This window comes from Phragmites australis, chromosome 3 (genome assembly GCF_958298935.1).
Source record: "Phragmites australis chromosome 3, lpPhrAust1.1, whole genome shotgun sequence".
NCBI classification, from domain to species: domain Eukaryota; kingdom Viridiplantae; phylum Streptophyta; class Magnoliopsida; order Poales; family Poaceae; genus Phragmites; species Phragmites australis.
This window is the reverse complement of record NC_084923.1, coordinates 45,434,325-45,505,382: the sequence shown is the minus strand read 5'-3', so window position 1 is coordinate 45,505,382 and position 71,058 is coordinate 45,434,325. Positions and strand designations below refer to the sequence as shown.

General features: G+C 44.0%; 5 protein-coding genes across 8 annotated transcripts; 3 read left to right on the top strand and 2 right to left on the bottom strand.

Moving 5' to 3' along the window:
* Positions 1-28,991: 28,991 nt before the first annotated feature.
* On the top strand, positions 28,992-32,965 carry LOC133913378 (uncharacterized). The gene is made up of 7 exons (XM_062356513.1): positions 28,992-29,150; positions 30,277-30,624; positions 30,764-30,991; positions 31,071-31,425; positions 31,504-31,628; positions 31,748-31,883; positions 32,404-32,965. The coding sequence occupies exons 2-7, from the start codon at positions 30,281-30,283 to the stop codon at positions 32,641-32,643; spliced, it is 1,428 nt and encodes a 475-aa protein (XP_062212497.1). The 5' UTR covers positions 28,992-29,150; positions 30,277-30,280; the 3' UTR covers positions 32,644-32,965.
* Positions 32,966-34,395: 1,430 nt separating this feature from the next.
* Positions 34,396-40,081, top strand: LOC133913377 (uncharacterized). 4 transcript variants are annotated; one of them, XM_062356510.1, is made up of 11 exons: positions 34,396-34,720; positions 35,013-35,093; positions 35,252-35,893; positions 35,973-36,058; positions 36,144-36,234; positions 36,331-36,762; positions 36,840-36,971; positions 37,055-37,574; positions 37,656-38,736; positions 38,856-39,018; positions 39,109-40,081. In XM_062356510.1, the coding sequence occupies exons 1-9, from the start codon at positions 34,661-34,663 to the stop codon at positions 38,450-38,452; spliced, it is 2,841 nt and encodes a 946-aa protein (XP_062212494.1). In that variant the 5' UTR covers positions 34,396-34,660; the 3' UTR covers positions 38,453-38,736; positions 38,856-39,018; positions 39,109-40,081. The 4 variants fall into 4 exon arrangements, with proteins under 4 accessions (XP_062212494.1, XP_062212496.1, XP_062212495.1 ...); XM_062356512.1 differs by having other exon boundaries at positions 37,656-39,018; positions 39,109-39,357; positions 39,539-40,081; XM_062356511.1 differs by having other exon boundaries at positions 37,656-39,018; positions 39,109-39,357; positions 39,507-40,081.
* Positions 40,082-40,240: 159 nt separating this feature from the next.
* LOC133913376 (QWRF motif-containing protein 2-like) lies at positions 40,241-44,953 on the bottom strand. The gene is made up of 6 exons (XM_062356508.1): positions 43,461-44,953; positions 42,533-42,652; positions 41,802-41,918; positions 41,617-41,706; positions 40,951-41,058; positions 40,241-40,858 (listed from the first exon to the last, which is right to left on the bottom strand). The coding sequence occupies exons 1-6, from the start codon at positions 44,775-44,777 to the stop codon at positions 40,793-40,795; spliced, it is 1,818 nt and encodes a 605-aa protein (XP_062212492.1). The 5' UTR covers positions 44,778-44,953; the 3' UTR covers positions 40,241-40,792.
* A 6,243-nt stretch (positions 44,954-51,196) lies between these two features.
* Positions 51,197-52,979, top strand: LOC133913375 (uncharacterized). Its single transcript, XM_062356507.1, has 2 exons — positions 51,197-51,390; positions 51,483-52,979. Exon 2 carries the CDS (start codon positions 51,529-51,531, stop codon positions 52,444-52,446), a length of 918 nt encoding a protein of 305 aa, XP_062212491.1. The 5' UTR covers positions 51,197-51,390; positions 51,483-51,528; the 3' UTR covers positions 52,447-52,979.
* A 2,939-nt stretch (positions 52,980-55,918) lies between these two features.
* LOC133913374 (uncharacterized) lies at positions 55,919-56,943 on the bottom strand. Its single transcript, XM_062356505.1, has 2 exons — positions 56,658-56,943; positions 55,919-56,509 (listed from the first exon to the last, which is right to left on the bottom strand). Exons 1-2 carry the CDS (start codon positions 56,737-56,739, stop codon positions 56,307-56,309), a joined length of 285 nt encoding a protein of 94 aa, XP_062212489.1. The 5' UTR covers positions 56,740-56,943; the 3' UTR covers positions 55,919-56,306.
* Between the last annotated feature and the right edge of the window lie 14,115 nt (positions 56,944-71,058).

Here is a 71,058-nt window from a genome sequence, read left to right as displayed (position 1 = left end):
ATGTATGTATGTATGTATGTATGTATGTATGTATGTATGTATGTATGTATGAATGAATGAAATGAAGTAATTTTAGGAATAATCACCGCCATGTCTTTAGGTGCGGAGGGTCTCTAGGTATCTCCGCCACCAAGGCTATGCCTTCAGGTGCGTAGGCATCACCGCTAATGAAGCTATGCCTTCAGATGTGTAGGCATCATCGCACTGAGGCTATGCCTTCAGGTGCGGAGGTATCTCCGCCACCCAGCTATGCCTTCATGTGTGTAGGCATCACTACGACCGAGGCTATGCATCAGGTGCATAGGCATCTTCGCCACCGAGGCTATGCCTTCGGGTGCATAGGCATCAACACCACCGAGGCTATGCATTCAGGTGCATAGGCATCACCGCCACCGAGGTTATGCCTTTAGGTGCATAGGCATCTCCGCTACCGAGGCTATGCCTTCAGGTGCGTAGGCATCATCGCTAATGAGGCTACTCCTTTAGGTGCATAGATCTTGGACCTTGATGTTACGGAGGTTGTGCCTTTGAGGTACCGAAGGGTTTCAAACTCGACGATACTCGGCCTACGCCTTTGAGGTACCATAGGGTTTAGATTAATGTGCATTATGTGGCACTACTTGAGCAAAGATAAATATTAAGTTATGTACTTTACTGTTATCACCGGATAACTAATTTGCAATAGAGAATATCACTAGCTAAGATGGCTAATCTCAGCACGCGCCAAAAGTAAGGACCTTAGTAAACCATGCAAAGGTTGAAAGTAAACAGTGATGCTGATCTGGGGCTGGCAGCGGTGAGACGTACCTGGTGGTCGGTGGGAGCTCAGGTGCGCTAACCCAGGTGCGCGCGGCTGGAGGCCTACTAGGTCGGAGGCGGTGTCGGCGAGGCTGGAGGGGCTCGCACGTGCGACTAGAGGGACTCCACCGGTTTTGTCCATGCGAAGTCGGGTCTTAACAACTCCTTGCTTACAAGGCACACTCAACGTCCTGCTTTCTGCGCATGAAAAATAGAGAAAGTTGTGTGCGCATACATGTATATCATAGGAAGCAAAAGTTTCATGCGAGTGTGGCATTTGTGGCTTAAAGCACTGCTCCTTTATGTGTGAGGGAACGAGTGCATGCATGCATGTCACATAAAGCAAGGGATGTGTGCATGTGTTATGAAAGTGTGTGTGAAATTGCATGCAGGTGCAACCACGAGCTCACCTGTTAAGCATTAAATATGCATGCCGCACTCAGATGTCTAGTGCACATTAGCCGGTCACTGGTTCCCCAGTCTGTGGTGGGCATGACTAGGTAATAGCATGTACCTTGTAAAGGATATGCATGCAAAAAAATGTACTAGCACTCTAGCACGTGCCTTGTAAAGGATATGCATGCAAAGAATATGTAGTGAAGTCTAGCTCGTGCATTATAAAGGATATGCATTCAAAGAACATATACTAGCACGTACCTTGTTTATATTGACTATGCATGTAACCAACCTGCCTTCGTGCACTTACTGGCACCACAGAGCCCCCTGCGTCTCCGCTCCGGAGCTAGCTTCATACCCCGAGCCAACCTTCGGCTTTGGCTTTGTAGGTCTCTAGAGCAGGCCTACGGTTTTGCCTCGCCACCCATGATCGACGAATTTGTGTAGTTGCAGCCATCGTGGAGGTACATTCGCGCACATCGATCCGCCCAGTGAGTTGGTCATGGAGATTCCAAGCACATCGTGGAGTGTCAGCAGCTAGTCCCCAAAGGCCCAGTACACGCTCACTGTCGTTGACAACGTTAGTGTTAGCCTGTACAGCACCGCCATCAGGTAGATCGCCACGAACTTTTGCTGGCGCCACATCGCGTGCATGATCTTGATAGGTAGCTCAGCGCCTTTGTGTGCTCTTGATCCCCAAAACATGCTAGTAGTAGAAGGGTGGCATGGGTGCCTCTATGCTTATGGTGCTCATGTAGCTTAGTTCAGTGCCTCTATGCCCACGGCGACGGCCTGGGTGCCAACCGAGTCGCACATGCTCGGCTGCACGGTTGCACCAGAGTCACATCATCAGACTGGAGAGAAAGCTGTTGGATGCAACCGGATGTCTTACTGAAGCGGAACGGCACCAACCACCTCGGGAAGGTGTTGCCGGGTGTCGTCTACCTCCCGAACTTCCTCAATCCATGAGCTATCAAGTTATGGGTGTGGGAGGTCTCCTCATTTCAATGGACCATCCTCGTTGACGGGCTCTAGAGCCCAGTATGGAGGTGCGTCTAGAGGGTGGAGAGCTGGAGAGTCTGGCCCAACTGTGGAGCGCATAGGGGCTCCGGCGTGGCACAAAGGGGCTCCTGCCATGGAGTGGAGGGGCACCCCGGTCGTGAAGCGGAGCTGGCTCACAGAGGGACACCGATTGTGGAGGAGAGAGGCTCTGGCACAATGGAGTGGGGCTTCGACCAATGAGCGGAGGGGCTCCCAGGCCATGGAGCAGAGCCCGCGCACAGAGGGACATCGGTAGTGGAGAAGAGGGCTCCAACACGACGTAGTAAGGCTCCAACCGCCGAGCGGAGGGGTACCCCAACCGCGAGGCGGAGCTGGATCTTAGAGGGACATCGGTCGCGGAAAAGAGGGCTCTGGAGCGGTGCAGTAGGGCTCCAGCCGTGGAGCGGAGGGGTACCCTGGTCGTGAAGCTGGCTCGCGGAGGGACACCGATCGTGAAGGAGAGACGCTCCAGCATGGCAGAGAGGGACTCTGACCCTCAAGCGGAGGGGCTCCCCGGCCGCAGAGCAGAACCCGCTGTAGCATCTAGGCCCCCAGGTAATAGGTAAGAGTTTCGGTGATTAATGACAACCGTATCTTTGTGACTAACGTATGTGCTTTGAGCAGTATAAAGGAAAAAGAAAAACTTATTCGACAATGATGTCTTGATAACTCTTGCCCGTTAAAAAGCTTATATGGACGATCAAAGGACTGGAACTTGAAGGATAAGGATCTTCTAGATCTAAGTGTCACAAGGAGATGAAGGACACTTAGAGTAGTATATGTTCTATTTCTATTTAGTCTTTTGACCGTACTATAAAGAGAGGTTAAGAGTTGTAGCTTGACCTAGGTGAGTCTAGACATAGTCGATGCACACTTGTGACTTTATATTGATAGGTCAATCTCAAAAAGCTTTTTGTTCAGAATCTAGAAGTTAGAACTCAAAATGGTTTTGAAATAGATAAATTCAGCGAAACTTCAATTCACCGGATGATCCTCTGTATCAGAGTGAATTCACCGGAGCAAATTCCTAAGAGTTCTGACTTGAAAATTTGTTGAAGACCACACCGGATGGTCCGGCGTAGTAAAGTGTAATCACCGGATGATTTTATACAGAGAGGTTGCAAACTAGCTTGTGGCCGGTTTCAAAGCGTCGGATGGTCCGGCGTATAATAGAGTAATCACCGGATGAATTTACACAGAGAGATTGCAAACTGTCATCTGGCCTATTTCAATGCGCCGGATGATCCGGCGTAAGTACGGATTAAACACCGGAGGTTTAACGGCTAATGGAGCAGTTAACGGCTATTTTGTCAGAGGTATTAGCACCGGATATTCCGATGTGAAGTGAGTTATTCACACCGGAACTTCCGGCGTTAAGAAAAAATTCTAGGTTGTTAGGCAACGGCTAATTTTTTATCCTTAGCCTATAAATACCCACCCATTTGGACCTCTCAGCATCTCTTGCGACCCTGTAGCAATTCATACACTTGGTGTGTCATTTAGAAGCAAGAGATAGAGCACTTGTGTCAACTCCAAGTTCTTAGTTGAGGATTAAGGACTTCCTTAAGTGCTTGAAGAGTAACAAGTGTGCATCTAGCTATTGTCTAGGGTTAGTCTTTGTCAAGTGAAGCTTAAGGCTTGTTACTCTTGGTGGTTGGCAACACCTAGACGGTCTTGATGATCGGAGGATTTCTCGGTGAGCTCTTGGAGGAATTGTGGGAGCCCCGGGAAAAGAAGGTGTACTTGGTTTGATACCCGCCAATCCGGAGATGGAGAAGGGGTAATCAAGAGAGAACACTTGAGCCTTGGTGACTCAAGGGGGAGCTACATCCTTAGTTGATGCTCCAACGAGGACTAGGGGGAAGTGCCAACTTCTTGAAACCTCGGGAAAAAATCGTTTTTGTCTTCTCCAACTATTTACTTTCCAGCATTTTACTTTGAGTATCTTTGCTATTGCGAGTCCTTCTTTAAAATCTCTCTCTTGATTATTTTGCTTATTTAGTTGCCTTGTCCTAGTTTAAATCACGTAATCGCTTTCTCTTTTATCTAGGCTAAGGTTTTATTTGTTTAAGCGGTAGAAGTTTTAAATTAGCGCCCAATTCACCCCCCTCTCTTGGGCCATTCGATCCTTTCACCCGCGCATGAAGGGACACTAGTCAAGAAGAAGAGGGCTCTGGTGCAACAAAGTAGGGCTCCTGTCGTGGAGTGGAGCCCGAGCACAGAGGGACAACGGTCACGAAGAAGAGGGCTCCAGTGCGGCGGTGTAGAGACTGGAGCCAATCCTGAGGCCGGAGGGTGACCTCCGGAGAGGGCGGCCTGAGGCCCGGCTAGCCGGAGGTGCGTGTGAATGACAAACTCCGGCGCGGAGGTAAGCCGGTGGGTGGCCCAAGCGTGCATAGCCGGAGGTGGACTCCGGTCGCGGGGGCACCCGAGCGCACAATGAGCGGGAGTGTTGTCGCGGAGGTGCGCTTGAGGGTCCAGAGAGCCTACTAGGCGTGGTAGTCAAAGGGGGCCTCAGGTCGAGGGGGAGCCCGAGCGCGTGGTAGCCGGAGTGCTGTCGTGGAGGTGATGAAGTTGTTGCGTGCTTCGTGTCATGTGGTACGACACACATGGCCTCAAGCCACGGAAGAACTCTGTGTCATGCATGCATGGTTAGCCCAAACGAGAAGTGTGTATGACATACGTGGTGGTCTATGTGCCATGCACACATGAGAATATATGTGAGCAAGTGGGGCGCGAGCATGCTGTGTTGCCGTAATTTAATGTTCCTTCCTCTGACAACAAGATAGTCTTGGTGGTAATTTATATTGTCTTATCATTGTTGATGATTATACAAGATATACTTGGACTTTCTTTTTAGATGACAAGGGCAAGACCGTTGAAATCTTCAAGAAGTTCGCAAAGAGGGTTCAAAATGAGTTTGAGTCCACACTTGTGAAGATCCGGAGTGACAATGGGACAGAGTTCAAGAACACTCAAATTGAAGATTTTTGTGAAGAAAGAGGCATCAAACATGAGTTTTCATCAACCTACACACCTCAGCAAAATGGCGTAGTGGAGAGGAAGAACAAGACCTTGATCACACTTGCAAGAGCAATGTTAGATGAGTATGGTACCCCGGAGAAGTTTTGGGCGGAAGCAATCAATATGGCGTGCCATGCATCTAACCGAGTCTACCTCCACCGACTATTGAAAAAGACGCCATACGAGCTTCTCATTGGGAGAAAACCCAATGTCTCCTACTTCCGGGTGTTCGGGTGTAAGTGTTTTATCTACAAGAAAAAGGAACGTCTAGCCAAGTTTGAAAAACGTTATGATATTGGTTTTCTTGTTGGCTATGCATCAAACTCCAAAGCATATCGAGTATTCAACAATGCCACCAGCTTTGTTGAAGAAACTTATGATGTGGAGTTTGATAAATCTAATGGCTCCCACGGAGAAGATATTTCTTGTGATGATGTAGGTGATGAACCCTTGAGAGATGCAATGAAGAATATGGCAATTGGGGATATCAAGCTTAAGGAGGATGATGAAGATGTACCTTCTACTTCAATACCGCACACCTCAATGGCACCCCAAGTTGATAAAGATAAAGACAAAGATGATCAACCACTTCCATCACATGACGTCCATATCTCTCAAGAGGAAGCTCAAGATGTTGGACCACCACAACATACACCTCAACAACCACAAGTGAAGCATACACATATTTCCAAGGATCACTCGATTGACTTGATCATTAGGAGTCCATCTAGGGGAGTACAAACTCGCTCTCGTTAGTGTGCTTCATTTTGTGAACATTACTCGTTTGTCTCTTGTTCCGAACCCACACATGTAGATGAGGCTCTCAAGGATCCGGATTGGGTGTTGGCAATGCAAGAAGAACTTAACAACTTCACCTGCAATGAGGTATGGATACTCAAAGAGAGGCCTCAAGACAAGAATGTGATTGGAATCAAGTGGGTCTTCCGTAACAAGCAAGATGAACATGGTGTGGTGGTACGCAACAAGGCAAGACTTGTCGCACAAGGTTTTGCACAAGTTGAAGGTTTGGATTTTGACGAAACATTTGCTCCCATGGCAAGGCTTGAAGCCATCCGTATTCTTCTTGCATTTGCTTCACATCATAACATAAAACTCTATCAAATGGATGTGAAAAGTGCATTCTTAAATGGCCTTATTAATGAACTCGTATATGTTTAACAACCCCCTGATTTCAAAGATCCTAGATATCCTAATCATGTTTATAGGTTGGTCAATGCGCTTTATGGACTCAAGCAAGCCCCACGAGCTTGGTATGAACACCTACGTGACTTCCTCATCAACCAAGGATTCAAGATCGGAAGGGTGGACACCACATTGTTCACAAAGATCATCGACAATGAGTTTTTCTTGTGTCAAATTTATGTTGATGATATAATATTTGGTTCAACTAACAAAGATTTTTGCAAGGAATTTGGTGACATGATGTCTAAGGAGTTCGAGATGTCAATGATTGGCGAGCTAAATTACTTTCTTGGATTCCAAATCAAGCAATTGAAGGAAGAGACATTCATCCATCAAGAGAAATACACGAGTGATATCCTCAAGAAGTTTAAGATGGAAGAGTGCAAGCCAATCAAGACCCCCATGCCTACAAATAGACATCTCGACTTGGATGAAACAGGTAAATCGATTGACCAAAAACTCTATCGTTCTATGATTGGGTCACTCCTTTACCTTACCGCATCTAGGCCCGATATTATGTTTAGTGTATGCATGTGCGCTCATTTTCAAGCTAATCCTAAGGAATCACATCTTAGCGTGGTAAAAAGAATCCTTAGATACCTAAAGCATACACATAGCATATGCTTGTGGTACCCAAAAGACGCTAGTTTCGTACTCCTTGGATACTTGGATTCGGACTTTGCCGGATGCCGTGTGGATCGCAAGAGTACTTCGGGTGGGTGCCACTTGCTAGGGCGATCCCTAGTCTCTTGGAGTTCTAAGAAGCAAAACTCAGTAGCCTTGTCTACAGCTGAAGCAGAATACATTGCCGCCGGAGCATGTTGTGCTCAAATCCTCTATATGAAGCAAACCTTGTTAGACTTTGGTGTTTGTCTAGAGAAGGTTCCATTCCTTTGTGATAATGAGAGTGCCGTAAAAATTGCTAACAATTCCGTTCAACACTCTCCCACAAAGCACATTGATATCCGTCATCACTTCCTAAGAGACCATGTGGCAAACAATGATATCTCCCTTAGTAGTGTCAACGAAGACACAAAGTCAACAGTACCGGCATAGCTCCCGGGCACCCACAGTTCCCCGACGACGTTAGAAGCCCCTTACCGCTGGACCCCACAAGGGCTCAGCGGTGAGATGTCAATAGGTGGGAGGCCCGATGCTGCCTCAACAGGAGCATGGCCTGTCACTTCCGACCACTCCCACCCACGCTTATCGTCAGACCCTGCCACCGCCTGGCAGGGAGGCGTGGGGGCATTCAATGCAACATAGCTTATCACCTGCCCCCCTGCTGTGTCAGACTCCCTCTGACCCAGCGGCGTGCGGGACGGCTCAGAGGCTGCCCGGCGGGCCCCCTCCCCTACGCCTGCTAAAGCTGGGACGTGAAGGCCGACGGGACAGCTCAGGGGGTGTGTAGTCAACCCTTGTAACATCAAACTGTAGCGCCAGGATAGCTGCTCTCCATTTATGGTTACAGGAACTTATGCCCCCGGCTGGGCACGCAAGCCTCCCCCAGTTGTATAAGAGGGGGAGCACTCCATCAGGAAAGAGGACGGGTCACTATCGGTCTCTAGAACGGCTCTCAAACTTAGGAGACGGGACGCTCCGCAAGGTCTCAGAGAGGAAGAGGCGGACGGAAGGAAGTTCATCAAGCTCAGAGAGTCCGGCACTTGAAGACCCGGGCTCCAAATAGTTAGACAGAAACACCATTGTAATACACACCAGCATCAGCTACAGGGCGTTGGAGATCCAGAAAGGGCATTCCAAGAGCCCTCATAATACAATAGCATACACACAAGAGTAGGGTATTACGCCTCCGCGCGTCCTGAACCTGTATAAATCTTCCCTGTCCACCGACCCGACCGGTTCCCACCTATTTCATCATCCCAGGCGGATTCAGAACCATCCCCCGGCCGAATCTCAAAAGGGGGTCCCTCCGGATCCCCGCTTTAGGAGTTCACCCTCCGACAAACGTTTTTTAGCACATATTTCCTATAAAAGATTTACATAGCATATCTATACTATTTTCTGAGATAATTTCTAAACATACTCCACCTCTTGAGTTTATTGAACAAACACATGAGTAAGATCCCGAGGAGGATGACAGTGATGCTCCTAGGAGGAGTAAGAGACAAAGGACTGCAAAGTCTTTTGGTGATGATTTCAATATGTGCCTTGTGGATGACACTCACAAGTCTATTCCAGAAGCGTTTGCATCTCCAAATGCAGACTACTGGAAGGAGGCTATTCAGAACAAACTGGATTCCATCCTCGCAAATGGGACTTGGGAGGTCACATAACGACCATATGGTTGCAAACCTATGGGTTGCAAGTGGGTATTCAAGAAGAAGTTTAGGCCCGATGGTACTATTAAAAAGTAAAATTATTGACATGTGGCCAAGGGTTATATCCAAAAGGAAGATGAAGACTTCTTTGACACTTATTCACCTGTTACGAGATTTACTACTATCTGAGTGCTACTTTCCTTGGCTGCCTCACATGATCTCATCGTTCATCAGATGGACATTAAGACAGCTTTCCTTAATAGAGAGTTGGACGAGAAAAATTATATAGAACAGTCTGATGGGTTTGTAGTAAAAGGTCAAGAATGTATGGTGTATAAGTTGTTGAAGACCTTGTATGGCCTTAAACAAGCTCTTAAATAATGGCATGAGAAGTTCAACAGAACTTTAACATCTGCAGGCTTTTCAATCAATAAAGCAGATAAATGTGTGTAATATCACCATGGTGGGGGTGAGAGAGTTATATTGTACTTGTATGTTGATGACATACTGATATTTAGGATGAACCTTGACGTGGTTAATAAGGTCAAGTCTTTCTTCTCTCAAAGCTTTGATATGAAAGATCTAGGTTAGGTTGATGTAATCTTAAATATCAAGTTAATCAAATGAGAGAATGAGATTACTCTTACACAATCTTATTATGATGAGAAGGTCTTGAGCCGCTTTGGCTACGAGGACAACAAGCCTTCTCCAATACCTTATGATCCCAGTGTGATACTTCAAAAGAATAAGAAAAGTGGCAGGAATCAACTGAGATACTCTCAGATTATTGGATCACTCATGTACCTAGCTGGTGCTACAAGACCTGATATCTCATTTGCTGTGAGCAGATTGAGTCGCTTTACTTCTAACCCGGGTGATGAACATTGGCGTGCGTTTGAGCGAGTCATACGCTATTTGCTTGGTACTATGAATTATGGTCTTCACTATTCTGGGTACCCATCGATACTGGAGGGTTATAGTGATTCAAACTGGATATCTGATGCTGATGAGATTTACGCTACAAGTATATATGTATTCACTCTAGGTGGTGCTGTTGTGTCATGGAGGTCTTGCAAACATATCATCTTGATGAGGTCAACTATGCAAGCAGAACTCACTGCATTAGACACATCCACTGTTGAGGCAGAATGGCTACATGAGTTGTTGATGGACTTACCTGTGGTTGAGAAACCGGTACCGGCTATCCTTATGAATTGTGATAATCAGACGTTTATTATCAAAGTAAATATTTCTAAGGATAATGACAAGTCCTCAAGACACGTAAAGAGACGATTGAAGTATGTCAGGAAATTGAGAAACTTCGGAGTGATAACCTTGGATTATATCCAAACAGCTAAAAACCTGACATATCCCTTTACAAATGGACTATCACGGAGTGTGATAGATAATGCATCGAATGAGATGGGTATGAGACCCATATGAGTTATACCATAGTGGTAACCCAACCTATGTGATCGAAGATCCCGTGAATTATGACCTGGAAAGAACAAGCTATTAGTATAACTGAAGGAGAATAACTTTGTTGTTTGACCCACTCGAGTGAGGATGTAATACTCTCAGAGGTCTATAAGGTAGGTTGGTTATTGTCTTAATGTGTTATGTTGGCTTTAAGTAGCTAAGATACTGACCTACAGGGCATTCTTGAGAAAACACGTCTATATGAGTCTAACTGTTGGTCGCTGTCTATGAATTTTTGGTGATCTCTAGTAACTCATAAAAAGACCATGGAGTAGGATTTATATGCTCCGCCCGCTGGGTAGCCTACTGTTAGCTAATTATCAGTTATGACTTTAAGTAACACTTGTTTGCACAAAACCTGCAATTCATGGTATAGTCCATTGTTCAAGTTGTGAATAAGTGTAGCTTGATGTTCTAGGTGAATGTTTAACTTAACAGTCTCCACTAAAACACTGGTATATCAAACAACAGTGGAAAATTGGTAATTCTCTATGTGCCTTTGAGATCTAGTAGGGGATTGTTAGAATTATTGGGGCTTGTTCATGTAATAATTCCTAATAAATCTAAAAGGCACATATTATGGAGAGGTGGCACATGTTGATACCCACCCTCTATTAGTACCATATTGTTAATGGAGGTAGAGGTGAAGGGTTTTCTCCCTATATATATGCAAGGACTCCATCTTATTAAGTACATGTACAACATAGACTCCTAATTGAGAGTAGCCCTAAAATTAGAAACTATCTCATTACACGAGTCTATATAAAAATTAAGGTTTGCCTCTTTCTCTCTCGATTGTGCTGTCGTTGAAGTCTATTTCATCATGGCGTCGGCGTGCACCGGTGAACAAAGGAGTAGGTCTCCGAAACCCTCGCTCTTGAGATCTTACACTGGGAGAGGACGAATAAGGTTTTTGAAAAGCGCTTCACGCGACTGCTCAAGTTTTCACCACGGCTTGTCTTACTAGTCGCTTGGGCGCTGCACGCTGTCATCGTCAACAAACTTGATGCGTCATCAGCAGGATTGATCGTGCTGTCAACATAGTGTAACCAGTATCTACAACAATCTCCATAACACAGGATCAGTACGTAAAAATCATATTACTCATACTTTATTTCTTGTGATTTCTAATTTTGAGTATAGTAGATCTAATTATATGTTATGATTTCGTACACATATCTAGATTATACTAAGATGATATAATCATATCAGTTTATCAATTTCTGCTTATTAAATATTTATAGACTAAACTAAACCTAAATATGCCTTATTTTCTAACAATTTCCCCTTCTAATGGTTATACAGCCGCTTTGGCTGATGCGTGACAATCATACCAATCTCTGTCGCTCACTCGTGCACGGAAGCATTTGTGGTCTCTCGAAAAGGGAGGTCCAATTTTTATTAGAGTTTGTGAAGAGGAACAGAGAAAGGTCACTAGTAGCGACATTGCAAGGTCTTTTTACATTGTCTTGTCTCAATTTTTTCTCTCGACCTTGCACATAGTAGTTTGATGTTTGCGTTACAAGGCGGCATTCTTTCAAATACCCGTGGTATGTTTTTTTTTTCGATTTACGATCTATTTTTTAGTGTTATGCTATATTGCTATACATCAAGGTACCTAGGAAAGGTTGGAAAACCCTGGGCTTTGCTTCAATCTCTTTTGAAGAGTTCTACAAATCTTAAAGCAAAATAGTCAATATTAGATGGAGCAAATTGCACCAACGTAGAAGAATAAATTAAATTCATGGTGTTTGAATGTTTAGCCGAGGAAAATGTTTCGCCTCATCTATTGTTGGGTTGATACAGATCTGCTCCACCATAATATATACTATTTTGCCTCGAGATTTGTAAACTTTTCTAAAAGGGGTGTGGAGAAGAAAACCACAAAATATATTGTTCCCAGTTGATATTCTGCATTTTTACTAATGATTGGTCTATGTGCAAGAAAAATCAACTTGGTCCTTCAATTCTCATGTTACTTTTTTTTTTACAAAGAAATCAAAATTGAAGTTATGTAATTGACATAGCTTCCTAAGAGTCTAAGAATATGAAATACTCGAGAGATAATAAAACAAATCTAGAGAACTTAAGTTCACTGAAAATAACCTTTAGCATTATATGAGTGCTAGTGTATTTATTCAATAGCTGTACTTTGGAATACAGAGTAATTTGAAAGTATTTAGCCCAAACACTGCAACACGTTTTTTCCAAGGAAACATACACCATTTCTAAACAGGAACAATGATATATAGATTTGATTATTTCTGTTTACGGGAAATTAGTTTTTCCTCCTCATTCTATGTCAACGTCAGACTATGCATAACGAAAAAGAGAGATGAGTGTGTGACTCATTAATTCTTATGAAAATAGAAGTATTCATTTGTTCAAAGCTATCTTGGTCCTTGGTTTTTTTCACTAAAAAGTCTCAATATATATCACTCCCAATAACTCAAATAGTTTTTATTTAAACAAAAAATGTTGTACTTTGAGCAAAATACTTCGGCCTTATGATTTTTATTTTTTATTTGCTAATAACATCCCTTAGGATATTTGTGGGCATTTATTCTAATATATGTAATGGAGCCCAACAATATAAACTATCACATCAACATTCATAGCCAGAGTATCTTGAAAGGTTATAGCATTGAGCTGAATGATATCATGGGAAATCTCAGTTTTCCCGTGATACTTTACTAACGTCTATTAGCGAATCTATCAACCAAGTTTGTGCCATCGAGACTACGCTCACAACTCATGGTTTTACACTAGGTTGCTAGAAGTACAAGCTCAAGACAAGCAATTAACTTGAGGCCACTTCTAATGTTCTATGGTGTACAATGTCTTAGCCATTAATTAGGTAACTAGAAAGGACAAAAGATGATATGGTAATTAAATGAAGAAAAAGAACGAACTATTCATAAGACATTAGCTTGGCTCAAAATCGAAAAGATGGACATAGCATAATCATGCTTATATCTTAGATGATGAGATGTGAGGAAATAGAATATGTATTAATTATGTAGATCATATTTTAGATACAATACATTATGACAGTTTATGTCTACTTTGTGTATATATGATGTCGCATCGTGAGTGACCTGATGCATCCCGCATTGCTAGATCTGCACCTTTCTTTTATCAGAGTCCCTAGAAAACCGTTAGTGAGTTACCAGACACGAGGGGGGAACGGCGAACGGCCGCCGTTGTTGTGCCGGAAATGTAAGCCCCTGCTCTCGAGCTTCAACACATGGACCATATGGCCCCCAAGAGTGCAAAATTCAAAGCCACGAGCATCGGGCGACAGTAGGCAGGCAGGGAAGCAGGGGCGTGCTAATCTAGGATTAGTGTCCTGCCAATCTTGTGGCACAGGGGATTAGCCCGGACCAAATCCACATTAATTGACTGCCAATGGATTGTCTCTGGTCCATATCGATCACTGATCTTGCTTTGACTCCACAGTGGCATGGAGAAGTGAGCAAAAGGTTACTCTACCTTTTAAGTGGCTCGAGGCATGCATGGATTAAGTCAATTGGGCACTAGTCCTTCTATCACTAATCTATCAGTACTTACTCAAAATGTTTTGGAACCGGAGCAGTTCAATTTTCTGCAACCTTCAAAACAAAGGAGACGGGCTATAAGGATTGGGTATCAGTATCAAATGTTATTCGATAGAATTTGCATGCTTGTCAGAGTTTACTTTGACGGGGTCGATCCCGGATCGGAGAGTAGATTGGCTTGCGGCAAATCAAGTGCCCCAAGTGTCGTGGATCATGCATCGAGGCCATCAAAAGATTGACCCGAGATCATCGAGCGAGCTGAAAACTTGTTTGCATCGCGAGTCGATCTGCCGGCCATTTGCCACTGGTCCCTTTACACATTAACTTCGACGCACGCAGAGTTAATGGCACCCACATCTTCTGGGCTTGGTCGGTCGGAACCGATACACGTCGGCCAGACGGCCAGTTTTTCGTTAGAAAAGGGAATTCCAAATGGGGCCGTGGACATATAGGTTAGATCTTCGTCTCTCCTTTCCTTATATTTACTCCCTCTAATCCAAAATATTTGTTACTTTGATTAAGATCTGATTAAATTTTAAAACTTTGATCATTAATAGCTTCTAGATATTTAGATAGGAACATAAAAATTAAATACGTAAATTTATCTTAAAAATACTTTTATAATATTATTATTTTATTAGATATTATAATTATATTTTAATAAAAAATAATAGTCAAAGTTACACATCAAATATCATAAAAAGTAAAAACGACAAGTATTTATAACTAGATAGAGTAATATTTATCTATTTATTAATTATTCATCTACTTATATTTTTTCACTTACCCCTCCAATATAAACCTCAATATAAATGAAAGAGCTAGTGAAACTTTCCCTTTTATTTTTCATTACACGTTTCTTTAGCAAGCGGGAACGGCAGCAGTAGACAGTTCCTAGTATAGCTTAAGTGGATCCTTGTACTGTGCTCCTTTGATTGCTAAACCCTAGGTTAAGCAGGGCTATTATTTAGCGAGACTGTCGCATTGTATAAGCCCGGCAAGTGATACGATCCGATTTGTCTCGGCCCCTCGGACAAGACTGTCGCAGCGTGCCGGTCGATCCTTGGACAGTATAACGCACAGCGCATTTTGGCAGATGGCCGGTGCGCAGGGGGGACATGCACGCATCGCAAGTGTTCTTGTGTTCGTGGTGGATATGCTTGCCAGTTGGTGCCTCACACTTCGCTCAGTGTAATTTGCAATTTCTTCGCGAACAATGTATGCCGAATTGCCGATCGATCGAATTTTATGACGTTATGGCTGCATGGGAAGAAGCGTCCATGCCAGTAATCGATTCGCTTTGCGTTAGTCAAACTAATCGCTACTAGCTGCTACCTAGATGTTGGTATCAATCTCTGTCAAGGTACTGCTCAGATATGGCTCTTGTTGCCATGCACAAGTTTAGAATTATGTCAATTCATGAAAAGATCTGCTATTACTATAGATACACAAGTTTAGAATTATGTCAATTCATGAAAAGATCTGCTATTACTACAGAAGAAAATTCAAACGAGATGGAAAGGTCTACTACTATGTCCTGGTATGTATTTTGGAGTGCAGGTTCCGATAGAGGTCGTCCAAGACTAATTGTTTCAGAGTACGGGTTCATAGCAAAGGATGCTATCAAGGCTCCTGCTGAAGTTTTGAAGGCTAAAGAGGGTGGCGAGAAATATCGTGGATTGGCCTCAATCTTGATCCTGCTCATAATGCATGTGGAATTGGAGATGCCCTGGGATCCAGAGGATTCATATTCCTATTTGAAAAGACATTCCATCGGCTTGAGGATAAGTTGAATCTAAAAGAGAGGAAAATGTTATGAATGGATCGACCCTCTTAGAGACGGTTTGCTGGCTGGTTGGGCATATGAACTGACTCGCGGCCTATTAGATTGGAGAGAGATGAATAAGTGTAGGAGAAATAGACCATCGAGATAGGTAATATGTGTAGGAGACTAAGAGCTTTTTTAAAAAAAAAATGTGCGGGGTTTAGGGGTTGAGCGTTGCCGCGGGGGAAGGGCTGCGGCCGCTGGGGTCCCGTGCGGTCGGACGGTCAGGTGGGGCGTTCTTCTCTCCCGGGATTTTGGTGGACCGACGCTCGCTTTTATTCGGTTATGATCGGAACGTGCCCGCGCCTAGCTCTGTCGGGCTCGTACGGTGAGCTTTCTGGTGATCAGAGAGACCTTTGTTGTGCGTGCAGTGCAGCGAACCGACACCACCGCTTCCTCCTTTTATCTGAGAAACTACATACGGAGTATGTGTAGAGAACGGAGTATAGTTGTTTCCATATCCTCACATGCATTTTGCACCATGGAAAGATTACGCACCTCTGGCTATACAGATACATGCATGAGTGATCGAGGATCAGCATGCATGCATGGAAATGAGCTCCGGGAGGAGGAGGAGCCGTATAGATCAGGCAGGGTAAGTGAGGTGCAACTGCAACGACGTGCTCCGCTCGGCATTGCGACACGTAGAAACGGCAGAAGTGGGCAGCTGTGAGAGCCAGTTTCACTGCTATCAAAAGTACAAGAGGAATCAACGCACTTGGTGTGAGGGGATACGAAGCTTGCTAGGACAACGATCTCCGGAACCCTTTGCTATCTCCTGCGAACAACCATATCTTTGACGCTGACCGGTGACAGGGTAGAATCAGCTTTGGAGGATAGAAAAGCCTCAACAGAGAATAGCATCGTCTGCATGCATGCATGCTGCCTTTCATCTATCTCTGGTCTCTCTTTTGACCGATGAGCTCCAAGCGTATGAGACAAATTAAAAGGTTTGTCTTTGTCATGCAAATTGAAACGACAAGCGTACGGAGAGATAAGAATTTAAGCCTTTTGTGTTTCTGTTGGATATTGCCAATGCGGCAATGCCTAATGGATAACGCATGCTATATGAGTTTTTGCGTATGAAACCTATGTAAAATACTTACTGATAGATCTGGATGAATGTATGTACACAATGATGTTTTTCGAACACTGTTCGCTGTTTTTAGAACCTAGACTTCAACATCAATTCTGACCACGCCAACAGTTCACGTGCAAAAGTATTTTGTAAACAGAAAGCTATTGCCTTTTTACTTTTCAGCATACATGGAAATGGAAATACAGAAAACAACAAAAAGTATCCACGTCCTACTTTTTGCATGGAGTTGACAGAAGGGTAGTCTCCTCGTGCTTCTAGATAAGATGTAATTTTCAATACATAGTTTTATATTATTTTTATTAGAATATATTTATAAATTTTATTTAATTTGTGATATTATGCAAATATTATTTTAAGATAAATATACACATATGATTTTAATATTTTTAAACTAAATATTTTGAAAACTACTGTTAGTCAAAGTTTTTTAAAGTTTGACTAAATATCTTTTCAAATGATATGTATTTATGATCGAAAGGAGTAGATCTGAAGGCCTTGTAGCTCTAGGTATTCTTGTACATTGTCATAGGCCTTAGGTTATTTTTACAACGGACACCTCTCGCTGCAACTTGCAAAGGACACCTCTCATTCACAATGTTTCGTAGTACATTGTACTGCCGGGTGGTCCCAAGTTAACCATAACTAGCCGTCCACAACAAGAAGACAATGTGGTGTTAGCGTTGCGGCCGCAACACACCAGCAGGTATATTTGTTTCACAGTTTCACACTGAGGTCCCAAAAGGAATTTGGTCTAAGACACGAGGTGAGCTAGGCATGCATGGTCTAGAATCTTTTACAGCATGAGGACCTCGCCCAACTCCCAAGCGGAGTTCGAGTCATCGGCAGAGAAAAATCTCCAAAGATTTCGATGCGTACTTGCACAGCACGGCCGATGCTGTGAACCCCGCGGCGGGATTGGTTTGGCAGCATGCACGTACACCATGCGCCCCCCCCCCAAGTGGCGGGGACCACATGTGGCGCCGTGCCGGGGCTTTACCGTGCCAGGGGAGAGGTGCGCGCCGGTCGTGGGATTCCAGTGCTTGCTCTCAGGCAAGTACGGCAGATGCCAGTGCTGCCACTTGCCAGTTGCCAGTTGCCGTTTCCCTCATCGGTCGACCGTTCTTGCGAGACGCCGAGGCAGCTGGTGGAGGAGAACATGCGAGGAAAGCTAGCTAGCCCCGGGACCACAGGGGCGTAGGGCGAGTGGATCGCCGCGCGTGGTGTTGGCGCTTGGCGCCGCGCGGCTGACCGGCCCATGTCCAGATGGACGCCGTGTTTGGTGGGCGCGCGCTGAGCTCCCACCGGGGTCTGAACGTAAAAGTACAACGTTTTTTTTTTCGCTGGTCTCGATGGGGACTGGACAGTGTTCGGAGAACGAGTATGGTAACTGTGGTGTGAGGGAGGGAATTTTTTTAAGCCTCTTATCTGGGTTCAACTATAGTAGTATCTTAACATGTATGCTGCTGCCTCTACGTGTCCACCCAAGAACTACAGACTCTACACGCATTTGTGTTCCTAGTGAGATCAAACAGAACCACGTAAGACTCCGCAGGCGCTCTCTCCTGGAGCCGCTAGCCAACTGAGGTCTTGCCCGTCCTGGTGAGGGCGGGATTCGCTTTCGCTGAAGCAAGTGAAGCTCAGGTTGTTGTTGGCGACTTGGCGTGCCGCATGCAGCACGAAAGCTCAGGTTTATTCGAGACCATCAGTTAAGTTATGAAGAGAAGTTAACTTTGGGCATCAAGCTGCTTTGATGGGGCCTCCTGAAGGCCTATGTTTGCCTTCTGCTAGGCCGAACATGCCGAGGAGAAGCCCGGGTCTAGTTTAGTAAGCTCCTGTGAGAAGATGGACTGGGCTACATGGTGCTTGCAGCTGCACGGCCCAACAGAACAAAGCGTGGAACTTCCTGAGCATCGCCGACAGGCAAACATCACTGGAGTTTTTTTATTTTTATATTTTTTTAGTTAAAATTTAAATAAATAGATTCCCGGCGAAGGTATTCGTAAAATTAGGCGTTTGCAGCCTTCTGAGAGGGCGGTTAGGTCTACCGCCCTCTCAGAGGGCAGTTACGGGTCCTAACCGCCCCCTCAGAGGGTGGTAAGAGTGGCTAACCGTCCTCTCAGGGGCGGTTAGGCCCTGATAGGGCGGTTAGCCCCTAGCTGCTCTCTCAGTGGGCGGTTAGGGGTATTTTTTTCTCTAAAAATATTTTTTCCCATTTTGTCCTTAAAAATGTATTTTTTTTTGTTCTTAAAGAAATAAAAAGGAAGGGGTGTAAGGAAATTAAGAATTTAAATTTGGAGTAGGTTATGTAATAGCGGGAGAAAAAAATCAGTAATTAGTAGTCGCAGCATTTTACATGGGTATGTGGTGCGAACGAGGACAAACATAGTATTAAACATAGGGTGAAAACATTACAATACACTGTAACCGCAACGACACGATGAGGAAACAAAGGTGGCATGTACGGTTAGCATTAAGACCTACTTATTAGTGCGCCGATCCTAATCATAACATGCCTTAGGGAGGGAAAGTATGTCGGGTTACATTAGGTACTCTCTATTGCGTGCATCTAGGATACTTTCCCTTTCGGAGGGCATCGAGACCTGCCGCCTTAGCACGACGGGCGCTCTCCCACTTCCTTTCCCTCTCAGCCTCTCGAGCCTGAGCCACGGTACGGTCGTGCGCCGCCTTCCTCATGCACTCTTCTTCCTCCCGCTTGAGGCGAAGTTCCTCTTGCTGTTGCTCGTACTCCCGACGTGCATACGCTTCCCTTCTCGACCTCATATTCATGTCGACCCACTGCTTCTGTGAGTCATTTTGCTCATTATTGAGCCACTGAATAAAATCACAGAGCGGTAGAGGGGACTGAGCAAATGGAACAAGATGAGCGGTTAGTAAAAGAGGGTACGAAATCGGAAGAGATGAGACGGATATCTGTTACCGTACCGGTCGATAACCAGTTGTTGCATGGCGATGCTTGTCATACTCGTAGTTGGCACACATGAAGAAGCGCAGTCCATAGGTGTATGAGATGTCCTGCGACTCGCGGAGCTTACAAATGTCACCACAGAAGCACATTGGTGGTTCAAAACCTTCAGGTATGGTAGTCCCCAAATATTTCTTTGGTGGGCTCGATGGAGCTGAGGAAGACATTGCACTTGAGAGATATGAGAAATGAGCGATGCTTCACCGTAAGGAGGTTGGGCTATTTATAGTTGGGGGAGGCAGGAGCATTGGATTCGCTCGTGAAGAAAGGAGTGAGGGCATGGGTGTAGCTGGTGGGAGGAGCATCGGATTCCATCTTGAAGAATGGGAAAGTTGTGTCATTGCTCATGGTCAGAGATTCCACGTTTATTAGTTCCCGTGTTGGCATTTACTGATTGCAAAAAGCTGGGTAGTGTTGTCACATCTTATTTAAAGCCTGCGGCAGGAGGCATGTGTTGTCAAGTCATGGTTAAAGTTTAGTGTTGTGGTCACTTCTTCTTTGAACGTGTCTGAATACGAAATGCATTTACGAAATGCTAAGTCGACCATAGAAAGTAAACGTGTCTTAATACATAAGAGTACATCATGAAGCGAATATGTATATGTTAGTTACATAAAATGTAAAATGCTACTCATGCCTCCCTTGTTGCCGTCGCCCATGCGCCCCATCGTGGTCCCGATGCCGCTGGTTAACCCTCACGTGACCCCTGGAGTAGGTGAGGGGGTCGGGTGGACCGACGTGTCTGGTAGGCCTAGTAGGGACCACCGGTGTCGAGGGCTCGTCCTGCGCGGGTTGTGTCCGAAGGGGAGCACTGGAAACCTGGGACCGCTGAAGGACGTCGTAGTCAGGTGTGCCCCCAAAGAAGTCACGGACGATGTCGTATGCGGTGTCGGGGCCAGCCTCATCCTCCTAACTAGGGTAGAAGGACTGTGAAGGCTCGGCAGGCGTCAATGTGTACTGGCTGGAGGGGCCTATGAACAAATAATCATGTTAGATACGAACAATATGTATTGAAAGTAGTAGTAAAAAATGTATAATTGTACCTGCGTGGTACGACGGTGCAGCAGAAGAAGGCCACGCTGACGTGCCGTAATACGCTGCGGGCGGAGTAGGGCGTGGGGCCGCCGAAGACGGACCGGCCTCGTCATCGAAGTAACCTGAGCACAATGTTTACTTATTTTGCTGAATGTATTAGAAAGTAGGATGAAGGGTGCCCGGAGTACTTGAGGGTGGACGCACAGGGCTTGATCTACGAGGCTGCATCGAGACTTGTGCAGGCGGACCTAATAAATATTTAATAATAATAAGTAAAGGATATTGTTCAACATTATTCAAAAGTATAATTCGTACCATGTTGCTCCGACCCTCCATGACATGGTAGAAGGGGTCGTGTGGGTGCCGACACTGAAGAACGTCGGTGCACGTCTGACGGCCGAGACGACTCGGCGTGTACACCACTCGATCTGGGAGACGGCCCTGCTACATCTATGGTAGATCGCCAGGAGGTGAGCTTCAAGGCGCGCGTCGTCTTGTCAAAAACCCGTTTAATAAAGATCGCAACATCCGACGCACTTAGGTGGTGCCCTTGCCGGACGCGCTCCATGGCAGCAGTTGCATCCCTATTTACGTCATAAAGGATATCTGTCTGGGGATATGAACAGAAGTGAACAATTACAGTATACGTTTATGTTCATTCAATATGGAGTACGGACTTCAAAAAGTTACTTACTGCTAAAGCGGCGTCCTCGTCCCAATGCACCGGGTATGTCTCCGCTGTCGACACGATGTGGCGCCAGACATCCTCAGGGGTGTAGGTGACACGGATCCGCGTACGTGGTACATACCACCGTAGGTACTCCCTGAAGTTCCGCTCGCTGTGTGGACGAGCCTCCTCCACGACGTCCTGTAGCGCTTGGGCCCATGTTGCCACGTAAGGGGCCAAGCGCTCCGTCTAGAGGTTGCCAGCTGGCTGGCCTTTCCGCGTGTACCTGCATTGAAACCACGGTAAATGTAAGTCACAGTGAAATAAAGGTTGCTAAAACTATAATTTTGCAAATGTACCTGTGTACTTGCATGGGGACGCTACGGATGTGGACGAGCGGGAATGCCTGGTGACGGCCAAACTGCTGCATGACGCGGTACGGTGAGTACTCTTCGACGTAGATGTCGAAGACAAGGGGCGCATTCGTGAGCCAGTACTCCTCGTCACAGGTGCACAAGGGTGATAAACCCAACCCTGCACGCACCTGCACGGACGGAACGCTGTATGGCTCCCATACCACATCGTCAGGACGTAGCCTGTCAAACTAGGTACGAAAATGCTCGTACGCGCTGCAAGGCTGCTCGTGCGCCCAGTGTGGCTGAGTGATAAACATCAATACAAATATTTAGAGAGAAACACAATACGAAGGAAACTGCTAATGTACAATACGTACCCGACGACGACACCACATCGAGGCCATTGTAGGCGCGTCCTCGTCCGTCTCGTCGTACCATTCCTCTGGGTACGGGGAGCGGTCCACCACCGACCTGCCTATGGCGAAATGCTCGTACGACCATAGCTGAAGAAGAAGTGGACACCCGGTGAAAGTGGCTAGTGCCTCCTTCTTCATGCATGCGTCGCAGAGCGCCCGATACGTCGCAGCAAGAACAGCGGATGCCCAGCTGAACTACGCTACGTCCTCCGCATCAGCGTCCGTTATCGACCGAGCGTATGGCCCAAGCGTCCTGGTAACCAGGTGGCCTTGTCCACTAGTGAACATCACCCACCCAAACAACCAAAGCAGGAAGGCCTCCAAATGTCTTGAGACCGCATATGCGTTGGCGTGTGGGTGTATGTACGCCGGCTGCACATATGACTGGTGTCAGAAAGGATCATTACGACATACTTTGTTAGTATTCCATAGGTTGTATGTTACTGTACTTGGAACTGTAGGATCCACTTCTTCGTTGGCCCTCGAGCATCGGATAAGAACTCAGGCACGTAGGGGGATACGTCCGCATTTCGCTCCACCGGGCCAAATTACTGATGCATGTCGTTCATCCAGTCAGCCTGCATATCGATGACCCCAACCACAGCTCCCGCGCAAGGAAGGCCTAAGAGGTAGGAGACGTCCTGTAGGGTCGGGGTCATCTCTCTGCACGGGAGGTGGAACTTATGTGTCTCCGGCCTCCAACGGTCGACCAGTGCTGCTATTAGTGACCGATCAAAGTAGAAACGACGGGCCGCAACCTCGGGGTTCTCCGTCGATCGGGCTTCGACCAACCGGCAAAACGGTAGGAGTCCGGCCGCTGCCAACCTATAAGTGTTGTAGTATATCAATAATATAGAACAACAGCAGTGATATTACAATTTCGTATCAAATTTTCTAAGTACCTGTGATTCCATCGCACGTCTATCGTCAGCAGCTCTCCAGGTTCTCGTGGGCGAAACACTCCTAGCTCCGTCTGGTGCTCGGCGGATAAGAAGCTGCGATGCTTCTTGTCCACGGCAGGGTCCAAAAGCTCGGGGGTCGGAGGGTGAGCCATCTCTGCATTTGAAAGATATGTACATTAATACATTGATAAATAAATACAACAACAATATACTTTGAATGCAAATTAACTATATGCGAAATTAACGAATATTAAAATGGTACAAAACTAGCACAGCACACATAAAACTCACCTAGACAACAGGTGCATCACCGCCTGCATTTTTGGGACAATATTTATAAGTGTGACCTACTTCATTTCACTGACTGCATCGCTTAATCCTAGAGCCAGCCTCGGATTCATCCATATCGTTGCGAATCCGATGAGTTTATCTTCGGCCCAATGCGTTCTTCATCTTTCCCAAATCAGGCACATATATTCTTGCAGACCCTGGGTTACTTGTAAAAGTGTCAACAATGTCGTAACCATACAGCTCCTGGTTCCAGGTGTTGAGTATTTGATTTTTCATAAAATACTGTGACACATATTGCCTAGGAAGCATATTGTGCTCTGCGCACACAGCTATGACGTGTGTACAAGGTTTGTGGAGTAATTGTGGCTTCTGACAACTACATATGCATGTCCCACTCCTTAGCACACACTCTTGAACATGCCGCTCACGTCTACCCCCCGACCCTTATCCCGACACAGGACACTGAACCTGTGCTCTACAGTGCTCTCTTGATTTGCGCTCTTCTTATTTACCTTCTCCATATACTCACATAGCATCCGCTCGTAAAGCATACGATTGTCCTCCATTACAACCTTAACAACTGCATACCGATCAATAAAGTACTTGCAGGCCCCATGCAAAATAACTTCTACAATTCCAACTAGTGGTAGGGACCTCATTCCTCGCATGACCCAGTTATAAACCTCTGCAAGTTTTGTAGTCATTACTTCATACCTTGCACCACCACTGTCGTACAACAGAGCCCATTTTTCATTCGGCTCATTGCGTATCCACTGTGAGAAGCTCCTAATAGATGAACCCGATCTCCTTACAATCTGCGGAGTATCGGTTGGGAGAGGACCGAGAGCTATTGGTGCATCACCGTTAGGTGCAACCTCCGCAGTTTGTTTTAGAGTCAGTTCATCAAGTCTTACTCATAATGCATTGAACTTACGTTGCTGGTTCTGACTGCACAACTTCTTGAAGAGCTTCATTAACTATTTGTTTTTAAACTGTTTGTAAAAGTTCGCACCCATATGGCGCATGCACCACCTGCTTTTGAGATCGGGCCACTGTACTGGCACACCCCGTCACACGCTATCATGTTGCATATCCAGCAAAGCCTGCAACAATCTTGCATGTCTATCATGAATGAGACACACATCTGGTCGGTCAAGAATAATTGCATGCTTAACCCGCTCTAGGAACCAATACCAGATGTCCCCATTCTCACTCTCCACGAACGCAAACCCTAGTGGTAGGACTTGGTTGTTACCGTCGACCCCTATTGCAGACAAAATCTGCCATTTGTACTTCCCAGTCAAGAATGTTCCATCTAGACATATGATGGGTCGGCAATATCTAAATGCTTTGATAGTTGCAGCGAATGCAAAGAAAGCACGCTGCAACACTCTTTTTTCGCTGTACTCCACATCAGTAGAGGGGTAATGCTTGATATCATAGTAGCTGCCTGGATTTCTTGCACAAATTATGGCTAATTGAAAAGTTAGATTGTGATACGAATCTTCATATGTACCGAACCTCATCTCAATAGCCTTTTGTTTCGCCCTCCATGCCTTCGCATAGTTTATTGTGTACTGGAGCCTTTGCTTAATAGCACGGATTATTGATTGTGGCTATACCTTAGGTTGTCCACAATCTCTTCATACATAACATTTGCAATGAAAACAGAAGACATGTTCCGGTGGGCGAACTCTATTTCCTCAATGTGACAATTATGTTCTTTAACTATTGAGCATTGCCAGTAGTCTGCCCATTTTCCTTTGAATATGTGCACCCGCCAAGGGCACTGAGGCACCAAGCACTTCACATCATACTCTCTTTTACTTGATTTAACAACCTTGAATTGCCTACGAAGAGACAACGACCAGAATTTCACTGCATCAATAACTGCCTCTTTTGTAGGGTACATAGCACCCTATGACACCTCATTCTCATGGTACTGTCACGGTGTCTGGTCAGCCTCGCTAACCACCAACTTCGAAAATTCTTGATCCCGCCACTCTGCAGGAACTGGAGCATTACCCTCCTCATCAGAAGAATCCACATCGACAAGGCCTTCCTCCAACTCTTCATCCTCCAAATCCATATCTTCAATGATGCTAGGGATGTGCTCCCCTTCATCAGCTACACCCATCGGTTGCAGCTCTGGAACATCACCAACCTCCTCCCTGGACCCTACATTAGCCGCCTCTGACTCATCTTCCACTGCCTCACTTGGTCCTGCTAATGCTTCTGCAGAGTTCAGGGGGCGGTAAGGAGCTCTACCCGCCCCTCAGGGGCGGTAAGCCTCTGGCCTTCCCGCCCTCTGAAGGGGCGGTTAGGCCTACCGCACTCTCAGGGGGCAGTTAGAACCCGTAACCGTCCTCTTAGAGAGCTGCAGCCCCCTGAGAAGACTGCAAGTGACTAGTTTTACAAATACCTTCGCCGGGAATTTATTTATTTAAATTTTAACTAAAAAAAAAAACTCTCAACATCACTGCGCCAGACAAGCAGGCAAGCAGCGCGCTGCGTATACTTGCACCGGGGGCTGCGAGCTACGAGCATGAATGCAAATCAATAAATAATGGTGAAGTATACTATCATTGTTAAAAAAATTGCCATCGAACACCTTTGGGGAAATAGAATTGTTGTTGCTTAACTTAATGGGAACAAGCAAGACTGGATTGATGTGCCATACCACCGTATGACGGATGGTATCACGCCAAGAGGCTTTGAGTCTGAGACTTCAAGTCGCGAGTTGCCCAACATCTTACACTTGAGAGGAGCCTAAATGCGAGGGATGTTGAATTAGTATTTTGCTCGTCTTTTCTTATCAACTTTAGCTTTTAGTCGATCCATCCTTACATACTTGTTGCTAGTTATTAGTCAGTTAATTTTCTTTTTACTAGGGATAGATAAATCTTTATTCTTAATTTATTGAAGATAGAAACATCGTACAAGTTTATATAGCAACATTGTTCGTATTGTTTTACCTTTCACTTAGTTGACTTTCAGATTTGGAGGCCACAAACTAGGAGAGCTTCAGTAGGAAATTTCCAATATAAGAGACCTAAAAATGAATCTCCTTCGTGTCCCAAAGCCCGAGCTGCCCGTAGTTCTCTGGCGGGAGTCCGCTCAGTAATGACTCTTGTCATGAGGAACACAGCAGCACGATATTTATGATTTGGCATTCCTGCTTTTTACATTACAAACAAATTAGTTTGATGGGACATTTTTTAAGGACTCGGATAAGACATTTCATGACTTTGGGTCGAACGATAGAGTATGAAATTAGAATTTATTTTTATACCTTTATAAAATACGTGAATTATGACATATCTTATCGATCATCATTGTCTATCGGAGTTGATCAATCAATCATCGTGCAAAGTTATATCATATTTCACATTCAAAAATATATTTAATCTTACATTATTTTCTTTTCATACATACACGTTCAATATTTATCTATCATGTATTCCAAAAATACATTCAATCTTCTATTATTTATCTTTTACACCTAGATGTCTAATATTTAACTTCTATATATTCATAATTGGATTTCATTAGAAGATGTGCCGCCTCCCACACATCGTTTACAATGCCAACTTTCTACAGAGGGTGCGTCGTCGCTTGCATATCACCTCCACCACCGTCTATCATAGAGGTCAACTCCGTTGCACTATCTGTATACTAAGGTAATATGCGAGAATTATTTTTATTCTCTCGCAAATCAGTCACCATCTTAATCCTACTCACAGCTAATTCTAGACAATACGGCCCCCTTCACCCTACTATCCAAGTACTCGATATTATTCTCTCTTCTAAATTATATTATCATATTATAAATCTCGTGTATGCAAATAACTTTTTTATTATACTATTTTTTTTAATTCTTCGAATTGCTATATCGTGCATTGATTATATATTTATGAAATACATGTGCAGTTGCTAGTATTCAGGTAGAGAGTGAACTTCACTATTCTATATTTATGTAAATGATACATCACGTTGCCTTGATTATGGAATTTGTATATACATCAGTTCCTAAATGAGAGCCTGCTTTATGTGAGCTTGCCTTTGCTATTGATATTCTGCGAACTGGTTTCAATAATATTGAGCTGAACTGCCAAGACAATTTCTTCAATTTATTTGCCACATCGGACAGTAGATTTACGTGCATTTTTTCTGCTGTACATGTAACATAAGAGGAATTTAATACCTGTTACCGGCTAACTTCACTAATACCGTATAAAAAATCAGGTTATCTCACCAAGTAAGCCTGATAGAATGCTGACAATATAGTGCCAACCACAAGCGCTAGATAGTCGCGACCAGCAGGGGCGCGCCGTTTTTCAGTTTCCTGTCCGTTCTGCTACACCTGCTAGGAGAACCAATTGTGCCTACAAAGGGAGCTAAGGTTGTTGATGTGAGGAGGAGGGACGGACTGGGGCTGCAGTGGAGCTGCACGAGAGCGAGATTGGGCTTTGGCAGAGGAGAGGGATGGACTTCGTCGAAGCTAGCTTCTAACCTGATCTTTGAATTGGAGCTTCAGAGCCGAAGACTATTTTATTTTTATATTTTTAAATCAAAAAATGCGTATATACATAAACGTTCGTTTTGAAATTTTATAACTCTATGCTTTTGTCGCCGTTGGAAGGGCGGTAGGAGTTCCGACGGGCGACAGGTTAAAAAAAAATGTAGCATTCAAATGCTCATAAAATTCAAAACAATACCTGTGAAAAAATTATAAAAGAAAATTGTGGTGTAGAGTATTGTATCATCTAAATCTAAAATAAAAGACAAAAGTATGACATGTAAAATAAGAAACAAGACAAATTTGTCTTTTTTATTTCTATTTGTAAAATTAATTATTTGCGTAATTTTTTGGAGCGGTAGATTATATCATTCTCAACACTACATTTTTTTAAGATTTTTATGGTCATTTCGATAGTGTTTTGAATTTTGAGAGCACTAGAATGCTATATTTTTATTTTTTTAATAGGTCGCTAGTTGAAATGACGGTATAAAATTGAAAATTTTCAAAAAAACATATATATTTATAATTTTTAGATTCGAAAAATATATATTAAATTTAGATTTAAATTATACATCAAAATCGAGAGCAGAAACCGTAAATCGATTGATGCCTTTATGGAAGTTCGGACTCCGGAGCTAAAAGGAAGAGATCGGCCCATAGGCAAGGTTAACAAATGCTTCTGAATCTCGAAAACCGTCGGGCCGGTGGTAACCGTTGTTACCATAGTAACTGTATAGTAATTTGGTAAAATTCGGTAGAAACCGATTAAATTTCGTTAAAATTTTAAAATATTTGAATTTTAAATTTAAATTTAATCATAACTACTTGATTTATAAATACGATACGTACCAAATAATCTAATAACTAGACTACCGATAATAAATTGAATCCACCAGCAGACAAGGCCCTAACCGTAAGGCATGCCTGTCCCGTCTCGTGGCCGACGCGGTCAGCGGCCACCTCCTTCCCGTCCTCGATTCCACGTCACGAGAGCCCATCTCCAGCACTCCTTCCCGATCGGACGGCAGCGGAGCCTCCAATGACCACGAGGTTTCTCCTCGCCACTCCGGCCCACTTGCGCGGGCCCACGCGCAGCGTGTGTCGTGCTCTGCTCGGCCTCCACCCCCATCGAAACCCCTCCCGCTTTAACTTGGCCTCCTCTCCACTGGCTGCCCCCCCGTACTCGTCTCGCGTTGGGAAATCTGGGATCCCACCTCTCTCCTCCTCCCCTCGCCTAGAGTTCCACGCCCTCGTCAGCGGCGGCGGGCGGCGGCCAGGTAAACCGGCTGTTCCTCCCTTTCGGATCACGCGGCGATCAAATGGCCTGTAGAGTTGCCGTTCCCGATTTGTGTGTCGCGGGCGCAGATCTGAGTCGCATGCTTCTGTTTCCCGCGCGACTTGTATCCGTACTCGCTGATCTGCTATCTGCGTCGCATGCGTGCTTCTCGTTCCGAGATGTGCTTGCTGGATCAACGGAGGGCGCGTGCGAATTGGTTTGGTTTTTCGGTCTCTTAGCTCCGAGATCTGTGAGGTTTAGAGCCATTTGATGCGGGTTTGGGGGATGCGATTCGAACGATTCGAGTTGCCTGATGCGGTTGAAACGGTAGGTGAGCCGTCCAGATCCATGCGAATCTAGGGTGCTAAGACGGTTGTTAGGTCGGTACGTTCGTTAGTATTTTGACTCGCGCCTGTTTTTGAATTGTGTGTGAGTGATGGAGGCAACGTTTTGGGTGGTGGGCTTGTTCTTGATTTGAGCGTTGAAGAGTTTACTTTGGTTAATTTGGGTTTCAAGCAGGATTATTGGAATAGGGATTTGGTCACGCTGAGTGTATACGGAGCTTAGATTGGAGACTACCTAAATTGATTCGCGATTCAAGCTAATTTGCCAACGAAGATTACTAACAAAATAATTTTAATATCATGCAAGTTCCGTGGCCTTCTAGATGGGCTGGCAAAGCAGTAGATACTGCAAAATCCTCTGCTTCCTTTTGTGCATACCTTGAGTACAGCTAGCCCTTAGACACCCTCTTGATTGAATTTTATCTATTAAGTTCAAGTCGTAACAAGGAAACGTGCATGTTATTTCACTCTTTAAGTTATGATGTAAAATGAGCATCATCGTGTTAAATTGCAAATTAATGTTAGGGAAAACCCTTCTCTGCACATGTTTCCTGTTATGTGTGATGATTCATGTTTACTTAGGTTTATGTTCTATTTGAAACTCAGCTCGTCCTTTGTCTGCATGTACATATTTTGGTAGGTTCACTTATGTTTCTCTCAAAATGATGCATCATCTTAACCAGAATTATGACTGCACGATACATTAGGCTTGGGGAAATCATAAGGTTTACTACTAGGTTACTACGTGACAGAATGCTTATCTATTTCTTTTCTTGACTACAGAGAGATGGCTGGTGGGTTTCGAGTACTGCATCTTGTCAGGCCCTTTCTGGCTTTCTTGCCAGAAGTGCAGAGTGCTGATAGGAAAATACCATTTAGAGAAAAAGTTATCTACACTGTCATTGCTCTCTTCATTTTCCTCGTCTGCAGCCAGCTCCCGCTCTATGGCATTCATTCAACTACTGGGGCTGACCCTTTCTACTGGATGCGTGTTATTCTTGCATCAAACCGTGGTACTGTTATGGAGCTGGGTATTACTCCGATTGTGACATCTGGGATGGTAATGCAACTTTTAGTGGGATCAAAGATTATTGAAGTTGACAACAGTGTGAGGGAGGATCGTGCTCTGCTGTAAGTTTCATTGGATAGTGCAATCTCCAATTTACTTTTGTATGTATTAGTGAAAACCATTTTGAACTTTAAAGCTTCACGGTTCTTGTTTCTTATATCTGGTGTTGTCTTGTGATGCATAGTGTATTTTTTTACTCAGAAATGGTGCACAAAAGTTGCTTGGTATCCTGATTGCTATTGGAGAAGCCGTGGCTTATGTTCTGTCTGGAATGTATGGTAGTGTGAGCCAACTTGGAACTGGGAATGCTATTCTCATTATACTTCAGCTTTTCATTGCTGGCATCATTGTCATATGTCTGGACGAACTCCTACAGAAAGGCTATGGTTTGGGTTCTGGTATCTCTCTGTTCATTGCTACCAATATCTGGTAAGCATGTTAAACTTCATCTCTCATTGGTCTGCTATTCTGTTACAATTTGGCTTATGGTAAACTTGCTCTCATGTAGTGAGAATATCATCTGGAAGGCGTTTAGCCCCACAACCATCAACAGTGGGCGTGGTGCTGAATTTGAAGGGGCTGTCATTGCATTGTTCCATCTGTTGATTACTCGAACTGATAAAGTCCGTGCCCTGCGTGAGGCTTTCTACCGTCAGAATCTTCCAAATGTGACCAATTTACTTGCTACTGTCTTGGTCTTCCTCATAGTTATCTATTTCCAAGGCTTCCGTGTTGTGCTTCCAGTGAGATCAAAGAATGCCCGTGGTCAACAAGGCTCATACCCAATTAAGCTGTTCTACACTTCGAACATGCCTATCATTCTGCACTCTGCACTGATTACAAACCTCTACTTCATATCCCAGGTACAGACTTCAGTTCTAGTGCTACAGTACCGTAGATCTTGACATGAATGTACATGTGCTGACATGTTTTTATTTCAGCTTCTATACAGGAAATACAGTGGAAATTTCCTTGTCAACCTTCTTGGGAAATGGAAGGAATCTGAGTACTCTGGCCATTCTATTCCAGTTGGTGGTCTTGCTTACTATGTAACTGCACCATCGAGGTGAATAATTACTTCCTATGACGTTACTGCCTTCAATTTATGATTCTTTGCTTTTGATTTCTGTTAATAATTAATGCACAGTTGATTATACTTACTTTGAATGTTTGGAATATGTGCAGCTTGGCTGATGTTCTTGCGAATCCATTCCATGCATTGTTTTATGTGGTCTTTATGCTGTCAGCCTGTGCTCTCTTCTCAAAAACATGGATTGAAGTTTCTGGTTCATCAGCGAAGGATGTTGCTAAGCAGCTGAAGGTAAAAACAATGCACACTCGCAATCTTTTTTATTTCCAGTTACCGTGCCTGTCTTATAGTATGTTTTGTAAATCATAACATTGCATGGATAAGGTTGATTTTAATACAACATTAGTATCACTGAGGTACATGCTGTTAATGTGCTGCTTGTACCTATATTGCTTTTCTTATGAAGTACAGAAAGCCATAAATCTGGTTTAGTGTCACTGAATTTTATTGGATCCTTGGAAACTTCAGCCCGGTGTTGGGGTGTAAAGATCCTTACCGTCTATGTAAGGTGTTGGACATCAATGTGCACCGTGGTTAGTTAAATGGGACAAGGACTGGAAGTGTTAGATGGGGTGATTGTCTAACTTGATTTATTCATGCAAAATTACTGTAAAAGAGCTATATCTCTAAACCTACTGGTTGGTTAAATATGGGATATGGACTGGAAGTGTTAATAGGTAATAGCGTGATTTGATTTACACGTGCAAAATTTTCTTGCTACCTGTAAACACTTACCTTGGCAATTCCACAGGAGCAACAAATGGTGATGCCAGGCCATCGTGAGTCGAACTTGCAGAAGGAATTGAACAGATACATCCCCACTGCTGCTGCGTTTGGCGGAGTATGCATTGGCGCGTTGACTGTTCTAGCTGATTTCATGGGTGCAATTGGTTCAGGAACTGGTATTCTGCTTGCTGTTACCATCATATACCAGTACTTCGAGACATTTGAGAAGGAAAGGGCGACCGAGCTTGGTTTCTTCGGTTTCTAATCATCGTAGCTGCAGGAGCCATGTTATGGGTATAGCTGAGTCTTCCTGTAAGTCACTGTACTGCTGCCGGCTATGGTTGTAATTGGAGAGCTTACAATCACTTTAGGTTTCAGACTAATTTACAGTGGGAAACTTGTAGCAGGTTCGGCATGTGTTTTCAGGCCCGTATGGTGGCATAAATTCTGCCCAAGTACACAGCCGTAGCCATCATCTATTGGTCTTTTTTCGGTTTTCTCATGTCTTGACTATATAGTGGCACAGATGATTTTGGATGAATTTAGTTTTCTTGGACGGAATAGATGTTCTTATTTGTTTGCGACAATGCTCTTACTAATGTTTCTGATTCCTGAGAATTGTCGTGTGCTCCATCTTCTATTCATTTTTTCTACATTCCGAAAGCTGTTAGTCTAGTAGTATGTTGTTTTGCAGGCTGCTGACGCCCACCTTCTATTCTTCCTACTGGCTATACTGAGCTACTCAGATGTACTTTTTTGTGTAACAAGATTGAGCATATCATGTTTCGTGCATAATCTTTTTGCAATTTCTAGTGATTATGTGACCATTGTCGGAAGTCAACTATTTCTAAACACCTAAAATTTTGTCCTCAGTTCCTGCTACGGACTGGCACCCGAACCTTTTAAGACCTGTTTGACAGAGCTTCTTAAATAGAATTGTGGAAAGCTCTGTTAAACAATATTTTTAATTTTTTAGTTTTTAAATAATAATAAACTAGATTTTAAAGCTGAAAAAAGTACTTTTTAAAATTTACTTCTCATATAAGGAGTAAGTTTTAAGTTTTTAAATAATAATAAACTAGATTTTAAAACTGAAAAAAGTACTTTTTAAAATTTACTTCTCATATAAAATTACTTCTTATATAGAGTTTATCTTTAAAGTTTCTAAGAATTATTTTTAACTATAGAACCATCTTTCTCGTAAAATTACTTCTTTCAAAAAAATTTAAATCAGAAAACTCTATCAAATATACCCGTAGCTCTCCTACGATGTCACTATTATCCCGACAGGATATCTAAGGTAAACAGCGAGAGTTTCTTAGACTATCTTCAACCATATTCCTTTCATTTCGTTCCTTTCCGATTCTCTTTCCCGTTCTCATTCTTTTTATTTCCTCTCATCTCTAACAGTTTTCGGGAATCGCGAAAGGAAATGAGAGAGAATCTTGACCTAGAGGGAATGACTCTGAGAATCCCTTCGCGACGGGAATCGTGAAGGGAAACTGTTGAAACGATGAAGGGAACGAAAATCCCGTCGTAAAGAAATTTTAAAAGCTAAAGGAAAACCGTTAGACACAGTGTTAGACTTACAGGCATGCCATGGTTTTGGTAATAGCCAGCAAGCGCGGAAAGTTTGTTGTTGACCGCGCGTTGTGGCGACAGTCCGCTTGGTGTTGACACGGCACGGGCAGATTCAGGCGATCAGGCGTGCGCTGGTTTCAGAAATCCGGCGGCTAGAGACGTGAGTTTCCTGCTGGTTTCTTGTCAATTTGCTAGGTGATGTCAAGTCAACCTCCGTTGACTCGTAAGGGGTGAAGTCAGTGGATCCGATCCGTGTCGCACTGGCGTTGCGTCGTGAGACTACGGCTGCGAGAGTAAAGGCACCACGAGGCCTTTCGAGCTGGCGCGCCGCACGCACGCACGCACGCACGCACGGATCGGCGGTGGGCCCGTGGATGGGCTTGCTCACGTAAAAATCTCCCAAAAAATCTCCGATTCGCACCGTGCTTAGGCCTGCGGGCGCGTGCCGCTTTGGGTGGTCGGGTGATTGGACCGTGCCGGCATGTTGGCCGAGCCCGCGAGGACGGAGTGGGCTGTGCGGCCCGGACGCACGGCCCAACGCGGGGCATGGATCCGGAGCTCGCGAGCGACTAGACGCCGGCTTCGACTTCCACCCGCAACACGCCGCCGTCTTCCACCCCGTTCCACGACACCCAGTAAACCCCACCCAAAACGGACGAGGAAAAGCGAGGAAATCCTGCAAGTCGCTGGGTTACGCTGCCATGGACGCGGGCGCTGAGGAGGTCGGCCGGAAGCTCAGTGACGCAGTGCCCCAAGCGCAGGTCCGTTTGGTCAAAACCCTAGCACCTTGCGTGCCTCTAATGGAACAAGATGAAATGATCCTTGCTCTCGTAATTAGTAACATGCATTCTACTGTTCCATTTCATGTTCGTGTAATCCCTGTCGGTTTCTGTCATGTAGCTGTCTGTCAGCATCAATATTTCTCATCGAGAAATTGTAGTACCGCAGATATGAACTGACAAGTTATCCTTATGTTGGTCATTGTACCCATTTTGGTTGGGCATACATATAAAATCACTGCTAACTGTTCTATACTCACTGTACATGGAGCAGAACCTAGACCCTGGTCCTGTTGATAAATCAGTCCTCGTGGAGCAGGAGCTTCACAAATCAGAAGCTATATTTGTTGGGAAGGTAACAGCTTAGAACTTGTCCTCAATTTTTTTTACCTGTTTATTTTACATTAATGTGTTCAATTCTCAGTTATTGGATTTGGGTCTTTCAAAAAAGTTATCAGTTATTGAACTTCTCTTGATTGCTGTCCATTTACCTCACCTGAATATTATATGCAGATCTACAAACCTGTTAGATTTATCGAACATGGCACCAGGCTTAACCAGTGGGAAGTGACACATGAGGGAATGCTTGCGATATTGCAGCGATCTGGATTTTACCACCTGTCTTTCTTGAAGAGGGTTCAGTTGGACCATGCATTGTTAAATGCATTGGTTGAAAGGTGGCGGCGTGAAACACAGACGTTCCACTTGCGGTTTGGAGAAATGACAGTGCTCTTGAAGGATGTGGCAATTCTTACTGGGCTTCGTGTACATGGTGCTCCTGTCACTGGCCCGACGGACTGTAACTGGGAACGATTGTGCATACAGCTTCTAGGCCAAGAACCTCCACAGATCAAAGGTGGTTCTATCAACATTGCATGGCTGCATGATACATTTAAAAACTTACCAGAAGGTGCTAATCAGTCAGATATAGAGTATGCTACACGAGCCTACATACTGTACCAAATTGGCTGCAGCTTATTTCCTGACCCAAGTGGGACTAGAGTGCACTTGCGATATTTGGCCCTACTCCGCAATTTTGATGCCTCAGGAGAGATGGCCTGGGGGGCTGCTGTTCTTGCCCACCTCTACAGAGAGCTTGGAAAAGCCAGCATGAAGGGCAAAGCGAACTGCTGTGCGTTTCTCACTCTTCTTCAGGTAGTATGTCTTCTTAGTTTTGCAGAAATTTTCACTTGGTTAATACTAAAACTAATGTCCAATGCAATGAACATCGCAGATATGGGCATGGGAGCATATCCAGATATGCTGTCCTGAACGACTAGAGAACAAGGCTCTAACCAATGACCAGCCCCTTGGATGCAGGTTTTTTTGAGATTAAATTGTTTGATTATCACTTTCCTTTACTTCATTTTATGCGCCATGATATGAAAAAATATCTGATAACTAGGTGGAATGTACCCTTTAAGAACCGTGAAAATGTCCGGTCCATGGACCATGAGTTTTACAGGCATGGGCTTGATACTATATCAGATTGTCAGGTATGAGTTTCATGACTTCAGGAAGTGCATTTGTTCTGTTGGATGCTCATCACAGGAGGCAAAATGATATAACTGTATATTTTGGATATTCTATAGATCACATGGGACCCATACACACCAAACTTGATAGCTGGGCTCCCGGCAATATGCACATTTGGATATGCAGTTTGGCGATCAAGGACTCCATTAATATGCTTCCAAATAGTGGAAATGCATGTGCCTGATCGTGTCTTACTACAATTTGGAATGTCACAGCACATCCCAGACCCAGTTGAGGCAGTTGAACGTGTTACAATGCAGGGTAAAGCTGACCAAGATTGGTCTGCTTATCATGATAAGTACATTAAGCTATGGGAGAACAGGCTCTCCTCTGTTGTTAAGCAGCGCGATACAGGGAATTTGGATCCTACTCATGCAAGAAATTGTTACCTAGAATGGTATTGGCGAATTACACGTCGATGGATCTCCACTCCAGTTGAATGTCCAGTCATATCCTATCAGTTATCAGGGCATACTGAGAAAGTTCTGGTAATAATTTTAGAATGAAATTTGCAATATCTCTGTTGAATTTGATGTCTTTGACGAACATTTTGGACCATGAACAGGTTGATTTGATAAGTACAGTGCAGGGACGAATCAGAACATTGTTACTAAGTGAAATCGATGCAAAAAGGATGAAAGAATCACTTATTGATATTGATGTGTACATCACTGTTAAAATGGAGGAGGCTAAGCAGGTTGCTCACATCATGTACTAATGAATATAGATACTTAAAGCTGCAAGAGGCAACATGTGTTTATGTCCTCAATTGTCGTGCAGGTTATGCGAAGTGATGTTCCAACTGGAATGGGAATTGGCAGTGTTAAATCAGCCATGATTTGTTCAAATATTGTGGACCCTACTCAAGCTACTGTTGCGAAGATGGAACAAGTTAGTGATGATCATGTCGAGGGATACACTATACTACAATTGGACCAAATGAGGAGAATTCAATCCACAGGAGGAACACCTGATTTAGCACCTCTCACAACAGGTGATAGCACAAACAACCAAATTGAGGATGTGCATCCGCAAGAAGATCCTCTTGATGTAATCATGACAGAAGTCAATCTTAGGGACATTATTAGTACACCTGTAGAGGATGCTATGACTGAGATTATGAATACATCCACAGAGGATGCTACACTTGGTAATATTTCAGATTCAGGGGAGAAGAACGGTTATGCGTCCATAGAGACTGTGGAAGAGCAGGAGACTGTTGGACCTATCGACAACAGTAAGGTCTACGAGAAGATTATGCCTGAATCGCAGGAGAGTGCTGATGCACCTTTGACTAATGGTAAAGTTAATGGGATCATTAGTGTATTCATGGATACTTACATGGTGGAGATCACTCACATGGATTCTGGTAAAATTGCAGGTCAAGGAACGGTGCGCAAACCTTCACTGGTTCCACAATTCTACAAGATCTTGGGTGTATCAACGCATAATGCGCAACTGCAGATCACTGGTGCATCTGAGAATGCTGGTACAATTGAGGACATTGTGGGCACGCGAATGGAGAATAGTACAGTCCAGGGAACGATGGGTCAACCTTTCAATGCCATTGGACGTGGAGACACCTTGCATGCATCTATGAACAAGTTAAGTTCAATGCGAGATGATGTTGAACCTCCCTCAGGCTCTGAACAGGAAGAACATGCTGCTGCAATGCCTGGGCGTAATGAACTGCAACATGCTGTTCAGACACAGCCTGAGGACAATGTCGTTCAGGACAGAGTCGATGCCATGCAAAATCCTATCTTTCGAGGGAATGTCGAGGACCCAATTGAAAATAGCATTTCGAATCATTCAGTTGTGCGAGAACCTGTAGCTATACCTACTGAAGATTTGCTTATCCTTAGTGTTGGAGAGAAAATTCAGAGAAGTGCGAATTCATTCACTGGAGAAGCAACTCATACAATTGTATGGGAGGAATCCGCTGGTGATGAGGATCATGGCAATCCAGGTCCAAATGAAATATCTGAAAGAGGGAAATTGATTATTCCTTCCCATGAAAATTCTGAGGTCCGTTTAACTATAGAGGCTTCTAAAATGGATGGAAATGCAAAAACTGAGGAGAAAACGTGTCAGAATGTAAGAAGTGGCAGTGGCCAGTTGATAGCATTCACTAGAAGGAAAAGAAAGCACTTATGCAGTCATCGCCTTGATTCCTAATCGCACTTATTTATTTTGTTTATGTGTGTTTTAGTGTACAATGTGAATTCAAAATTTTCTTCATATTTTGTTGTTTTAATATACCGAGTCTCCACTGTTGCTTTTCCGTTATCCATATCAAGCTTATGACGTCATAGTCATTTACCTTCCTGATTCAGTGCACACGCACACTGGTGTGCTTTCCATTTCACATAATTTTGTGATACTTCTTCGCTGGTCTTATATCCTGAGTTTGTCAGACTTTTCAAGCTCTATGGTCTTTCAAACAAACATTGATCTATCAGGTACTGAATTGGACTTGTTTTTGCATTCAAGAAAGGATGGATTCATTCGATTCTCTTAGTTGTTTATCCTGTGACCTACCAAATTTTTATTCTTGTGATATCTTATATTTAATTGACAGCTCCGAGTTCAACAATGGTATGCAAGCAGCTTCTCAAGAACTATACCTAAAATTTGTGACAGCTACATGTCACTGTGTCAGCACACTTAGTGTCTGCAAGCAAGATCTTTTCTTTTTAAGATTGTGTCTTCAGTATATCTGGATGCAGACTCCGTAATGAAAGGTACTGAAAACACTTCGCTCTTCCCAGCAATGCAAGGTCAATCACCTCAGTCATTTTTCATCGCATCTCATTCCCGATTCCAAATCGCAGGTTTCGCGCCAAGGTTGTAGCCCTGTTCTTTTGATGTGAGCTGATCGTTTGGTGGGTGCTTCTGAGATTTACAGCTGCATAAAGCTAACAGGAATATCTGAACTATGTGTTGTCAAGCGCAGGCATGTCTGAACTGAGATCATGCCACTAAGATAGTCAGACTCTCTTCACCTTGCAGGAGCAGGAATCAAACATGCAGTCACCAGTATAAGAACATGCCACTTCCCCACTCCTGCTGAGCTATACCAGGTTTTTCCAAAACCCAGAGATGTATTACTATTCGGTACACTGCAACCTCAAGAGTCAAGAAGGATTAGGTTCTTGTGCATTAATTTGTTTTCCTTATTAAACCATGCACTTGTCCTTTGCCCCCTACACGACCCTACTGCAACCTCTAGAGTCAGCAAGATCAGTCCTTCGGCGTTTCCAGATTTATCACATGGAGGAGACACGGGACAGGAAGGCGCTGTAGCAAGATCAAGAGGCGCCACCAGCTAATCAACCACAATGATTCATCTTCCGGGAGGAGCAGCGGGGCTGGAAGAAGGGATAGTCCTTTCGTTTTGTGTCGGCCGCGGCTCTTCGCCATCAACTGACGCCGTTCTTGGCTGGGCACAGGCCGTAGGCATCGCGTCATGGTCGCCGCGCGTGGTGAGGCTTTCTGACGCGAGGCTGTAATCTTTCGTGCGGTCGTGTCGTGCCCAGCAGCTTGGGAGACCTGTCGGTCGGGCTCTGTAATGAAAGTTGCACCTGCCTCGTGCCCGTGACTGCAGTGAAGTGCTCCATTTATGTTGCTATCGAACATTGCTGTAATCCCTCGCTTTCAGCGCTCGTGTTTGCCCCCGCCGTGTACATCAGGTGCTGACTTGTCGTGATCTGTCGCGTCTTAATTTGTATATTTCAATCTCGTGTAATATATCTTTGTAAGTAACCAAATATCATATATTCTCAACCAGAGCCAGACTGAACAGAATCGAGGGATTTTGTGGGTGGTGCTATTTCTGTACCAAACTATGTGGAAATTAGATGTGTATAGTTCATCTTTTTTTCTTTGTCAGACCAGTAGAAAGCGAGCCACCTAATGTCCATGCAAACATACTTCGGTTTTGGTTCCACCACTGCACGAGCAACTTTGATCTTGGTTTGGTTCACAGCCCACAACCACCACCAGGCAATACACAATCGACTTTTACACGAGAACAAATGAATATCTGCAACCTACAGCCATACACAGTAAGAGAACTTCGATCGGCGACAAGGAAACCCCAAACATCGAACATGACGCCTGAAGCAGATCGAAGTCGCAATTTGTGGTTTGGAGGCAGAGAAAGAAACTAATATACTGCTAGAAGTTATATTGCATTGCCCTGGTGGCCACGAGGTCACCTGACGAACAAAAAGAACGCAATCTAACTAGTTAGTAGTCGACCTAACGCTCAGCTAAAACCAACAAAGAAAAAGATATATACATGTTGCGTTACACCTGCTCTGCATAGGCTATCATAGATCAACTCAGCAATCAGAACTAGAGAACCACGACCACGATGAGACCATATGAACTAGATAAGGTAACTTTTCTTCAGAAGAGTCAGATCGTTGAGTGGGTTCCAGCAAGCCACCAGAATTTGCAATTGCACCTAACATTCTTCAGTTAGTGGGGTTAGACTCGTTAGAGTAGTCTGAACTAGGAATGCATGAACCTCCTGTGAGTTGTCTGTACTCTCTGCCCTTGTAGGCTACAATACTTGACCTGTTTCAGCAAAAGAATTGGGATGCGCAAATTAGAAGTGCTAACGTATGCATATGGATCAGAAGTGAACATGGGTGGATCGTACTGCTTACATGCATTGTTGCAAGTGTGGACAGCAATTCTCTGGACTGCTCCATTAGAGTGCGCTCTTCAGTAGAAACTTTGGCAAGGTCAGAAACCAAAATACGTGTTCCAGCTAGCTGCAGAATGACAGATGATTTCAGCCAAACAAAACAACAAATGTAGCATCTCGGAACACATATTTCACCAAATGCGAGCCTCTCAGAAATTTCTATATGCTATCCTGTTTTTATGCAAGGCCCACTAGAATGCATAGTTGTATTTTTTATTTTGTATGGTGATGGCAAAGTATATTACTAAGACGTTTGGAGCTGTGAAATGACTAGAATTGCAAGATCTCCAATTTAACCCAAGTAGAGACATGATGAAAATCATTTATCCTAGAGGTAGATGCTCAAGAAGAGGGAAATATCCTATCCTTCGGGAGCATGAGAAGGTTGTCAAAGCCATCTGATCTGGGAAATGGCTGGCTGGGATAAGACTAAGTATTGCTACCAGTCTCAAGCAATTCAACTACCCATCCAGATCAGACAACTAGGAAAGCCTTCTTATGTAGGGTGTCAGTTCTGTTATGTAGGGACCACATTCGTAGATTAAGATAATCTAATGGTGGACTAGCAAGTAGCAACTAGTGACAAAGAAAAAGGAACAAGAAACCAATTTAAAGTAAGCATCACCTTAGACAGTAATGCACATATTGAACTTCCTATTGTTTGCATGATATCAACTGCAGAGCCAACAGCATTTTTCACATCTTGGATATCAGCCTGCAAATAAGAAAGTAGTAAAAGAACCTATGAGATTTAATACACAGAAGATAACATGTGAAAACAATTTAACAAGACGATGTGCTATTTACAACCTTTGCTCCATCAGTAACGGGAAGGCACAAAATGGTAGCAGTTAGAGCTTCCACAATTCCGGACAAAGAATCAGCATAGTCCCCCTCTAATAAAGACCATTCTTCCAGATATGCCATCTGCATTGAGCAAATTCGATTATATTTTTGTGAAACAGGGAAACTGTGAAAAATGAACTTATAATTGGTTAAGTCATGACCGGCTAATATTGCTAGTTGTTAAGTCTCATAATCCTTTACGGTTATGTCTAAGGTCCCACTATAGAGGCTGCATGTTGTTCTTTCTACCTTTTCAACTTTACAGTTGTTCATAGGAAAGGGCCATGTACCATCTATTGAACAGATGAAAAAGGTGTCAAAACAGCCAGCCTGCTATTACATGAACCTTGCGTTATATGAATGAGAAGGCCCTGCGTGCAGCAATTGTGCAGACATATGGAATACATATTCAGATGGCCCTGTGCTTACAGCTAACTGGTTCTACAGTTCTTTCAGACTTTTTTTCCTTTTGGCATCAGATGGCCCTGTGCTTACAGCTAACTGATCCTACAGTTCTTTCAAAGACTTCTATTCTTTTTTGGCAAAATATTCTCTTGATAACAATGTCTGGCAGCCAAACATGCAGGATAATACAAAATGATCGGATAAACTATAAGAAATGAAGGCTACTAAAGTTTAACAGAAAAATGACCAGTAAACCTACTTGCACAGAAAAACAATATAAATGTTATTACCTGTCCCTTTAGAACAGTCATCAGTTTCCAATTGTTTCGGAATAGCTGTAGCTGGAACCTCTTAAGAGCAACAGATTTACGCAGACCTAGGGTAGTAATCCATGCATCAGATAAGTATTTCTGGTAAAAAGGGCAAAGGAAAAAGGTTATTGAGAAGTAAAAGGTAGAAAAGGCAACATTAGCCATACAAAGCAATCTGGTTAAAATAATGACTTTTGTCTAGAAATATTTTTAAGTAGAATAGCTACTTGGTACTTTCAATTAAGCAATAAGATAATAAAAGGGGCAGCCACACATGAACAATTTCAGGATACAAGCTCCCATTATAAAATGTAAATTCATAATAATTTCAGCATGCCATCTGATACATTTGAGCAGTTTAATCCTATCGATACTAGTTCTGTTTACAGCTCCAAAACAAAAGGCATGTCAAAGCTTTCCTGGTTCTCTCTTTTTTCTTTCCGACTGTTATTTTTTCTTTGTGACAACTACTCTTCACTTCAGAAAAGACCTCACAAGATGCCTGCTATCTGATATATGTAGTTAGCTAGTTAGTTACATAGATTGCCTGGTTCACCTTTATTGAAGAAGCTACTCCCAAGGAATTAAAAAACTTCGATAAATATGAAATTTAGCATACCATAAACCGTAGCACAAAAGACAGAGATGGTTACAATCAATGTGATGTGTGCAACGCAGAGATCTGCTTTTGATGATAAAAGAAATGGAAGGTAAGTATGAGCACACAGCTCCTGCATATAGCTAGCCCAGATTGGAGATGCTGCCCCTTGGATTTAATCAATTGCATTTACACAAATTGTTTATGAATCTTGGTTTAAATAAATCAAGCAAGCTCTAGAATCTAAAACCACAACATATTAGAACTCCATAGTCCATACTGGTTTTGTCAATGAACATATATACTAACCTCTGCAGTCAATTTCTGTGCAGCAAGTGCAGCATCAGCCTGTGCATTCACACACCGCCACTGCAAATGTCGATTGGATAAAATTCTCAATAGGTGCTCACAGTCAACCTTACTACCCCCATGCCACCTCCTCCTCACTTCACCATCCAAACCATAACCAGATGAGCTTCTTCCCTGCTGATCCCGAGATGATGTGCTTGACCCCACGGAGTTTCTCACCCGTGATGGACTTGACATCCTCCTTGATGGATTACCTGTAAGCTTACTTGGTGAAGGTTGCCTGATTGGCCTATTCAGCGGAGATGAAACAAAGCCATTCAACAGTGATTTCTTAACTGGTGCTGTCCTGGGAGATGTGGCCAACCCAGAGTTATGTGTCAAGTATGGTGTGCCCGGATCTGCAAATCGATGCGACCTGCTGGCAGCAGCATCCTGCAAGAACCGGGCTGGTACACTCATCCCCTTAGGCGACGGGCGTGCTCTGTGGGCAATGCCAATGCCTGCATCCTGAGACCCTGAATTGCTCCCTGACGACACGCTCTCTGTGTCTGACGACATCAAGTAGTCCCCACCATCGAACGAGGAACGCCGCACCCCCTCCTCAAACATCATGGACTGCCGGAGCGACCGGACAGCTGCAAGGACAGCCGCGTCCCTCTTGTGCAAAGAACAGTCGAAGCTCTTGGTAAGCGGATTCCCCTCAAACCCCTGCGACACCCTCGCCGATATTGGCCACCTGTGGTGGGTATGACCCCCCTCAAACCCCTTCCCCCTCTCCGGCACTGTACCACCCACACCAGGCCTCCTCCTCTCCGGCGTGGTGGCCCCCGCCACCGCAGCCACCGGCCGCCGCGCTGGCGACGGGGACGTTGCCGTCTTCGCCTTGCTGGTCTCGAAGGAGAAGGACCGGCCCTGGAACGCCACGGAGAGGCTCCTCGTGGTGGTGGTGGTGCCCGCATTGGGGCCCCCGGCCTCTCCTGCGGCGGCATTGTTAGCCGGGGTCGGGCGCGGGCGGTCGACGGAGACGGACCGCCTGGGCAGCGGCGACGCGAAGCGGCGGGATGGCGTGGAGGCCGAGGTCGAGGTCGAGTTGGAGCTCGAGGTGGTGGTGGAGGAGGAGGATGTGGACTTGGAGGAGGGGCCGAGGAGGTAGCGGGAGGAGACAGCCTTGGCCTTGGCCTTGGGCTTGGGCCGGGCGTCGGCGTCGGCGTTGGCGTTGGACTTGGCCGGGGAGAGCGCGGAGGCGGCGCGGCGGCGGCGCGGGGACGGCGACGGGTTCAGCCGGGGCGCGGCCGCTGCTGCCCCGTCGGCCACCATGGCGCTCAGATCTCGCGGAATCTCCCGGCGGTGGTTTTCGGGCCTGGGGTTTGGGGTTTCGTTTCAGGATGGGAGAGCGGAGCGGAGCCGAGGCACGGCAGCGGAAGTGGAGTGGGAGCCAAGTGAAACATGGGCGAAGGAAGGGATGGGGACTCCGTCCGTCCGTCGCAAGGGTAAAAGCGGGAAAGCGGGCGGAATAAAGGAACCGTGTCGTGTGGTGGTCGCCCTGGTGGGGCGGCGGTAGCAGCAGCTTGACGCGCGCGGTCCGCCGGCGATGGCTGCCTAACCAAATCAGACTTCGCTCGTTGGACTTGGGTAATCTTTCAGATCGTATCATCGTAGCTGCGGATGCGCAGCATGTAACTTTGTGTGTGTTTATTTGCTCAAATTTGTTCTATCATAATCTAGTGGATACGTATAATTTTAAAAAGAGATTTACTTAGTTATTTGCATTCACTGTTATAGTCTTAGTTCGGCGGGTGCAAATATACGATATTATTATGACCCGACAGATACAGATTACTACATCTGTTCATGTAGGTTCACTTATCAGTGATATAAAATTATATTTATATAAGTAAACAATTATAATCTCAACTCTTACCTCCGTTTCTGTAATCTTAGATTTAGTTAGTTAAACAAAAATATAGTTTAGTCTGTTTAGATAAATATAACCAATCAAATATTTTTTTATTTAATAAATATAACTTAACTCAATCTACACTCACTTATACGGATTACACGATGTAGTTTTACAAAACCTCGTTCAAAAACTAAACACACATTTGGCTGCCTCGAGCTGCCCTGCGACAATTGGTTACCTGACGACGGGGTGGAGACGGCGCCGGGAGACGGGCTGACACCCTCATTTCCCCCGGACGCGCCGGAGCGACAAAAGGCGCGCTCCGAGGCTCTAAACAAGTGCAGGCAGGGGAAATGTGTTCGTGCTATTAATTTATCCGCTGCGTGGTTGGCCATTTGGTCTTATGCGCCTTGCCCCACGCACTAGCCTAGGAAAATTGAAGGGTTAAGATCTGGTTAGATACTATCTTACCTCACTAATCTAGGAAAATTGAAGAGTTTAGATTTAGTTAGATACTACTCCCTCCATTCAAAAATAAAATGTATAATTTATTTTTAAAACTTATCAAAATTAACTTTAAGCATTATACAAATCTATTAAAACAAAATTTGTATATTAAACATACGTATAATTTAACTAATTATCGATCAAAATTTATAAAATTAGATTTTTTTTTTTTTTAGACAAAACACACCTTATATTTTTTAACCGATGGAGTACTATCTTGACTCGGTAGTCATGACAAATGCTAAATTATAAAAATGCATACGTCGGATACTTAAGACCTTAGACTGACACTATCTTCAGGTAAGCTGTGACTCCAAAGAATTTTTTAGTCACAAGTATGACAAAATTATTTTAAAAAGTTAAGTATATAATATATATAGGCTAGGGACTTAGCAAAGTGTAATTACTAAATAGTTATTTAAAAATCTATAATATAATTAATTTTAAATGTGATAAATTAAACACAAACTAAACATACCTATCGAGGGGATCGGTGTCGTCTTAAGAGGAGGTGAATCAATACACTTAGAATTTATTCGGCTCCAAAAATTACATAAGATAAATTCATATCAATTTATATCTAAATATATTCTAGATTTATCTAGTGTGTCTACTCTACCAATTAAAATGTTTGTAACCTATCTAAAAAAATAAATTGTGAGTAAGTAAATACGAAAATGTAAATAATATAGAGAGATCAAACTCGACATAAGAGATTTTTATCCGATGATATTAATAAGAACATTGAGGTTGGCCATGACACTCCTCTGCTATAGCCATAGCCGTGAAGTCCTCCTAATCACCCTCCCCTCTAGAACTTTATGGTCAACAACCTTGATCTGCCATCCACAAGTGGGACACAGGAGCGCGGCGCCTCAACCAAATTCATCTGACAAGAGTGGCATCACCTGGTGGGCATAAGTATAGACAGTGGCGGACCCAGGGCCCGGCGACCCTGGGCGCCCGCCCGGGCTCCGTCTCAACCCACCTCTATACTTCTATATAGATTATGAGGAAATTCGTAAATTGAGCCGATCAAATTTTGGGCAAAATCTAGCTCGTATAGGCACGGCCTGCGCTCAGCCCAGGCTCCCTGAAATCCCTGGGTCCGCCACTGAGTATAGATGCAATTTTTCGCCTGTCAACGACTGCAAGTGCGTGTTTTTATTGACGTTCCGAGTTTCGTGACAGGCGGGCTTTTGCTCCACCGCATCGAACCCATCCCATCGACATCCCTACCGTCCGCTGCCTGGAGTAGCAAAGGTCTTTAAGTGACGAAGCTCGAACTATTGTAGAAGTGCGTGCATGGCTAGTTAAACGTCTCTGTTACAGTGGACTAAGCTGTCGCCGTTCAGTCACGTAACAAGCTAGAAAGTCCAAAGTGAACCGAGGCGTGTGTGGGGCCTCCACATGAGTTGTGATCCATGTGTGGGTAGTACTGCTCCTACGCTGCTCTGATGCTTTCCGTTATCCAGTAACCACTTTATCGCTGCGTAGGGCCCGTCTCCCTTGCGACTTCGTCCGATCCGATGCGGTCCGAATCTGCACGGCACGGCACGGCACGGCACGCCGCGGCTGGTCTGCCACCGTATGCCGGGGCCCCTGGGTGGCCGGATGCCGGCACGCGCGGCCGGAAAAGCCCCGAGGCGCCGTCGCAGAGTTGGTACACTTTGGTGCGCGCGGCGGGTTCTCATGGCGCGACCCGCCGTTTCCGCGTACACACCCACGCCATTGCCCGGGTTGGCCCCGCGCGGCCGCGCCTTGATCCATCGCGCCGCGCGCATGGTTGGATGATCCAGCAGACCTACCGTGCCGCGCCCTGGCTATACGACATGCGTGGCGCCGCCAGGAGTGAAGACGACTAGACGAACCGACAAGGATCAAGTACGACGGCTGCATATATTCGCGGCACTTTCTGCAGTCTGCACAGTACAGTGCTGGTCCAGTACTTAGATGTTCGTACGCACTCTGCTCGACCGACCACTTGAGCTCGAGTTTCCAAGCTGCAATTGGCTGCCGGCCGGCCTACCTGGCCTGGGGATGGGACTTCAACGTGCAGTCGAAGCCGGAATCGCCAAGTTGGGTTGATCAACAGTTCGACACCCGTGAGGTTACTTGGACAGAACCTATTCGTACGTACGTACGTGCCTGATCGGTGCTTCGTGATCAAATTCTTTCAGAAATCAGTGCAAGTCTACGTTGCGTGACAACGGTACCAGCTTTACGAATGAAGCTGGAATTTTCATGTCGGCACACGTAGGCATCACGTAAGCCATGCATCACGCATCTAACCTACCTAAGATTCACTAACCCTACCGAGAATGACAGGCATTATTAGAGATCCTGTTGATCAATGATCGATCGATCGATCGATCGATCTCGTCCTGTCAAAGCGTCAAATGGATCCATCGATCTGTCAAATCGAGCACACAGCCATGCATGCACGCACTGTGAAGCTAGCAACGTCTTTCTTCGTTCGGCTTTGCTTGAGAAGGAAGCTCCAGCCGGACCAGAGTTGGTACACTTCGTTCGGCTTCGCTAGCTGTTTTGTGCTTGCCATGATTTGCTCTGGCTCTTCGGCCCGTCCAGTGTGCAACCGAAGCAATGCATCGATCGATCGATACTTCGATAGACTGTGACGACGAGTCGAGATGCTATCGCGATTTGGCTGGCGGTTGCACGCCTTGCCCTAGTTCTCCTTGCGGAGGCAAGTTCTGGTGTTTTCTCTGCCTATTGTTTTTCCGGAGTGGAAAGCAAAAGCTAGCTAGCTCCACAGCCGTTCTTATTCCATTGACAGGACATCACTGGCTTACTGTTGTGGCTTACGACTGTCTCTAGGACAAAACTTTCTGGAATCGTATCCTACACAGTGGCACTGATTTTTATTTTTATTTAGAGGAAGGGGAACTGATAGACTGATAGTTAGGGAGGACAGAGTATTTTGGCATATGTTTTTGGGCTGTATCTTTGGGCCTCTCATGGATCACCCTCAGATCGCAATTGGATGGAAAGATAAAGGAACATGGGGGTCGCTATATGGCGATCAGCCTTCAGCATGTATAGCGGCGGACGGCCCAACTCCTTCCCTGTTCATACGTGGTAGCGTAAGCTATGTTCAGCATGTGCAGCTAGGCGGCCTCACGAGCTTCTTCCTTCTTTTTTACCCGTACTAATTATCTGTTCGTATGTTATAACGGATGTAAAAGCTTGTTAAATAAAAGTGAACTAACATATGTATAACTATGTAAGGATTGTTATTCTAATTTCTGATTCAACGAGTGTCGTTTCGGCTTCCTTCTAGAGAAAATCTCGAAACCATAGTTGAAGTCAGTGCAATAAGCTTTATTCATTTAGATATGATAGATGAGTGCTCCTGTGTTGAAACGGAAAATTAAGAATCGTATTATAAGCAATACAATATGAGCAATCGTTGACCAAGGCAAAAAATCTCTAAAAATTATAATAATTTGGAAAGTAAAAGCATTTCAAGGCAAAACTGATGTTTGAAATGCATCTGAATATTGAAGTCAAACCATCTTTATTTTGAAGAATACATAATCCATCGTTGAGAAAGTAGATATTAGTACGAACACCTCTCGTGATTTCTATGTGAATTTTGATACAGCTATATGTCAGTGGCAATGAAAAACCCAAAATCTAGCGGTATGTATGGAAATGGCTAACATTTCCCATCTATTATTGTGCTTTGAGAATGGAACATCTTATGCTGTTATGGCACATCAGAACCACAACAAAGAGTAAAAAAAAAAAATCACCTAGCAAGTTATTATCTCGATGGAGAATATGGATGGAACTGTTATGACTGATAAGAGAAGTTACAATAATCTTAGTCTAAGTATCTAGTAGTAACACTAGCGAAAGCTTACATAAGGCAAAGTGGCAGTATCAAATTGATGACAGTCGGTAGGCACGTAACATAAACATGTTCAAGAAAGAACATACATTTTTTTTTTAAGAAAACACACTTTATTCAGCTTGAATGAACTCTGAGCTCACTTGAAGATTTTGTTGGACTGGTCTGTATATTTAGGGCTTGAGACATCCAATCAGCCTATAAATAAAGCAAATTATAAATATCTTCTACTTAAAAAGTCAGTAGATTTCTTTCCTCCCATGTCAAATTTTTTCTTCCGCTCTTATTTTTTTTCATGATACCTATTTTTTCCGCATGCCCATTTTTTCCCGTTCGTGAATTCTTTCCTTTTCTTTTCTTTTCCACAACAAATTAACGCCCATCCCTTTTTCTCCGCCCGATCGGTCTCACCTGTGCGCAGACAACTCCTTTGCCTACCGTTGGCGGCCTGTGATTGAGGAGGGTAAGCCGGCAGTCAGACAATCCTCTCATTAATAAGATGCCCCACGCCCTATCCCATCGCCGAGGCGCCCTGCTCCAGCGAATCCTTTGCATGCTGCTGGCTCCATGCCCGACCGCGCCGCCACACCTCCCAGAATTCGATGCCGCTCCTCTGTTCCCTACCATGTTTCCGCTCATCCCTAAAAAAGATCTCTCGTTGCTCTCACCTCCGCGTTGGTCACCACATCGTCGCCTCGCTCCTCGTCGAGCGATCGGTGCATGTCCTCCCCAAAGCCGTGTCCAATTGGATCGCTTGCGAATGGCAATCTACACATCACAACCTTCGTTGAAGAGCCCCTCGACCTGAGCTTGCCCTCGCATGCGACGACGATTGCGCCCGCCTGGACAAAGTCGATCACAAATCAGCCATCGTGTCAGTGGTGTTAAGTAATAATTGCTTTGGTGGGGACGCTGAGCCGTTCATATGCTGGCATCAAGTGATGACGCTGTATGATAAAACTCGTAGGTCCTCTATGAGCTTGAGAAGGACCACAAGCAGATGATACCAAGAAAACCAGTGTTTGGAGCGGTGTAGCCATACTCAGCATGGGTGGCAGTGTAGCCAGCTTGACGAATCTCGGACATCATAAGGCAAGGTGCAATCTTATTCTCCAATCTTATTATTTAACACGCTAAACAGGATTAACAGCCAGTTTTCAGATATGGAACATGGAGAAGACGGTTTTGGTGCTGATGTTTCAGCTCGACTGAAGTTTTAAACCAACTTAATGACAAAAAATACGAGCTTTATTTTTGAGATTTGAATCAACTCAATAATCCAAAACTAAAAAATTTACGTACCTAATCACGACGGACACCGCAGGTCACAGCTCCAGAGCCTGGATAGCAAAGCTTCGCCTCACACTGGAGTTAGCTGTCACACCACAAATCCGCACGTGCCGTTGACCGCCGCCGTTTCCTCTCTCGGCCCAAACAACCACTTGCCCGACACCATCCCTCCCTGCACCGCACCCCATACACCCGCGCTCGCTGAACTCCTCCCCGCAAGCACCCTCCCGTCGCCCACGATTCGTCGTAGACCCGGTCCTCCTCCCTCTCCCTCCTCCCTCCGTTCCCCTCCCCTCTCCCGATCGCGCAGCCACGACGAAACCCTAGCGACGAATCCCTCGCCGAATCGAAGATTCCAAGTAAGTCTGGCTCCCCGTGCGCCCCATTTCCCCCAATTTGCTTAGCACCCAGCTCGTTGATTGGATCTGGGTTTCCGGGCTCGCGTCGCTAGGGTTCCGACCGCGGCGAGCGCGGGGCCCGCATTCCGGAAGCGGGGGATGGCGACCTGCCGTAAGATGGCGCGCGTCGACGTCGCTGAGCTGAAGCAGCGGCTGGTGAAGCGACTGGGCCGGCAGCGCGCCGGCAAGTACTTCACGCACCTCACCCTGCTGCTGAATCTGAAGCTCACCAAGGTGGAGTTCGACCGGCTCTGCTACGCCACCATCGGGAGGGAGAACATCGCGCTGCACAACGCCCTAATTAGAGGGATCGTAAGCAATGCGCTGTCGGGGGTGCCCCCGCCGAGCCGGCAGGCGGTCACGGGGCAGTCGGGGACGACCACCGCCCCGAGCGGGCAGTGCGTGGGCGTTGCGCTGCCGACGGTGGGGAATGTGAGGGCGGTGTTGGATTTGGGCGACGGTGAGTTGGCGAGGGAGCAGGGGGTGGCGGTAGGGAAGGTGGTGTCTGTGGAGGATGGGGAGGAGGTGGAGCAGGTCAGGTCTGCTCCGTGCGTTCAGAGTCGGAGCCCAATAACAGCGCCACTGGGGATTTCTGTTGCTGGGAGCAGTGGTGTGAGGATGCGGAGGATAGATGATCCAATGGTGTCATGCTATGATTCTGGCCATTTGTTGGATACAGGTTCTTTGTGCGAGGGTTTGCAGCGGCGGTTGCACAGTGATGGCATTGGAGTGACAGCGCAGGGCGTTGATGCTCTCAATTGTGGATTAGATGAGTTTTTGCGAAGGTTGATTAAACCTTGCATGGATTTGTCGAGGGTAAGATCTAGCAGTAGAAGAATTAGTAAAGTTGGTGAGAAGTTTGCTGTTAGAATGAATGGCTTGCAACAACCAAATCAGGGTCATTGTACCACATTACAGGATTTTGCAGTTGCTGTGCAATCTGATCCACATATGCTTGGGACAAATTGGTCTACACAGATCGAGAAGATACAGACAATGTCACTTGGAGGAGAATGAGTCAGGTTGCCCTGTAAGTTGATGAACTTTTCAAAAGGAGATGCAGTTGTTGGAACATAGTATCATTGAAGTAAATGAAGCGGTGGGCCAACATCAGGTTCACGAAATCTGAGGATTGCAGCACTCCCAAGCAAGAAATTCCAAGGCGCAACAAGTGAACAATGGGGCTGTGATGGACACAGTGCAGCATAAATTATTTCTTGGGAATTTATAACAGTCAATATAAATTGGAGGATCAATAGGGTTTGTTGATGTCCCGGTTCAAACTGAGCAACTCGTCGACAAATACACTTGTAATGGCTGGCACGAAACACATGTTGTGATAGTACTTCTAGGGATCCGTTGTGATGTTGTAATAGAGCATATTTTTCCGTTATTGCAGACTTAGTTGGAATCATTTTTCGCAGTGATTATAAGGGATACCTTCATTGCTCCTGTACATTGTATTCAGATAATGGCAGCTACCACTCGCAATTGGGTTACTAGTTTTGACTTAGTTGAAGCTGAATAAATATATAAGTTTTGTTTACTCATATACTTCCAAGTATCCTATGACTTGAATGCAATTTCTGACCATGCATGAATGTAACTGAATTACAGGTTATGTCAACAGGAATTTCTGATATTCGTTGTTTCAGCTGAATCAGTTTCTGCAGTGTTCCAGTTCTATGTTCATTCTGTTCACTCTTTTTATATATATTTGACTCTAGTAGAAATTGCTTACTTGAATACACAATACATCTTGGTCCGAGCACCCACAAACTGTTCAAATTTATTCAAATGGTTATGTCATAATATCTGTTACTTATGTTTTGTAGTGCTATTCTTTCATGTGAATTTCTCAACATGTGCCCCTATCAAAAGACAGAACAGTTATTTCAGCAATGTATGTCTTAGCTCAGTGGAGTAATTTGTCTTGCATTGAGGCAAGTCTTCCGCTTTTTGCTTATGTATCTATATACCAACTTTCTTGTCCTGACCATGTCTTCGTTTTGTAAATGTTAGTAAGCTGATATAGTGAATGTAGCATATAATTTTGTCCTCTTTGTGATGCTTATGTTCTGGCTTTCCTCTTTTGTCAATCCTTCTTTTCCTGGGGTATGTGATTGAACTAGTTATCCTTCAACCGACTGTATTATTGGATCCGCACCAGACAGAACTGAAAGCTACACCTGGTATTCTTGAAGTTCAATAGAAGCATGGTGTCAGTGGCAGGACTTCTCGTTGTATTCTTCTGACATGACAGTACACTTTTTATTTGATGATTTACTATGTCCGCAATCAATTCTTATTTGGTTTGATTGACCAAAGTGGCTTGCATTGGCTGTGAAATGCCTACTGGACCCCCAACTTGCTGCTGTCTCAAAAGTCTTATGTTGATACGTAATGATAACTATTGTGTGATTCTTTTCTGAGAGGATATTGTCTGAATTCTCGTGGTTATTAACAATCATTTTTTTTCCAGCTATACTGCTTCTGTAATAAATTTCTGGTTTGTTAGTTGCGGTTTGCACCTCAAGTCCACGGGCAGGAAACGAGATTCCGCAAGGTGCACTCATAATTCTTCACCTATCGCTAAATTTGCTAATGTCATCACCTGAATTCATTTTGATCAAATTTGTGAATGTTTTTCCTCCCATTTGGCTCTTTTCTGCCATTTTACAGACCTCGCAAAGTCACAAACTCACAATCCTGAACTGCAATATTTCTGGCTACCGCTGCCTCAATGTTCGCTGAAGGTATTTTTACCAGTTCCCAAGTGAGTAAACCAGCTAAGTTACAAAACATTTTTGTGAACATGGTAATTTTATAATTATATGCAGTGAAAATAACTCCGGCATTTCTGGGCAATGGCTCAGTTCCTTCTGTTTGCCTTATTCCCGCCCCACCTATCCGAATCGTAGATCTCATTAGGAGGTCAGAATTGGGAGAAAATAAGTTGCAGTGACTTAAAAAATGAATTGTGCTGCAAAAAGCCAGATCGCACAAATATGGTTAAGTTTAGTTCTGTCGTACTGTCTAAGTTCCTCTGTTTTCGAAGCTTTAAAAAAACACTAGTATGGGTTTGTACGAAACCGGAATCGGACAGATCTTCATGTTCTAATACGTTAAAGAGCCAAAGGACAAAGTTGCTCATGAGCTTGCTCATCGAGCCATGGGTTACAAGGAGAGTGTAGTAGCTTTGGGTAATTTTCCAGATTTTATTATGCCTGTTATTTGTGAAGACATTATGCCGTAATCGATAAAGCTCTCCTTCTCCGAAAAAAAAAAAAAAAAGAGCAAGAGACATATGATTCAGACAGGTGAATAAAATCTTGTCCGGTTGCATTTTATATTTTATATGATTGAGCACTAACTTTGCAGCAGCTGCATTAAAATTGAAATGTTCATGTGCACATTTTTGTGATATTTTCGAAGGAATGAGAAATGTCATCATGTAACAAATATGGCAGGAGATTCTTCTTTTTTTCCTTACCATTTTATAGTGAATATGGCATGTGCACATGCATATATTTTTTTAAGGCAACTAACGGGGGGAGTGGGGATTCCCCACCTGATTTTACTTCGTAAAAATAATAAATGGCCCCTAAATGGCCAGGTCGTGAGAACTTTTGGAAAGCACGGAGCGCGGGTTTTCCGCTATTCCTTGGAACACCTTGAGGATTCTCGAGTCCCAAATGCGCCAGAGGATGATGCACCGACGGCCATACCGTCACTGGAAGACCTTGCGGCGCAGTCACTATTGGGGTTTGGGCGCCGTAACTGATTCTTTCAAAAGATTCATGCCTCTTTTTAAAACCAAAGTAACATTATTCATCCCCAAACTGTTCTCCAAGGTCTGTAAAATGCTGTTTCCCCTTTTAGGAACAAAATGTTGTATGGCTTGCCTTTTCTTTTTCTTTTCCCGTAGGAAATTGAGGCCTTGTCAGGCATTTTTGCAACATACTACGTGCAGTGAATTTTTTTCTAGCTAATGTAATTTGCCAAATTACATTCGAACTTGAAGCTATAATATTACGCTTATTGCCCATCAATATTGAAAGCATTAATGCCACTGCTACTTTTGTAAAAAAAATGAAAAAAATCTTCCATTTTTGCGTAACAGCTCGCTTTCCATTGGATCCAGGCAGTCTTTAGCTCCGCGGATCTGCCGCAAACCAGCGTACGCTAATCTGAGGTTGTAATCGCTTGGAAGTAAGAACCACCAGAATGTTATGCGCTGGTTGAGCCTGAATCTTTACCGCTTGAGTAGGTCAATTGCAGGGGGTAGCAATCACCAAACTCCAGCTCTATCTTTTGATTTCTTGCAGAAATCCTGGTGGACTTCGTGCTTTCCTCGTCTTCTCACGCTCGTTCCGATGATTCCAGTTGTACTCTAGCTATGTATCTCATTGCACTCCTGTATCCTCCTCTCGTCAACGAGTTTTATAGTAAGAAGCCAGCGAACTTAAGCCCAAAAAAACGAAGAAAATGAGGAAAAAGTTATTTTTTCACTAGGATGAGTCTCTTTTTTAGGAGAATTTTCACTGATACAAACCAAAACCATTTGTACATCCCGATCAACTCGCGATCCTCTTTCTCTCTACATTTATTCCAAGCTCTGCCTATGTACCACATCCTCTCTCGCCCCACGATCGCTCCCTCCTCGCCTGGACGACGGATCTCTCGATCTTCGCCTGGGGTCAGTCTCGAATGAGCTCCTTAGAAGCTCGCCGCCGCCGAGATTATAGCCGAACCCGAGCTCTGGATTTGAGGGCAGGAGACGTCGAGACCAGAAAGCTAGCGGTCTTTGATATTTCACAAGCTACGGTCAGCAGAGATGCTGTTTGCACCGTTCATTCTACCGGCTGAGCGGTCGCTCAGAACGCGCAGCAGTAGTAGATGAACCGCCTCCACGCGTTCTTCCTCTTCCTGGCGCCGGCGGCCGCCGCGACGGCCGCGGCGGCGGCGGCCTCTTTCTCCGCAAGCGGCACCGGCGCGTCCGTCGTCCTCAGCATCTCCCACATGACTTGCACGTCGCGGTACTCGCACGTCCGCACGTCCTTCCTCAGCTTCCTCAGGCCTGCATGCATCAAACCGATCCATGTCCGTTAGAAACCAAACTCGATCGATCCAAGCATAAAACAGCGGCGACTCCGCCACACGCCTGCGAAGACTGAGAACTAGATCAGAGGCAACGGGGAGCTCAAAGCGGCAGCTAATTAACGTACCGGTCTTTCGCCGGAATCCAAGGCGCGCGGCGATGCCGAGCCAGACCCTCTTCACCGGCACGGCAGCTCGGTCCATGCACATCTTCCTGCTTTCCTGCTCTACCCAGAATGATCTCCTCTCGTCACTCTCTTCGGAGCTGAGCCCCCTTGGCTTCTCCTCCCTTTGCAACTCTCACTCTCGGCCAATCCACCGTCACTCGCTGCCTTGGCGCAATAGAGAACCAAAGCCCAAGCGGAAGAAACCACTGTCCCCGCCTGCTTCTTGTTGACTGAGCCGAGCCGTGGCCGGCAGCTTTTATAGCCGAGGAGCTCGCGGCGCGGGAAGGGGAGTGGAGGACAAGGGAGACGCGCGTGCGGTCCGGAGCTTTTCGGCCCCCGGCCGAGTCGGCGCGGCGACGTCGTCCGATTTGGACGCGCGAGCAGCAGGGGTTGGTCGCTGCCCGCGGCCGCGCATGTCGCTGTTCCCGGCGCGCACGGCTTCGGCGCGGGTTCCCTCGCGATTCTGGCGCCTGGCGAGCTGCCGCGTGAGGGATCCGACGGCTCGGGCGTCGTGAGCTGGCAAGTGGTAACTGCTCCGCGGAAAAAGAAAGGAAAACAAAGTTTGGTTCCGATTTTGCCTTCTCATCCGGCCGGTGGAGTGAGACCGTGAAACAGGCGGCATGTGATCGATCAGGTTCTGATGGTTACAGCGCATGCTTTCTTGTAATCAGGGTCAACGATCTGGTGAATGAATCGACATCATACACGACAACAGAAGCGTGATTCATCCGAGATTGTTGAACATAAGCAAGATCTTTGATCTCGACTAGAACAGGTGGGGGAGGTGCATTTTTAGTTGAACGGCACATTAATCTGTATTCCTATAAAACAATAGGAGTTGTGATAAAGTCGATTGATGTTTACTGTTTATCTAAATTGATCAGACGGTTACCGTATAATATTTGGGTCTCATTCTTCTTTCCAAATATATTTAATCTTCAATTATTTATCTTCTATACTTAGACATACAATACTTATTTTCATACATTTCAAAAATATATTTAATATTTTATTATTTACTTTTCAAATCTAGACGTTCAATATTTGCATTTCATATATTCATAACTGGTTTATCCAAAAGTTGCGTCATCTCTATACATTCATATTATGAAATTTCGTGTATGCAAATCTTTCTATTTGTTGTACTATATTTTTTATTTATTCAAATTATTATATCTTATATTAATTTTATGTGTGTGAAATACATGTGCAGTTACTAGTAGGATTAATTCTCACATGCCATTGCAAATTCGTAAAATCGCTCAAACAAGGAGTAACGTGGGTTCCGGCCCACAAGTCAGTGAGGTAAATGGATGACATGTAAGGAAAGATTTACAGTGGCAGCTATGGAATTGCTCTGAATTCATTAACCGGAGGGGATGCTATTTTTTTTTTCCATAAATGTTGATAATAGTTCGAATGTTTCTTTTCCTTAAGGCACCACTCGAAATTTAACATTCCAATTTGGTCCGCAATTCGTACCACTGCTCCTCCTCTTGCTCCAATGCATTTCTAGCAACATCCATGGAAACCCATGAGGCCAAGATGTGGCATGGGGGAACGGCACTGGTGACGAAGATGAAGAAGATGCGAGGAGATGACGATGATGTTAGATAAGGAGAACCAGTGAATAATCCTAATTTTAGTTTAATAGTACACCCCGCAAAGGTTTTTACGATACAAGGTCACCGAAAAACACGCGGGAAAGCGCAAGAAGACGAGAGACAGCAAGAAGACGCGACAAAGACTCAATAGTGCCCGATCGTCGGCCTTGGTGGCACAATGATTACCCAAGTGGGAGAGGCAGAGGTAGGGTTCTTAGCGAGGGTTGCATTCTGGTTGATTACTCTATTTATTTAAAAATAGTATGTGTATTTTTTTATCTTTGAAGTTGAATTTTAATTAAGATTTTCTCATAAATATATTATTTATAGCTAAAAATCTATATAGTGTGAAATTATTTTAAATTGTAAATATAGTTATATAGTTTTTATATATAGGTATTCTTGTAATTGATTAAATGTTAATCAAATTATATAAGATTTGATTTTTTTTAAAAGCTACTATTTCTAAACGAGAGAGTAGGAGGTTGGGACAGGGTGTATGTAATAATAGAGACCGGGTGAAGGGGATTTGCTTTATCTTGATCCAACGGCCTAGAAATTGACTAATTCGAGTGAAAAAATCATGCCAAAGTGCATTATTTAACATTTTTATTTTATTTCCTTCTGTTGGGTAACATGTTTTTACCCTTTTTATGTTTTTGAATCACCTGCCCTTTAATGACATGTCCAATCTGTGTAGACTGTAGAGTAATCCTATGGAAAAGAGATTTATGTAGAACTCATTTCAGTACCCTACTCCACGGAAATTATTCGGAGCCTCCGGTCCGATGCCACAGTCTGGGAGTAGTACCCCTTTTTTTTGTTAGTACTGAACTTGCATCATGTCTCGTCGGACTCCATGGCCCCCTTGCTTTCGTTCCGGCGTTCGCCTTTATGTACGGCCGCACCACCGCACGATCTATGACAACGACTATCATGAGCAAGCACGAGGCAAGTATGCTGTATGCAACTACAAGTGGCAGGACGCAGAATGAACAGTTAGAGGGGTTTATCTTCTTACTCTTCCGTTCTCTCTTCTTCTTTCTCTTTTATTTTTTAAACCTTAATAGTAGATATAAGTTGCAGTATATATTATATCTATAATCTATACATACACATCTACTGAAAAGATCTACAAAGTCTCTGATTTTACAAGCGACAAATACGTTACACTCCTTTTATGATCTATAAACACTTGAGATCTACAAAACTTGATAGGTACATCTCGCTCTACTTTAATCCACTGGTATGTCATTGTATTTGGTACATGATCTTATATATCGAAATAGATAACATATTCTATAACTCGTGTGTCGAATAGAGCTGGATCCGTGATTTTTCGATGTACGGTGTATTAAAAGTCAGTTTTCGATAAATAAGTTATCGAATACAGACGCTAAAATTATAAATACAATAATATGTTGTTTATTTCGATAAATACGATTTATCTAATTTTGGATTTTAGCCCATATATATATCTATAATGTATATATATACGTCTACTCAAGAGATATACAGAATCTCTGATTTCACAAGCGAAAATACGTCACGTTCCTTTTGTGATCCATAAACACTTATCTACGAAACTTCTAGCTTCGCAAACGACAGGTATATCACACTCTCCTTTAATCCACTGGCACGTCACACTCTTGTTCCTCTTTTATTTTATTTTCTGTCTCTCGTTTCTCCCCAATTAGCACCAGAGGTTAAGGAGACTTTAGCCTCGCGCCCCGAAGATCCGCCCCTAGCAGTAGCAACCACATACCCACGAGGAACCCGACAAAAATGGAAAAGAGTTGTAGCAAGATGCATTCCCTATGAACAGCTTGCTGAGATGGTGACACGACCGTTGACCAACCTCCTAGATCAGCTGATGTTCCTTGGTAATTAATAATGGTTCCAAGCTAAGTATTTATTTGCGCAAACTGTCACGTTAACATCGATGATTTTTTAAATATTTTATTAGAAAATCAAAAAATAATATCTAAAATCTAATATTTATAGAAATAGATATATATTTGTATGTGAAGTACCGATTAGAAACCCGTTTGTACTCTACATGCCGACATGTTATATTGCAGTGAGCTCGAGGGCCTGTTATCATTCCGTATGCCGATAGTCTTTGTCTCGAAGATGATATTTTTTAAAAAAAAATAATTTTTTCATATGATCTTATATGATGATGATATTTTTATAAAAGTTATACATATTGATGATATCTACAACTTCATAGTTGAAAACTTTTCCATATAAATCAATTTAGATGCATGAGAAATGGTTATAAATTTCAGATTTGAAAAACTAGATTGAAATTTCTATCCACTTTTTTTTATCTAAATAGATTTAAATGAAAAAGTATTAAATTACAAAGTTGTATATATCGTCGATAGTTATAATTTTCATATAAAGATAATATCCATCCAAGATCATATGAATGCCGATAAGCTCTAGTACTCACTGTCATGTAGCATGTTGGCACACGGTGTGTATCAATTTCTGCAAATATTGGATTTTGAGGATTGTTTTTGTAATTTTCTAATAAAATAATATTATTTTAAGAAAAAGCTCACCATCTATTGGTTGGGGGGAGCAGCGAAGAACTCATGAGGTGATCCGCCGATGTTTTAAATATTCACATAAACCATCGATCAAACTAGTCGAGGAAAATGCCACCGCCGTTGTTGATATCTTGTCACAGGTGTTCCATTGCAATCTCTGTTGATCATAGCACTTTGCACAGCCATCCAGCCGTACTTCTCCCTTCACCCTTTTGGTGAGTGGCTGAGTGCGGTCACTTGGCCAGTTGCACCGAGTGCGTCGCCCTCAGGCGTCGCACTCGCCGATGTGAAGGGTTCGTGCATGCACCACGCCACCGGCTGTCACTCGCATCATCAGCTGACAGTTGGGTTTGTTGCGTCTCCCTCATGGTAAGCTTGCCAATTGTTGCCGAGGTTCTTGGACACACTCTGTCCGTGTCGGCGTCACGTCGTCTCCCTGCGCGTGTTTTTTTTTTTTAACTTTTCGAAAAGATGGTCGTACAATCTTTCTTGTGCCATGAACGTGATCGTAGCAGGTGATGCATTTTTTAAATAATATTATTTTATTAAAAAATTGGAAGAATAATAGTCAAATAAAAAAATGTAAAGTAGATACCTAGCGAACTGTCGGTATTCTGCATACCGATATGCTATGTGTCATTGGGTACGAGGACTTATCGGCACAAGAAATGTGAACCAAAGATCTGTCGGTATTTTACGTGCTGACATGCATCCGTATAACAGCCTAAATTCTTAAAAATCAAGAAAATAAAAACTATTTCAAAGTAAATAAAGGGGTTTTGTAAAACTAAATAAAATTCCTAAATGTGTATATGTGCTTTTTATGCATGTACACATATATATGAATAGGTGTGTTATATGCATAAATACATATATACATTGAGGGCTATTTTTCTATAAAAGAATATTTATAGATATATAAATATATATATGTGCATATATTTGATTGCTTGATTAAAGTTTGTTTTTATGTGCCAATATAGTATAAATGTGTGGTATATACGTTGTATTTATATATATACATGTGTATCTAAAGGGGAAATAAAAAAGGAAAAAGGGAAAGCTTGTATGAGTTAAAGGACAAAACCCATCTCTCTTCTGCCTAGCCTTCCCCTCTCTTCCCTCATCTCCCCTCAGCCTGGCCCAACCCAACCTGTTGCTGCTCGTCTCTCTTCCGTATGGGCCAGCCCGAGCTAGCCGTTGTGCCCGCCTCTCTCTGGGCCGCGCTCGCGCGTGTCTCGGTTCGAAGGCGCCTCTCGCCTCTCCACTTTGCCACCACGCTGCTGACGCCTAGGTCCTGCTTGTCATGCCCTTCTCCCACCTCGCACCGGAGTCCGCGACCAACACGTGGCTGAACTCGTCGTGCGAATCTATGCCAAACCCATATGAGAGACCATCTAGAAGCTCTTTGATTCGAATCCTTGTGAACCTCACAACCTTTTGTCAGCCTGGAATGCAGACAGGCCAGTACGCTATACGAACATCCTACATGGAACACCCTTTTGCTAGGCTCACAACCTGTTAGCATTCTGCATGTCGACAGGCCCCCAGGCCCAGTGCCACGTAGGCTATCAGTATGCGAAATACTAACAGGTCTCTTGTGGTATTCCACATGCTGATAGGTAATTATTCTTGTAATTTTTTGAATTTGGCTATTATTTTTGTAATTTTCTAATAAAATAATATTATTAAAAAAATTCAGCAGGTAATCAGTATGCTCTTTACTCATTATGGATGGAGTTCTAGTCTTTGGATTTTAAACTAGTCATCTTAATTTTCTCTTTCATTTTTGTTTTATTTAGTAGACCTATCGATGATTAATCCCTTACAATAGTTCTAGATATGCTGGACAGTGGGTGCATGAACAGTATTTCAAGATTTTAGGCAATGATGATGACATCCCATCTGTTGTGCGTCACCGTGCTGGTCTGCAACGTTCGGCCGTAAATGCTACAGGACAAGGCAACACCCCTCTGCGTTGTCCATGACTTTGTCCACTGAAACTGACGCATAGGGAAGGGAAATACCTGAGTGGATGTAAATAAATATGTTTTGGACATGTTATATCAAATCTGGTCCTGCGACCAGTGGGGCTAGTCGCGGATTTATGCGATGGCGTAGGGATACTGGTCGCGTAGGCGTTATACTGGTCGCTGGAGCCATATCCTGATCGCACGATCGAACAGTTTTTGAGAAATATACACCTCTAATCATTAAGTCCTCAGTGAGATCCGTTAGCCAGGGTACCCCTTTATTCAATACACCGATAAGACCTTCTTGGATATACTTGGTTTTTGTATTTTGGGATGTGTGTATCATAGTTATACAAAAATCAAAAATAAAAATGAACTTTTATACATTTATATCATACTGATGTAACAATAAAAACTAATAATTTTTTTTTATAAAAAAGGAAAAAATATTTCTGCGCATGTGAACAATCATACCCCACTAGTTAGACCACTTCACCGGTTCGTCCTTGGCATGATGAATCCAGCAGTAGTCCTACTGTCCTAGTGACCTGAACTTAGTTTTTGACGCTGATTTGTCAGCTGGTTTCATACCTGCAAACGATCGCCACAGGATGACAAGGGTTGCGTCTATCTGTCATGCACAAGCTTTGTGCCTTTGTTTTCCGTTTTAGCAATGTGATCCATGCGAGTGCTTCCGCAGTTATCCTATCCTAATGTCTCGAGCTCTGATAGAATATTCTCAGATATCTGAACATACGTATGCGTGGCTCTCCGGCATCCTGCTTGGACATTCAGATGTCACCAATTACTAAAAGCCAGCTCCGAGTCCGTGAATGCCAATGGATGAAATCAAAGTGCTTACCCACTAAGCAAACCATTGCTGGTACTGTCAAAAGCGTAATAGTCCGCTGGGTAGACCGGCAGTATAGAGGTCGAGAGCAAATGTACTGGATTAATTAGACCATCTTTAACCATATTTTCTTCATTTTGTTCCCTTTTCAATTTCTTTCATCGTTCCTATCATCTTTATTTTCTCTCATCTTCAACATCTTTCATTCGAGGGGAATCGCGAAGGGAAAGAATAGAGAATTCTGTTCTGAAGGGAATGACCCTGAGAATCCCTTCGTGACGGGAACCGTGAAAGGAAACCGTTGAAGCGCTGAAGGGAACGAAAATCCCTTCACGATGAAATTTTTGTTCACGGCGGGAATCCCTCGGACATAGTCTTAAGGAATGCAGGTTGATGTTGACGATGGACTTTACGTGATTACTTAACAACTTTCGCAAATGCTGGATCGCCCACCGAGGTGAAGTGAATGAATGGATGATTGTTCTTTCTGTGCCCTTTTTGCCGCCCTTTTTTTCTTTTTGGTTGCCTTCCGTTTGTGACGATGGTTAGCCTTATCCATGCTTTAGTTCCCGGTGTAAGGCATGATCGATGACTGGATGTCATGTCGATGGAAGCCGATATCCATGCTTTAGTTCCCGGTGTAAGGCATGATCGATGACTGGATGTCATGTCGATGGAAGCCGGTATGGAGAAGTAAATTTCTTGTAGCTGATGGCAAAAAGATGTGGCTGCTCGCATCGCATATGCTCATCTGATGGCGAATGTTGCTGCTCTGTTTAGCACGCTAAAGGTCGTTGGCGCGGAAGTGCGAGCCATTTGGGCTTCAGAAAACGCATTGCTTTCCGCGTTTTGCAACAGCTAAGGTTTTTTTTTTTCATTTAGTAAAGGTCCTCCGCCTCCAGTGCCCCCACCCACAAGGCCACAACCTATCCTATCTGTAAGACCAACCTACCTCCGAAGTTTTTTTTCTAAGGTCGAAATCTATAGGGCTAAGAACAATTATTAGAGGGGTAAATAGGTATTTTACAATTTTTTTATGAAATAAATAATATATATTTTTCATCTAATCCACTAAAACACATAAACGAAAATATAAACTTTAGAAAGATAAAACGAGAAAGAAAGTTTCAAAACAACATAACTCTATAGATATAATATAAATCATATGTTCTATTCATGATCATTCTACGTGTCTTTAGCACAAAAGCTTGAAACTTAAATGAAGAACAAAATAAAAAGACAGTCACCGAATAAAATAACTCTTCAAGTTGATGGTCTAGAGATAAAGAGATTCAAGATCCTCTCAAATATATAAGTATATGAACATTGATGTCTCTAGCAACAAGAAGAATAGCTTCTCAAGGTTGAAAAATCACAGCTCAAAGGCAAAAACAAAAATCAACAAGAAAATCACAACTCAAAAAAAACTTGCAAACTTAGAATAGAATCAATAGAGAGACTAGGAGGGAAATTCAACCATATTCAAAACCATAAACTTTATTACTCAAATAGGTCGGCACTATGTTATACGGATTACAATGATTTTCTCTCAAAAACTCTCACATATTACATATGCTAAGCATTCATCTTTATCTCCTTTAAAATCCTAGCACCAGGCTCTCAAATGGGTAGAATAAGAGGTCAAAGTGACTGGTTCAAACTCTCTCATAGCCATAACTCTCTATTTATAGATCTAAGAAATTTGATCCCTAAATTTTCTAACTTGTTACCAAAATACCCCTCTCTTATAGTATACTTCTACCAATCACTGAGGATATTTTGGTTCATTTATTGCTCAGTCCATTGAACGGCCATGGTGACTTCACGACTTATCTTCGTCTCGATGCAAGCTTCACGATGATATCATATACTCATATAATCATCCCACAGTTTTAAGGTCCAACCGTAAAACCCTATGCACGCCTCTCAAAGCGTGACTTGCCATTTGCTTACACTTTAAGCAAGTTTGATGTCGACACGCGTACTCCGTCTTACGATCCTGACCGCCGGCAAATCTCTCCCGCTCCCAATCCCTCGGGTCGTCTTGTCACTTGCATCGGCATCCCTTTCGCTTGACTTTATCAACACACCATTTTCATCCTTCATTTCATGCTTTACTTGACCTCCACGTGTACAACTATGATCACTCGTAACTCCGTCCGACCTACTTGATCGTCCGAGACCAAGCACCCGCTTAGCCCTGATTGCCCATCGTCGATCGCCAAGTTGCATCCATCAAGTGCACACCATAAGACAAGCAAACACATTTCGACCATTAAGTTGCATCCATCACCTGCACACCATAAGACAAGCAAACACATTTCTCCAACTCTAACTCCAGTTAGTCCATAATCAAAATGCTGAAACCAAGCTCGAGCATTCCAAAACTCGATAAACCAAATCGATAATCTTGTCAATCACTTATCACATATAAACTAAGATAGATTTCAACTTAGTTTCTCAATCCCCATTTGATGAGTGTATTGATAACACGTCAAAGCACAAAGATTTTGGTTTGAAAAAGATAGACTCATCCAAGTGACCGAAAACTCAAGAAAGAGTGAAAAAAATCACTTGGTATAAAAAATATTGCATAAGGACTACGAGAGACAAAAACAATCCAAAAACCAAAAACCTCAAAAGAGCAATAACAACTCAAAAACACAAAATCAAATGCTCTCCCTTGATGAATACACATTTTTCATTTATGCAATATTTTTCTTTGATTTGGTGCAAATTTTTCATTTCTCCCCTTGTTCATTCATTTCTCCCCATTTGGTAATGCAAACATGAAGGACAAAATATTATATAATGCATAAATATACAATCTTAATGACTTTCACAAGTATACACAAAGTATTTGTAAAACCTAGAAACATCAAAGGGCAATGAAAAGTAGAAGATAGAGCTCACAAATGCACAAAGGCTAGAAAGAAACAGTGACACAAGAACATGAAGCTGTACAAGGTAAACCCGAAAAATTAGTTGGTGCACACATCGCTAAATCATGTTCAAAGCGACCACCACATAAGTATTCGCTCGTGTCGAGGCAATAAAAACATTAAGAACTAGCCAACTTCAATCTCAAATTAGGCAAACAAGCATTCATAACAATAAACTTTGTAAATGCTCATATATAAAATCAAGACTTAGTTAGATCAAGTGATTTAAAACAAAATTGAGCAATTAGGCGTGTTTCTTTCATTTTTATCCTCAAGTTCTTAGTTAGATCAAGTGATTTAAAACAAGATTGAGCAATTAGGTGTATTTCTTTCATTTTTATCCTCAAGTTGCCTCTTATCCAAGCAAAGTGTCGCGTGACTGGGTATAACAAACACCTCGAGGCTTCAAGACAACCATATTGGATTACATTTTGGCACAAGAAACTTGATTTTTCAAGATTATTCAATTTTATGCAAATTATAAAAGTTTCACAAGATCAATTCAAGTAATGTATTTGCGACACGAGAAACACATGTTCCCCCAAGGTTCTATCATGAGCTAGACATTTGAAAAAAAACAAAAAAATATAGTGCAATTTCCCAATCCACTGACTTGAAATAAGAAGCATAGAGCAAGATATTCATCAGACTAGCCTTAACACAAGCATTGACTAAGCCAAAGAAATTACGAACATGGTGATAAAAAATGTAGAATTTCATAATCTACATAATTTATAAAATTGCCAAATTTCATCTTAAGAAACCTAGCTCGCTTGAAATGTTTATGTCAAAGCATCAAGAGAAGTCTAAGATTAAAAGCTTGCTCTGCACAACTAGTCAACTTAGTCCAAATTCAAGTTTAGCAATCGAAAATGCTAAAGACATACAAATCGAAACTCAACCACTATGATTATCTTACATGATACAATGCAATACAAATACAACCAAAGTAAGATAGAGTATATACAAATGCAACTCCTTCTCACACAATACTATAGGGATGGCACACACCAAGGTCTCCCCTCAAATAGGCAAATCTAGTAGCATCTAGAAGCTTGGTGAAGATATTGGCTAGATGGTGTTTGGTATCAATGCATTTTCTGTCTATATCCTTCTTCTCATTATGATCTCTTATAAAGTGGAATCTCACATCTATATGTTTGTGTAAGACCCCAAACCCGGGATCTCCTATACATCCTATATCAGTCCCTAGATCAAGTAGCGATACATACAATACAACAGTTATAGTATCACCGTCAAACTTCGTATATAATTACTAAGGTTCAGAGTATTAAAGATTACAACCATACTGTATATTACAAACCTGGCCGAGAGGCCAACAAAACACAACGAAAAGCAAAAGCCCAAGCCAAAAGTAGCTTAGGGTGCGGAGGCAATTTCTAATACTATTTTTCATCCTCGCCTTCACCTCCAGCGAAGTCAGCATCGGCTTCCTCATCTTAATGATAGCAAGAATGAGTACAGAAGGTACTCAGCAAGCCTTATACTACTTCAAGATATTGATAGATGCATGGGGGGGGGTAATTCAAGGACAAGACTTTACGATTTAGTTTTAAGCACAAAGCCGTTTATAGGGGTGTCCAATTGTATCATCTAGGATTGACTTAAATATAGTTTAAACAGTTCAAACTAGGTAACAAGTTATATCTGGGGGTTTTTCGATCCTGAGAGGGGCTACACCTCACTCCACAGTACCTTTCATCAGATCTGATGTACTTCTAGTACCACAAAGATCCTGGCGGATTTAGCCAGCAACCTCATCACATGGGTATCTTGTCCACACACTCATTCATCAAGACACACGCACCCAGAGTCTAGTCAACGTGATTGCTGATTTCACATGTCCATGACCGTGGACACCGCAATTCAAATAGGTTTACCCTCTATAGAGGTTGTACAACTTTATCCATGCGATATGCTCAAACTTCAACCGTTGTAAGTGCAGGAGCGAATCATATCAAGACACTCTAGTCACCTTTCTTGCCAGACTTTTCTAGGAGATTTACCTCTAAGTGCTAGAGTTCATGTACTGAAGGCCAGTGCCTTTTTTAAGCCTAGGCCGGTACTAGCAACCTCGAAACAGAGGGACAGATGGTCACTTGACTGCTCGCTGCTCCCAGCCTCCTAGTATGATGCACAACTCAGTCTGGTGAAGTAGAAGTCAAGTTCTGTCTATTTAGAACGCATGGTTGCACGGAGTGGCTAGGCTAGACAACGCAATGACTAGGTCCTTAAGCGGCCAGGGCAGGTTTTTTCTGGCAATGAACACCACAGAGGTGACTCAAGCCCCCAGGAGTATCCTCATCCAGAGTACTACTCCATTTGCAACCGTCAAAACAGTTTTCATCCATTTTTACACATCATCCTCCACATCCCACACGACATCAAGGATTTCACAACCATAACAGAATTTACAACCATCAATGATTTATGGTATATGAGTTATCATTGATAACAGTAAATCTTATCTCCGAGGAGAGATGTTTTAAAAGTGACGTCTCTGAGGAGACGTATTAAATCCTAAGCATGTTAGATATCAAGACGTCATCTGTCATTAATATAGATAATAACAGGTAATCCTAGGGTGATATGTATTTTGGATGATAATATTTATGGCATGATAAGTGTTTAATAGAATTAACTACCACAAACAGTTTGTAAAAGCGCATTACATAGCACATGTGATATAAGTCCAATTTTAGTTGAAAACATAGGTTCAATATGATCAAGGAGATAGGACTTGCCTTCTCTGAGGTTTTCTTCAAAGTCTTGGTTGTAGTCATGATCTTCCTCGCCCCTGACGCTTCCCGCGCAGCACTCGCAGAATTCTGGCGGTTCTGTAATTGTGATTATAATCATTAACAGGATATACTAGAGAAGAATCAAATAACACTGAATGGAAAGCCAATGAGCCCTAATGAATATCACACTGTGATAGATAGGTAGATCTCAAACTTAGAGAAATTTTGGCAAAAGAATAACTGAAATCAGAGCCAGAGTGGAGAAGTTATGACTCCCAAAAGATTTAATCAAATATAAATCAAGAAAATATGAAATGGCACTACTCATGGGTGGGATCCCTATGAACAGTAACCTGGGCCTACAGCCTAGGCCCAAATGAACAGTAGCCGGGATTAGACCTGAAATGGGCTTGGGCTAGGCTAGGCTTGAGCTTGGGCCGCACAGTGCTGGGTTGCACAGTTCTCGGCCCACCCAGGTCGGGCAAGACGGTTTAGCAGGCTATGGAGTTGAGCTGACCCACTAGGGCGTGGCCTTTGGGCGGTTGGGCTAACCTGGCAGACCGGCAGCATTTGGGCCGAACCATGGCCCGACTTGGTCAGGCCGCCCGGGCTAGTGATGGCCCAGCCACGCGCGCGGAGCGCGCGAGCGAATAGGGTGACGACGGGGGAATGACCAGTCGGAGATGAGGGATTCAGCAGAGCCGCGCTGGTGAGCTCACCGGGAAGGCACTGGCACTAGGGTTCCACGATGGGAAGCTAATGCTGGACATCTACGTGTGATGTGAAACTTGGCTAGGGGCACATCGACAGTGGCCGGCGGTGGAAATGACACCGGAGGGTCACCGGAGGAGACGACGGCGGTGCAAGAAAAGTGGGCAGTGCCTCCTCTTGTCTATGTGTGATTGCCCTGCAAGAAAAAGGAGCCTAAGGCTCCCTGGACTACACAGCACGATGGCCGGACCACAAGCAGATGCACAAGCATACCGGCGGCAAGTGATTTCATGATGACGGAGCAAGGACGTGGGCATCACGTGGCTATGCGCTAAGAGAGAGCACTGGAGCAGAGATATGCTAGCTAGGGGGTTGCGCGAGGGGGCAGGAAGCTCACCGAGCATGGAAATGGTGAGAAGTTGAATGGCGGCCGGTGATGCAACGGAGCAAAGGCGGCGGAGGTGGCTCAGCTACTAGTGCGGGCTGGCTCCCAACGGGCCTCTAGTCAATGGAGAGCGACAAGGGGTCGGTGGTGTCCTCTGGGTAGTCATCGGTAGTTCGTGGGTGCAGAATGACGACGGTGAGGTCGCAACTTCAGAAATGGCGGCGGAGCTGGCGCTATGGTGGTGGCAAAATTGGGAGAGAGAGAGAGAGAGAGAGAGAGAGAGAGAGAGAGAGAGAGAGAGGCAGGCGGCTCTATTTATATGGGGAAGTGGAGTAGTGAGGTGGTGCAGCGCATGACGTCGTGCTGTCATCGGCGGCAGCACGGTGGTGAGGTGGCAGAGTGGCACCCACCATTTTTCCCAGGGCATGGGCACGCTACGGTGTCCACGCGTGTGCGTGGGCATGGAAGTCGCACGACACAGAGGCATGTGCGACTTGAGCATGGGCGAAAAGAGAAGATAGATAGCGAGGGAGCAGAGGGATGACGCGGCTATCGCGGTGGTGAGCAGCGTGTGACA

Bases quoted from the DNA above. Each gene is read 5' to 3' on its own strand.
- LOC133913375 (XM_062356507.1), top strand. From the start codon at position 51,529: ATGGCGACCTGCCGTAAGATGGCGCGCGTCGACGTCGCTGAGCTGAAG.
- LOC133913378 (XM_062356513.1), top strand. From the start codon at position 30,281: ATGGCTGGTGGGTTTCGAGTACTGCATCTTGTCAGGCCCTTTCTGGCT. The intron at 30,625-30,763 runs GTAAGTTTCATT...TTTTTTACTCAG, and splicing joins AGGGAGGATCGTGCTCTGCT to AAATGGTGCACAAAAGTTGC. The intron at 31,426-31,503 runs GTACAGACTTCA...TTTTTATTTCAG, and splicing joins ACCTCTACTTCATATCCCAG to CTTCTATACAGGAAATACAG.
- LOC133913376 (XM_062356508.1), bottom strand. From the start codon at position 44,777: ATGGTGGCCGACGGGGCAGCAGCGGCCGCGCCCCGGCTGAACCCGTCG. The intron at 42,653-43,460 runs GTTAGTATATAT...CCTTTTTACCAG, and splicing joins CACAGAAATTGACTGCAGAG to AAATACTTATCTGATGCATG. The intron at 41,707-41,801 runs GTTGTAAATAGC...TCTTATTTGCAG, and splicing joins CCGTTACTGATGGAGCAAAG to GCTGATATCCAAGATGTGAA.
- LOC133913374 (XM_062356505.1), bottom strand. From the start codon at position 56,739: ATGTGCATGGACCGAGCTGCCGTGCCGGTGAAGAGGGTCTGGCTCGGC. The intron at 56,510-56,657 runs GTACGTTAATTA...TGATGCATGCAG, and splicing joins TGGATTCCGGCGAAAGACCG to GCCTGAGGAAGCTGAGGAAG.
- LOC133913377 (XM_062356510.1), top strand. From the start codon at position 34,661: ATGGACGCGGGCGCTGAGGAGGTCGGCCGGAAGCTCAGTGACGCAGTG. The intron at 35,094-35,251 runs GTAACAGCTTAG...TATTATATGCAG, and splicing joins AAGCTATATTTGTTGGGAAG to ATCTACAAACCTGTTAGATT. The intron at 35,894-35,972 runs GTAGTATGTCTT...TGAACATCGCAG, and splicing joins CGTTTCTCACTCTTCTTCAG to ATATGGGCATGGGAGCATAT.